The sequence below is a fragment of the Haemaphysalis longicornis genome, unplaced genomic scaffold (assembly GCF_048455015.1).
Source record: "Haemaphysalis longicornis isolate Haplotype H1 unplaced genomic scaffold, Haemaphysalis longicornis Haplotype H1 scaffold_4, whole genome shotgun sequence".
In the NCBI taxonomy this organism is placed as follows: domain Eukaryota; kingdom Metazoa; phylum Arthropoda; class Arachnida; order Ixodida; family Ixodidae; genus Haemaphysalis; species Haemaphysalis longicornis.
The window spans coordinates 95828590-95900678 of record NW_027526361.1 but is presented as its reverse complement, the minus strand read 5'-3'; the positions used below and the strand labels follow the sequence as shown (position 1 = coordinate 95900678).

At 48.0% G+C, this 72089-nt stretch overlaps 1 protein-coding gene across 1 annotated transcript; it reads left to right on the top strand.

Annotated features, from left to right (window-relative positions):
- The first annotated feature begins 39543 nt into the window (after positions 1–39543).
- Positions 39544–66364, top strand: LOC144179122 (ornithine decarboxylase-like). Its single transcript, XM_077707353.1, has 9 exons — positions 39544–39650; positions 42787–42883; positions 44076–44152; positions 51393–51559; positions 55899–56033; positions 58664–58829; positions 59985–60138; positions 61584–61687; positions 64000–66364. The coding sequence occupies exons 1-9, from the start codon at positions 39567–39569 to the stop codon at positions 64315–64317; spliced, it is 1302 nt and encodes a 433-aa protein (XP_077563479.1). The 5' UTR covers positions 39544–39566; the 3' UTR covers positions 64318–66364.
- The last annotated feature ends 5725 nt before the right edge of the window (positions 66365–72089 follow it).

The window sequence follows — 72089 nt, the reverse complement described above, 5'->3', positions numbered from 1 at the left end:
AAACACACGCCCGCGTATACACCAGTGAGCCAGCAAGCGACCAAGCACATAACAAGCAAGCAAGGATCCGAATAGTCCAGTATATAGGCTACCGGGAAGAAGGTCGTCGCCCCGAAAATAAGGTGAAGAGGAAAAGCGGTGCTGCTTACATGGATTGCTGTTGTGGGCAGGTCGACTACCTGCAGTTTGGGCAAGCAAAGAGACTTGGCACGACTCTTGCGTCTCAGCTCTGACGCAGCTGCGAAGGAACGCATACGCGGCGTACTGCGTCGCCTGACGGAAGAGGCAGAAATCAGCGAGTCGTCGTCGAGAGACCCTTCCTGTAACGATTGCAAGGAAATTTTCGAGTGTTGCACCACGCTAGACCATAGAGGGAATAGCCAAAATAGTAGCATTGTATTGTAGCAGCTTCCAACGACGTCTATTGTGCTTGGTAAAAGCTGGTTGGTGGAGCTAATCACTTATAGAATATATTGACGCGGGAACTGAAGAGCGTGCGTGAACGTGTCCACAAATCGTTGCCGAATAGTTTCTACGATTGCTTTCGGATCGTGCAGAGTACAACATAGTCGTCTATAACACAGCTTTCGTTATTTCAGTCTTATACCCCTGTCAAACGTGCCTATTTGGGTGCACTTCCACTGCGTGCACTCGGCTAAAATGTCATTCGGGCGCAGCTAAACAGCAAACGTGAGCGACACTTGCCATCGAACGCACTTTAAGCTGAGTGTGTTCCCGAAAACACACTTTACCCGGGCCGGCTCGCCGAGTGACTTATCTCGGCGCAGGGGTGTTAAAATCGGGAAAAATAACAAACCAACGAGCTCTTTGATGTTTTTAAACTATGTTAAAAGTTCATTATGGATATATTGGCGATTTATTTTTTCGAAAAGAGAAGCAGCGACGAGAAAGAAGAAAATAATCTCTCGCCCAACGACGTGCCAGCGGCCGCCGTTTTCTGCGGCGTTCGCGTAGGTAGTTTTTGTGGTCGTGTTCCCGTTTCAGGGTTTTCGGTTATAATCCACGCTCTCTGATAATTTCCTGTCGACGATAATGCTGCTTCCATTCGCTGAGCTGCGTGAAATTATGACTGCCGGTCTTCAGTCTCAGTCCCAACTGCGTTTTTTGTGCACTTGTGAGACACGCCTATTGCAGTGTTGAACAATGTAAACGCAACAAAGTGTTTACATTGTTTCTTATGTGAAAAGAGGTGGAATTTTAAGTAATTTTGTTGAATATTTACGCCAGCTATTGTCACTGACATCACGGCCAAGGGCACTTTATTTTGTTGTTTCGCAGGGCGCAGCCAAAGTGTCATCCGGGGAGCACGCGTGCACTCGGCCTAAGTGCACTTACATAGATACGTTTGACAAGGGTATTATTCTCCCGCGGCCTAGCGGGAGTTTGAAGGAAACTGCTGCGTCGTTCAGAATCCTCAGGCCACCCCTGTGCTTCCAACATTTTTATAGAAAGTTTTTGAATCTGTTCTCATGGGTAAACAGTTCGTGCTGAACTCGCTGTTATACAGAAGTGCGCTGCGCACTGTACACTTGTTCAAGTCAGGAAAGTCACAAATTATCCTCTATGGATAAGTCAAATTCCAAGCTTTCCTCCGCGCACATACGAACAAAAACATTTCAGGAAATGGGTGTCCTTGTATCGAAATTAATGGAAGGAATACTGAATAAATTTACAAAAAGCTGATCTGCTTCAGTGCTACTTTAACGCGAGCCATAGCTTTAAAATAGTTAAAGTAGTGCTTCCCAAACCCATTCGTACAGCTAAGGCAAGTCAAAAGCGAGAGATGGCTTATGTTGCCGGTCTTAACTACCGTGACTCTAAAACACATTATTAATCCTGATACTTAGGGCCAGTTTCCTGTGAACGATAGATTGACATAGGCATGCCCAAAGTATAACGAGAGCATTTTAAGCATAGCACACATCTGCAACGCTTAACGAACGCTCGTTTCAAACAGCAAAGAAAGGCACTGCGCGCGCATCAACCAAATCAATTTTGCAGGATTACATATATTGTAAGGAGACAGGACGCTTCTTTCAGGGAGGCTGCAGAGCGAACGGTTCCGTCCTTTACTGTCCGGATCGCGATTTTACAGCCAAGCGACTTGTGATGATGATTATGTACAAATGATGATTGTAATGGTTATAGACAGGTGAGAGGTTGACCACACCGGTGGACGGTGGACGGGCACGGTGTGGGGCAGTTTCACGATGCACTGAAGTCCACGAGTACACGAGTAAGCGCTCACAATATTTTCAGGGGATGAACAAGTTGAGTTTCATTTAGAATGAGGCCCCTAAATAAAACATAGTTACGACGTTCAGCAGGGTTCATGAAAACCTGATCTATCTTTTTCGCACCACCCCTTTCGATTTTTCTGGGAACAGAGCAGCAGAGCAGCCTAAAACCACATTATTGCAGTGGCATCGCAATATGCGCTCCTCGGAAGCCGAATAGAATGGCGTCCCGAGGCGCGGAAAACCGAGATTATTAGGATGCTCCTAAAAAATTCCCCCCCCTGTTTTAACGTGTGAATACTCCTCCAGCGGCCGTACAGAGACGAAAGAAAGCCGCTTACTGGAAAGCGGGAAATCTTTCTGTGTACCGATGGCGCCCGCTTCGGCGTCAGGGTCCCGAGCGTGCTAGCGAGCTCGGCAAAAAGGTCGTCCCTAAAGGCACGCCTCGTTCCGGAAGGGGTACGCGGCCGCTTCGTTGTCAGGGTCCCGACCGTGGTAGCGAGCTCTGTGACGAGGTCATCCCTGCTCAAGGCACGCCTCGTTCTGGAAAGGAGACGTGTCCGCACGCTACGTGAGTGCACATCTCCAAAGAACGAACAGACACTTATCGTTGCTGATTTTAAAACAGAGTGGTGACGCTGCGAATTAGTGCGTGGCAACTATAGGTCATCGTCGTAAAAAATTCCCCCGCATTTCCCCGAGGGGGAGAATGTGAAAGTGCGAATGCACGGTTGTCGGCCCGCTTGCGGCGCTTGCGCTCGGCCCCCGCAGCCCACCGCCTCGCCGCCTTCTCTTCCATCTCTTCCATCGGGTTTGTAGTATCACGTGTACACCACGCAGTTATCAAGCCGCTAGAACGCCGCTGAGTCGCCAACGCACGCCGCTGACGACGTAGTTTGAATGCGTTAAAGATATAAGGCGCGTTACTCACACTGATATCAGCGTGGCTTCCGTGGCTTAGTCGGTAGCGCGTCGCGCTGCGGCCGCAAAGTCCTCGGATCGAAACCTGGCGCCGGATGCTGTTTCTTTTTTAAATGTAGAGGAGCACTGCGGACGCCGCCGACGCCGCCGCCGCCGCCGGCGGTGGATGGTTTGGGGTCGCTTATAAAGTGCATTCGCACTTAAAAACGTGGGGAAAACTGTTCCCTCGCGTACAATATTGCCGCGAACCATGCATTGGGTTGTGTTTTGCTTTTACCGCCCGGCTGCGCCGGTCTGTGTTATCTCCGTGCCAAGGGAAGCGCGTGTTCCATTCTTTCTTTCTGTGCCGCATGTGTTATCTGTTCTGATAGGGAGAGCATTCCGATCTAACGTGAACATCCCGGAATAATCTTCTTGCATCTACAATGTTCTCGATGCGAATCGACGGTTCCAGAACCACGCGCGCCGAAAGATAAAAAGCCTGCAGAGCAGACGCCGGGGCATTAGATTCTGCGACGCTCGCTGACGCCAGTCACTTTGTTGACCGCTGCTTGACCGCTGCTTCGCCAACACGCACAAGCCGAGATGCGACGCCCCGACGCACCCGGAACTCGAGGAAGGCGGCAACCGACGTCAAGGTGTCCATCGACGGATTTGATGTAGTCGCCCTTGTAGACACGGGAGCCGACTACTCCGTAATGAGCGGACCATTTGCGTCTAAGCTGAAGAAGGTTATGACCAGATGGGACGGTCCGCACATACGCACAGCAGGAGGCCACCTCGTGACGTGAAGTGGAACGTGCACATCGCGCGTCACCATAGACGGCACGACGTACTCTGCGGTGTTCGTCGTTTTGCCCAACTGCTCCCGCGACGTAATTCTCGGGATGGACTTTTTGACGGACAACAGCGCAATAATCGATCTGCAGACGAAGTCGATAACTTTTTCCTCCGACCACTCCGTGACGCCGGAGAGCGACCTAGCCGCCCAGCAGCGTGCCGACCCCGACTTGCGAGTAATGATCGACTACCTCGAAGGACGAAACGTCGCCGTGCCTAGAGCGTTCAAGCGTAACTTACCAGCATTCAGCCTGAAAAACTCTGTCCTCGTGAAGAAGAATTTCAGCCCCGGAACAAGAACGAATTATCTACTTGTCATCCCCGCAGACCTTCGTGACGAAATTTTGGAAGCGTCCCACGACGACCCGTCTTCCGGACATCTCGGCACAGCTCGCACTATTGCAAAAATTAAGGCGAAGTACTTCTGGCCCCGCCTTACATCCGACGTCACCCACTACGTTTGGAGTTGCCGGGACTGCCAGCGACGAAAAACGCCGCCGACAAGACCCGCCGGACTTCTACAACCGATCACCGTCCCGTCGAGGCCCTTTCAACAGATTGGAATGGACCTTCTAGGCCCGTTCCCGACGTCACGTTCGGAGAACAAGTGGATTGTCGTAGCGACAGACTACATGACGCGCTACGCAGAGACCGCCGCTCTTCCGCGGGGGACTGCACAAGAAGTCGCCAAGTTCTTTATAAACCAAGTTGTGCTGCGACATGGAGCCCCTAAAGTCCTAATCACGGACCGCGGAACGGCCTTTACCGCGGAGCTGATGAAAGGAATCTTACGCTACAGCAACACGGATCACCGAAGAACGACGGCGTACCACCCCCAAACGAACGGACTAACAGAACGTCTGAACAAGACAATTGCGGATATGCTGTCCATGTACGTCGACGTTGAACATAAGACTTGGGACGAAGTCCTCCCGTATGTCACGTTTGCGTACATACAGCGACGCAGGAAACTACGCAGATGACACCGTTCGAGCTTGTCTACGGAAGACGACCGACTACGATGCTCGACGCCATGCTTCCGCATGTAGAAGACGACGACCTCAACGCCGACGTCCAAGGATACCTTCAACGTGCGGAGGAGGCCCGCCAGCTCGCTCGAGTTCGTATAAAGGACCAGCAGCTGGTGGATGCCGGCCGCTACAACCTCCGACGCCGAGACGCCGAGTACCAACCAGGGGATCGTGTGTGGGTTTGGACTCCCATCCGACGACGCGGACTGAGCGAGAAACTTCTGCGACGGTATTTCGGACCCTACCAGATTCTGCGACGTGTTGGCCAACTTACCTACGAAGTGATCCCCGATGGTGACTCCGGCACATCACGACGACGTACGCGGCCCGAAGTCGTCCACGTGGTTCGCTTAAAACCTTTCTACGAGCGATGACGAACTTTTATTTTCATTTTCGGACTGTCGCTTATGTTAAGCATCGGGTCGATGCACTCTTATAGGGGGGGGGGGGGGGGTAATGCCGCGAACCATGCATTGGGTTGTGTTTTGCTTTTACCGCCCGGCTGCGCCGGTCTGTGTTATCTCCGTGCCAAGGGAAGCGCGTGTTCCATTCTTTCTTTCTGTGCCGCATGTGTTATCTGTTCTGATAGGGAGAGCATTTCGATCTAACGTGAACATCCCGGAATAATCTTCTTGCATCTACAATGTTCTCGATGCGAATCGACGGTTCCAGAACCACGCGCGCCGAAAGATAAAAAGCCTGCAGAGCAGACGCCGGGGCATTAGATTCTGCGACGCTCGCTGACGCCAGTCACTTTGTTGACCGCTGCTTCGCCGCCTCTGTATTCTTTTATTCTTTTGAGTTGTTAGGGGAGCACAAGTTCGCTCCAATAAACTTGTTTCTCCTGCAAGACAACTGCGTCGTCCTTGGCTTCGTGACAATATAGTCGTGATCCCATCATCAGGCTGGACAACACGCGTCATCCACTTCTGCCATTAATCAGAATGAGGTTCAGGGTAAATGTACGCGTGTTTTTCCGTGTTGGAACGCCGCTAACACCAGGAGACATCATATTGAATGAGGAAGCAACGCTGTAATACTTCCTTTCTTGTGTTTACGGGGTCATTACATATAACCATCGAGATTTCCATTGCAAGCCAATTAGCACATAATAGGTACCCACCGAAACCCAGTAACGCTCTACCCATGAGCCGTTCCCGTCAATTTATGGTTGCTTTCTGTGATTCCTCCAAGTAAAGCTAACGTAGAACATATTTCAACGTTCGCACTGCTTACCGATAAAACGTTATAAGTCGGCAGGTGACAACTCCTGCTTCACTAGCGCAGTAAATTGTTTCTTATAACTAAAATACATCCAGCCTCTCAGAGTGTCCATCGCGGGAACCGCTTAGACGAGAGCACATTTTTCTGTGCGTCTGAATCCCAATCCGCCTGCCCGACATCGAAAATGCACGTGGCTTCTCGAGTGTAAAGGCCGGCACCTGGGGAAGGCGGCCCCTTCGTCGAACCAGCCGTTGCCCCTCTTCTGGGCGTCCAGTGCCATAGCCTGCAGGTCCTCGACGACTCGCTCCACAAGGCGGGCGGCGAGCAGAAGCTGCAGCGGCAGCGAGGGAGGCGGTAACACGCTGCTCACGACCAACGAGGCGGCCACGAAGCCCGTGCTGAGCAGCCGCAGGCCGACCACGCCGAGCAGCGCGCACGAGAGGCGTGCCAGCAGGGTACTGTCGCTCTCTAGGACGCCCACCAGGCACTGGCCGCACGCCAGCGCCAGCACGTTGCCCTGCATGCGTAGCCCCGCAGCACGTAAACGGGGTTGTCCAGGGCGCTCTCCTGATCCTCTAACCCCGCAACAATAGCATCCCTTGTTCTGGGCACACTGTTTTACATCCGATGCACCGGTCATCAATGGAACTGTGAGGCTTGCAGAATAGGAAAAACTTATCGCTGAATCGCATTACCAGCGATGGTTTTGTGGCTTTGCCCTAGTTCTAAAGAAAGATTACACGCACAGAATGCTGGACGGTTTCTCAAACTTAAGTGCAGGTCTAGCGTGCGCCACATCGTGGCTGCATCTTGCTTTTGCGTGTCTAAAAAGCGGTTGCGCGGTGGGTGCCTGTGCATATTAGTCGCATACTCTCAAAGAGCAAGACAGTGGAGTTCCCGCTCTGCATATACACGCTCGTGTGCGTGAAGCCTATGCTTCGGCGATAGTGTCAGCGGGGTGGAGCACAGAGCCCCCGGACGTTAGCAGGAAAGTCGTTACGGCCACTACCGAGTGCATGATCTTCTTACAAATGGTCTTGTTACATAGTCTTCTAACACAGCGGTCATCTTGCACATCAGGTAAGATGACCACTGGCGCGTGTACGGTGCTTTATCGAACAATAAGAATAGGCTGTGACAGCCATCATAACATATACTGTACAGGCGTGTATCACAAGCGTGCTGAAAGTGACTCGCAACTCGTCAACCACTCCTGCGATGCAACACGTGTTCATCGCATTATCAGAACAGTCTCGACTGTGATTGCCAGTCCTGGCAGGCCTGTCGTGAGATAGAAACAATGTTCTGCGCGTTGTCTTCCTTCCTTTCGCCTTATCGGATGGGTGCGAGTGTGTGTGCTTGTTTACCCCTGGCTCTTCCCTAGCAAGGTTCCAAGCGGCAGGGTACATACTTCCCTATCCTGGTCCCCCCCCCCCCCCTCAAAAAAAAAAAAACCCAGCCACATGTGGTCCTCATAGATGCACCTTGTGGGCCTTCCTCAGCCTTGTTTTTATTCAATTTTGTTTGTTTTATTCATGTTGAGTAAACTGGTTTTTTCGCCTCGGCTCCTGAGAATTACCATAGTTTTTGTCTCATCCTGCACCTCAATTTCAGAATATTTTTGTATTGTCATATTCTTTACGCCCCAACCACGCGCACAGACATGTGATCCCGGGAGTTGCACAAGGTTACATTAACGCTACTCTAAATTTATTATTTCTGAAATTTTCACGGAGGGAAAAAACTACGACGCCCTTGATTTGTCATTTTGGGGCACGTTAAATATCGCCACGTTGTCAATTCTTCACACTATTCCGTAGGCCTCCATTACCATATCCCAATTCCAGCTTCGCTGCGTAAAACCGTTTTATACCAGGCTGAGTTCACACTGAAGGAAACTTCGATCGTGTTAGGCTTGTTGATTGATAATGAGGTTTAATGCGCCGACCCTGCACATGTTGCGATGAGGCACGCTGTAGTGGAGGGCTCCGGATTAATTATGACCACCTGGGGATTTTTAACGTGCGCCGAAATCTCGAACACATGGGCGTTTTCGTTTTTCGCCTCCATCAGAATAGGTGCCGCCGCGGCCGGGAAAAAAAACCGCGTCTGTAGGCTCAGTAGAGTTCAGCTTGTATCAGTCCTCTGTTCGTTTTACACTAACACGGTGAACAATGTTATCTCCGGAATATTGAAGGCCGAAATTTCCAAGAATGAGGTTTCAAACCATTGTGACGTCATTACTCTAGTTGGTGCGGCATCAGTGAATGGAGGACCGTGTTTCCCCTTCTTTACGACACAAAAACTGTAGCTCTGCAATTTCGGCACGTAAGCAAACAATAGATTAAATCTGTTGAACTGCCAAGCGCAGTCACTAATTCGAATTCGACAGGATTACTTCAGTGCCCCTTTCGAACAACGAGCACAGCGATTCCTCTAGTAACGTAGGGTTACGTTGCTCTGCTGCAAGAAGATCGTCTTTTGACAAGCGGTTACTCCCTAACAACGAGCACCTTCCGTCTAACACAAACCCGACCTCTTTTTTAAAGGAAAGCTTTACTACTTTCTCCATGCGATTTCGCGGAGAGTCTGCAAGGTGACCTTTTTACCGGAGACACGCCTTCCACGTCACATTCCTCAAAGCGCATCGCGTGATTCGCAGGGCCCGATGTCCACGTTACCACGCACAAGGCCAAGTTTTCAGTCGTTCTGCGCATAACGATCAGTGGTCGCCGCTGCCGCTGCGGCCGAGGCAGTCGACCACCCTCGCACTCCCATGTATGCGGCGTTGGGTGGTCTCGGGCAACGTGACTCAACTCGCGCCCGGCGAAGAGGAGGGGGAAGAGGAGGAACTCTTTATTTGCAAACTGCGTCTAGGGAAGAGGGGTGGCGGAGGATGCGATGTTCTCCGCGACCTGGGCGGCCCGGTTGGTTAGTGCCAACTGCACTTCCTGGTCTGAGCTCTCCAGGGCCTGCTCCCAGTGTAAGAGGGAAGGAAAAGGGGGAAATGGGTCGTGGGGACACCCGCAAAGGGAATGGTAGCGCGTATCCAGGAACAGTGCGTTCGATGTGAATGAACGCCGCGTTCGCCGCTTTCACCCGGCCTCCTTTTGTTCTGTGAGCGTTGCCCAAAACTAAACGGCTTTGAGACGTGTTTGGCAATACAGCTAAATCACAGGTTAACCAAGCGAAACCAACACTCAAGCAGACTAAGTCAAGCTTTTGCTTTGCATATCCAATGTTAGCTGAGGTAAGTCGCAGCCATTTTTTTGGCTCTCATCCGCGCCCGTACTGGGAACTGAAAATGACACTGTTGTATGTGTCACAAGACAAATATTCCACGCGTGGTCTGCGTAATTCGGAATGGTCCGCACATCCGTCGCAGCAATTAGAGCGGACAAAGAGCGGCGATTCTCACGTCGAGGTAGTGCGGCGCCAGCAGCTGAGCGTCAGCCAGGCCGAGAAGCGGCGCCAACACCAGGGGCACGAAAGCGGCCGCCATGGCGGGAAATTCGGGGCTCAGCAGCAACGCCATCGTCAGCACGATGCAGTACACGCTCTTCCAGGCCTGCGGCATATATACCGCAGCACCGTGAGGCTACACAAAAATGTGACTCTTGAACACTGTTTGAACTTTTCCCGCCTTAGCTGAGGCCATGAGGAACCATCTGTGCATGACCTTACAAAAATCTGCGATTTAAACTGAAACTTGCATGTATTACATTTGTGGTAACAAGCGTAAATAGCCGGATGTAAGGGAAATTAGTGTTGTAAGCAGGGTACATTAGAGACATCATTTATTTTCATTACATGTGGCGCTGCGAGTCTGGCATTACACATGTTTACATGTAATCATAAAATACCAAATTATGGAATCTGGATCATGTAAAACAAACCAGCCATTCTTGGCACGCCACCCTCTATGTCAGATCTGGTAATGCAGTATTTTGCTATCACAGTTATCATATAGTTTCCATATCCAGCGGCTAGGCTTCCTGCTACAATTGTGTCGAGCGCAACTTTTAAAATTATTAATACAGCCGTAGTAGTACATGACTGCGCACCTCGCAGCAAGCTCGTAGTTCATGGGATCTTTTCCTGGCGAAGTGTTCTTCGTTACTGGAACTATGTTAGTGTCAACACGTATAGAAAGCGTCTCTCATGGTAAAAGAGGATTTGTACTTACCTTACGCGGCGCCCTCTGACGGTCGGAGAGGCTTTCTATACACAGTTGGAGGGCGCAGCATAAGCTAAGTACAAATCCTCTTTTTCACCTTGAATAAGCGTTAGGAAGGTCAAGAGTCACGGTTGGCAAGCGTCAGCGCTTGGCGTGATAGTTCACCGGGCCTAAAACAAGCCTGCAACGAACATACTTTACTCACGATTCGAAAACGTTACGCATCCATCGAGTCATGTTTAGGAAGCGTTACTTTTCAGCGTGAAAGTACATCACGCTTGGAACAAGACTTCAAAAAATCGATACTCACGCTTGGTAAGCGTGAAAAAATTTATAGTGTAGCACTCGCACGCCAGGAAAATGCCGGATTTCACACATAGTTGGGAATCGACGGAACACGAAGCTGTTATCGTGGCATACCTGGATTGAAATATAAATTCCTGTGCGTCATGTTGTGCTTGGACTAGTGCTGTTTCTTTTAATGCGCAGTATTCCTTGCCGAGTACCCCCCCCCCCCCCCCAGCCAGGAGCGTGTCTCGCCCTGCGTTTCCACAATAATGCACATTTCGCGTAAGTTCCAAATGTAATCGTCAGAATAACGTGAATTGAGATAATTGGTCGAACGAAATATTGAAAAGGTAAAAATTAACGACAATATAATAAATTACGCAAAATGTCAATACGTATACCGATGACATTTCCACAATATTGCAGATTTCGCGAAAGTTCCACCTGTAATCGTTATAATAGCGTAAATAGAGATAATAGGTAGAACAAAATTTTGAAAAACTCAAAAATAAGAAAAATATAAAATAATTAACGGAAACGGCGAACCGTAGTACTCCCTGCATTTCCACAATATCACAGATTTCGCGAAAGTTCCAAAGGTAATCGTTGGAATAGCGTTAATGGATATAATTGGTCAAACGAAATTTTGAAAAACTAAAAAATGAAAATAATATAAAGTAATTACGGGAAATGGCGAACCGTGTGACGCCCTGCATTCCCACAATAATGCAGATTTCGCAAAAATTCCAAATGTAATCATAAGAATAACGAAAATGGAGATAATTGGTCGAACGAAATTTGTAAAACGAAAAAATAGGAAAAATATAAAATAATTACGGGAAATGGCGAACCGTGTAACGCCCTGCATTCCTACAATAATGCAGATATAGCGAAAATTCCAAATGTTATTTAAAGAATAACGTAAATGGAGATAATTGGTCGAACAAAATTTTGAAAAACGAAAAAATAAAAATATAAAAAAATCACGGAAAATGTCAAAACGTATAACGCACGCCATTGACAATATTGAAGATTTCGCGAAAGTTTCACCTCTAATCGTTATAATAGCGTAATTGGAGATAATTGGTCGGACAGGATTTAGAAAAACAAAAAGTTGGCTGCAAAAAACTCACACTCAAGACAGGCGGCCCAAGAATGCTACGCATTAGTAGATAATTCTCTGAATTCCTGCAGAATTTTCTTCAGAACTGTGACAGTGCGAGTGCGACGAGAATTAATAACGTAACGAGCAGCTCAATCTATCTTTCGAAGGCGCCACCAGCTCTAAGCGAAGAGATGCACGCATTATTTGGGGTTTTCCTACCCCGCACCCTCCCAAAAGTGGGTTCAATCGCCGATCCGTCGGGAACAGTACGGATTTACGCCACCGTTCTTTTGCGTAACTTCCCCGTCATCCCGAACCTACGCGGCTCGCTTTCCAGGCCCGGCGGGCGTGACACTCGAAAGAAAGCGGTATTAGGTGCATCTGGCAGCAGCACGGGCAGCAGCAGCCAGAGGAAATGCAAGCTTCGCTTTAATACCAAAAAACTCCGACCTCCCCTCGCGGGAACCCCTGTGTAGATGCGACGCATAGGCGGAGCGGCGAAGGGACCGCGTTTTATAGCGCGTAACGTTGAGGGGACTGCGTAAGCCGGTCCTAGTCGATGACGACGTTGGCGTACTTGTAAAGCGGCGTGGACTGTAGGTGTTTGAGCCAAGCGTGGATGTTGCTTCGCCGGAGAACGGCACACCGGTTATATGCGCAGCGCGCCCGAAGGAGAGGAAACCGCGGAAGAGAGAGTACTGCACATGCGCCGGCCCCAGCGCGTCTGCCGCGGCTATGACGCAACGTGCCGCTGCTATGATGCAACACAATCCAACACTATCCACTTTAATCCAATCCAATCCTAATCCAATCCAATCCAATCGAATCCAATCCAATGCCTCTCGCGAGAGAGTGTTCGCTATCGGAGAGGAGAGGGGGTGAGCGGCGGAGAGCGCAGCTGGCGCGGCGAGGAGAATGGGGGAGGGGTGGACAACGCCCACGACGACAACAACGACGACGCCGGAGGGACAAGGCGAGTGAATCAGATGCTCTGCATCTAAAATGAAATTCTGATAAGGCAGCCTCCCCTACCAGTTTTCCCAGGCTAGGAAACCATGGTGTCGCGTCGGCGACTGCCCCGAAGGGTCGAAGCAGGAGACGTGGGCTCGAGTTGAAGAGTCAATCCAAAAGGTGGGCTAACGTCAGGCTAACGTCACATATGCACACTGACTGACCTTACAGAATGACGTCACAGGTTAGCGCCCTGGTGGTAGAACCACCGACATCAAAACGAAGCTGAAACTCCGGGTACTACACAAACGCTGCCCAAACGCGTGCCCGTCACGTGGCCTCACCTCTGAGTTTTGCAGCAGTAGCGGGATCAGGTAGACCGGCAGGAGCAGGACAAATAGGAGAGGGCGGTAGTCGGCTTTTTTGGTTCTGCACTGTGAGCCCTGGTCCGGCGAGGCAACATAGGGAGCATGGACGGCATTGCTCTGGAGTAGTCCGGTTGGGACATCTGCAAGCGACGAAGGGAAGAAACACGCGTGGTCGCGTCTCAGCCTTCCAGTCCCTTGGTGCTCCTCTGAACGGCTTTTACAACAGCTGGAGTCAACCGTTTCTTTTCTAACGTTGCTATGTCAACGGGGGGTGCCACGTGTATTTGGAGCTACGTCCACATGGGGCTGTTTCCGCACTTCTCCTCACTACAAAGAAATCACCCAATACTACCGAACGACGAGACAGACCTTCCCTAGTCCTCACACATATTTGACCAAAAGCCAAGAAATCACACTCAGACAAATTCAAGGGGGTACTTTTCCCAACCCCATCCGTATGAATTTACTCTTTCCTACACAGTACTCTGATAAGTGTAAATTCTGCCACGAACCAGGTACTCTGGCACACATATTATTCGACTGCACAAAAAACTCGGACCTTCCGCCCCTGAACCCATCCCCTTCCCCTGAGCAGTGGGAGATACTGCTGTCCAGCTGTCGACCTGAGGACCAGCTCCTGCTTGTGACCAGGGCTACGGCAGCCTGGACAGCACATGGGCTCTTGGACTGAGGAACCACTCTCGCATTATTGCGTAATAAAGTTCTCTCTCTCTCTCTCTCTCTCTCTCTCTCTCTCTCTCTCTCTCTCTCTCTCTCTCTCTCTCTCTCTCTCTCTCTCTCTCTCCACACCGATTGTGTCCTAAGTGCGAGTTTAAGGCTGCAATATCCCGATCATACCTCAACTTTGACGCTGTCGACACGGGGGAAGGGTAGTCTTCACAGGATTTTTTTTTTAAAGTGAGGCACAAGTTTTGTCCTGTTAAATGCCCCCTCTGGTCCTCTTAAATTGAATACCTTGCTTGGTAAATCTTCCAGTAATTCCTAATCATGTCTCTGCTCACTTACCATATAGACTGATGAGCGTAGGCTGCTGTTTCTCCACTACCACGAGGTCATTCGTAACGGTAATTAATACAAACAAGGATCCTTTATCTCCGGAAATTTTCGTTGATGGTGACTGACACACAAGTTACGGAATGCCATGATAATTTTCTAAATGATCAATGTGATTTTAAGAGTTGCGCGATATTTAACAAACGTACCCAAGTGCTTTAGATACCTGCAATTGCGATGCGCGCAAATGCGTAATCGGTTTGCGGAAGGTTTTGTAGGGCGTAAGCGTTCAGCTTGACCCACCAGATTCCCAAGCAAGTACGCGCGCGATTCACATTTACGTAGCTCCCAGGTCTGCTCGTAGGACTGTGGGACGAAAAATGGCTGACGATTACTATATTCCTTAATGCGAAATTTGCGCGCAGCGCGAAATAGCCTTTTCGGTCACGGTGCATATCTGATGCGTTTCAGAATGTGATCGCGTTATAGGCGAACGCAAGGCGGCACGCGTTACTCTGCCGCGATCTCGGCGCGCGTCGCCGCCGCCGAGCATGTTAATCGTTTTTGTACCTCCCGCGCAAATGTCACGTAGTTCGGATGAGCCACGCAACGACGAGTACGCGGAAGGACCAATGTACGTGCATCACGCGGCGCGTGCTGGGCTTATGAAGGGCGGCCTCGGCATACTTACCTCCTCCTCACACTTTCGCCATTCTTTCATTCTCCGCTCTCCTGCGCGCTCATGTTCGGTAGCGTCTTCGTTCTCCCGGTTATCTCGTAGCGCGTCGCTGTCAGGCCGCGTATCGCGCCGGCTCGGCATACAGTCCTCCCCCGCGCACTTTCGCCACACTTTCCTTATCCCTTTTCCTTCAGTGGTCGATGTTCCTTTCGTTTGCTCGGTTACGAAGCCGGTGACACCGCCAAACCACAGGAGCGGACGCTTACTGGTCTGCATTTAAAACATCCCACCTTCACTAGTACGGGATTTGTCCAACCTAGTGTAGCGTTGGGCTGAAACTATCCATATCGGGAGAGGCTCTCCTCCTCCGATGGAGATGAACCGGTTGTCAGTTTTTCGCGTTACATTCCCAGCCCAGCTGCGCATTTTTCCCTCAATTTGCGCCGCGATAAACTGCGACGACATTCGTAGTGTACACTGACACGGGATGGAAACAATTTGAGGTGACATAAGCCGAACCAGACTGACCCGTTAGTTTCAATAGGCAGTGTATTCCACAGGCAGCAGGTATAAATTCTGCGGGAAATTTGTTCCTGCAGTTGCCTGTGACTGGCTAAGTACGCCACCTGGAGCGTCATTGAGGGTCAAATACTCCGCAAAATTCAGTCTCACCGGTTGCCTTTGTGGCACCGTGGCCTCCGCGATCAGCTACCGGCGGCGCGCCGTTGCTCGGCGCGCCGCCGGCAGCCGATCGCGGAGGCCGTGGTGGCACTGTGGTATTGGCCGCGAGGCCCACCACTGGAGGGGCCGGCGCTGCGATCGTTTTGACGTCACTTGTAGGATCACTGTTTCTATCTTGCTGCGTAGTTGGATTGCAGTGAGTCACACTTCGCTTAGGAAGCGTTCTAAAAGTATTTTCGTGTTAATTTCCGTCGTTTGAAGTCAATTCTCAGTGCGTCAAGAGCAACAGAATCGACAGCTGGGCTAGTTGCTATCCGTCCATCGTAAACAGCGCTTAACAACACAACGACGAGGAAGACTTTATAACTGCATCACTCGTGGTATATTATCCGCAAACAACATGAGCGTGGTGGTGTATGACGTATACGACCGAAGCGTATCAGCGGCTTGTTTCCCTGATCAACAATGTGGACTACGACGATCGCCGAGTTCAGTTTCTAGATTTCCCTTGCTTGCAAGAAATGTATGAAGGAGGAAATCATGAAGCGTTTACTGCTCGCAGAAGCACACGCACCCGCCATGCCTGCACGCACGGCTGATGGATCGGCTCGAAATACGCGCAGGTCGCGGCAGCAACAACTTGTCGCCGCTTTTTAAAATCTCACAAGTCGTGGAAATGAAGTTCCAGAAAGTGGGTGTTAGTGTGATGGAAAATTGTGCTAGGTAGTGTCATCAGGTGTGGCTTTCAAAGCCATGCTCAAATATCTGCCGCGATTTACGCCGACTGGCCGCGGAGGTCGGTCCTGGCAGCGCCGGCCCATTCACGGGTGGTGTGGCGAGTGCCCGAAGGGTGGCGATTCCTGCGCGCAAGTATCGGCCGAGGCTGTGGCAGGCATCTTGATCATCGATCGCCTAAACGGCAATCACCGCGGTTACAGAGTTCCACATACGAGAAGGGGGTTGACAGTGCGGTGAAATGTTGTGTTAGGGACTGTAATTCGCAACTGTAACGATAACGGCGATGAAATACCTGCCGCGACGTTAAGCCTAAAGTTCCCAGCTTTCGATTACGTGTATCCGAAGCCGGCTGCGAGCTGTTGGAGAAAACCCTCCAGTCGCGCGCGCACGTGTTGCGTTCGGGTTCCCCTTACTTCTTAAGGGCCCCGTAAGTATGGTTCTCCTATTCTAAAACTCCTTATTACCCCAAATCATTAACGACGTGTTTCTCCTCGTACACAGCCTCGCCTTCTGTGAGCAGTCGTGAGTTTCGAAATTTATGCTTGAGAAAGGCCGGCTCAGTGCAAACAGACAAAAGCTCACGTTGCAATTATTAATTCCAAAGCCGAGGTCCTAATTAAAACTAAATATAGCCATGTACAAACCCGTTTGAAGGCGTTAAAAACTCGCGCTCATACCGTCCCTACATTGTGGACAAGTTGTCGCGAAAAGTGAACACACACTAAACTTTTTTAGACCCTTTTTGACCGAAAAGGGTGTAAAAATCTTGTCCCATGGCTAACACCCTTAAAAGGTGTTTTGGCGAAAAAAGGGTGTATGGATGAAAAAGGGTGTTGAGCATGCTCAACACCTTAAAACAAGGGTGTTGAGTTTCACACCCTTTTTTTGAGGTGATGGCATGCGCAGAGGCAATGTCAAACGGCGGAACGCGCAGCATTCAACACAAACAGCCAATGCGTAAAAGTTACAGTTGGAACACGGGATGCAAGCGGTACAGGGAGTGCATACTTACTTAGCAATACATGTGCTGTTCTTGCTTTTATACCCAGCAGAGGAAAGCCCCCAGATGGAGTCGGTGGGCTTGCCGCAAAAAACTGATATTTTAGCGCTAATTTTGGAAGTATGGATTTTACTACGATAATATAAAAATCAACAGGCTGATTTGCAAAAAATTTTTAATTACGCGGTTGTTTTTTTGGTCCGTAACCTATAGAATTTTATTAAATACCATAGAAATCTTCCCTGTCACCTCAACACCCTTCAAAAAGGGTGTTCATTATTTCAACACCCTTTTTCCCAGAAGGGTGTAAAGCTACAAATTAGGGTGTTCGAAACTAAGAAAAAGGGCGTAAAGAAAAAAGGGCGTAAGAAAAGACCACCAACGAAGAAAAAAGGTGGAGAGACCTGCAATTTTGGAGGCATTTTGTACCTGTTTACACGGGTGGACTGAACATTCTCTACAAGCGGGGGGGAGATTGTACCTCACGATGTTTACAGGAATATGAATTGGCATAATTTATTATCAGTGAAGCTATTTAAGCTTCAGGAGGTAGTTTCGGTGGCATTAGCAAAAAAATACAAAGAAAAAGAACTGGGGCACCTGTAAAGGGTGCACAACCGAAGATAGGTATTATAACAGTGAAGTCGGCTTTCGAGCTTGTTAGAGCGTGAGCACAAGGGGCGTATGCATATGCGCACCTCTTACTGTACCATTTCAAAGGTACTATTCTTTTTTGGATTCTAAAAAGTAAAAAAAATTCGCGCAGCTTGCAATAGTGGTGCAAGGCTGGAGAAACAGCAACGCTGGGGGCCGACCTACCTTGTTTCCCTCTTGGATCTCCTGGAAATGGGGAGGGGGGAAGGGGGGCACACTGGAACAGCCTTGTGAAATCCGGTTAAATTTGGCCTCATCCCTCAGCGGTCATTCTGGCTTAGCATGAACATTGCAAATCTTAGCAAACATAACAAAACTTAGCAACACCGGAAGAAACTAGGTCGACCCCCAGCTCCGCTGTTCTTTTTTTGCAACTGAACACCTATTTCACACCGTTTCAACAACCTACAGAAAGCCAAGCGCGTTGCAGTTGGTAAACATCCTTTTCGCCATACGACTACAGTCTTCTTAATTCTGAAGGTTCAAATTGGTGTTTCACGTGCCAAAGCTAAACTTGGGGCATGTGGTGCACCGAATAAGGAAACGAGCGATCATTGCATAATAACAATTTTTTTTCGTTTGGAAATTTCTTGCGAGTAGAGGAGTATATGAGGGGATGTCTTCTTCTTTACAGTGCTATTTTGCATCCGAACACGGCCTTATTCAATGAACAGCTGAACACCTTTTCCACACCCTTTCAACACCCTAAGAAAAACCAAGGGTGTTGAAGTTGATCAACACCCTTTTTTTAAACAAAAAGGGCGTAGAGCTAGGAAAAGGGTGTTGAGAGTCAAGAAAAAGGGTGTAAAGGCCTCCCAACACCATTTTTCCACTTATGCTACACCCTTTTTGGCTAAAAGGGTGTAAAAAAGTTTAGTGTGCATATCAGCCGTGCAGAGCACATGCCACGGCAGTGATCGTTAATCAAATCAGGGAATAACTATAAAAACATTGTTGGGGAAATAGGCACTGATTAAGCCAAACTGCATACCATAACAACACATGTGCGGCGAAGCAATCCGATCACCGTTCTAGCGTAGTCATTCATTTACTAGGCAATGCGAGCAGTAGGCGTGGTGAGATTACGAGTGAACGACGCGTTTCCGTCGCTGTTGCAAGGTGTTTCCTTGCACACACAGTCTCGTACATGTCCCGTCACAAGTATTTCATAATGAATTTACAGCATACTTTCTTCGGCATCAGTTGCATCGTCCTTGGCGTCAGCTGGCTGCGTACGAGCTGTGGGTCGCGATTCTACCTAAACGCGGCGGTGTCGCCGGGAAGGAGCGAGTCGCTAATTGATTGCCCGAATTATTTGTGCTGCAGACAACTTTTCTGGGTAATTTGCATCAAATCTACAAGGACGGGGGAGACGGTGGCCGCAAGAAGAAAACACGCTTCCGCATACGCGCAGGAAATGTGTTGTAGCAGACGACGACACGTCCCGGCGTCCTACAAGTGACGTCACTCGTAGGTGGCGCCACGGTATGTCCTCGAGGCCAATAGCAGACGTTTTGAAAAGAGAAGGTCGCAGCTCGAATCCCGAGGGGGGTAACACGTTTCTTTTTTTGCTATTCTTGTGTTGTTGCCGTCATCGATTTTTGCAGTTTTCAGAATATACATGTTCTTGTTAATTGGGATTTTGCTAGCGAATTCTTTTCCAGTCGGGTTATTCCATCAGTTATGACGTGATGGACGCACAGGATTTTACGAGATTTAGTTTGAGTTTAAGCTAGGTTGTGTGCGGTAAGGTTGGGCTGGGCTAGCATCGGTAATGTTGGCTTGCGTTAGGTCAGGTTGCGTTAGGCGGCCTTAGTTTAATTCTGGCCTTAACTTTTGTTATTGCTATAGTGAACTAGAAGCTACCAGTTGCCTGCATCACTGCTGATGCGCCGCAAGAATAGAAAAACGGTTATTTTTCGGAAAAAAAATGTCACGTGGTTATATAAGCCAAGGAGAGGCGACTGCCGGAAGACAATCCATGTGGCATTTTCACCGGCTGCCGCCAGCAGACATGGCCTAGTTTTGAACGTACATTCGCGAGAGCGGAATAACTGTTAATTTCCTACTAAATGCGATAATCCGTAGCTCTCCGTGATAATGGCGGCCCAGCGGCAGCCAATGAAGGTCCGGGTGTCCGGGTGGACGTACTCACCGGTCAGAAAACGAGCTGTCGACCTCGTGTCCATTTGGACATCACATTGATCTTCTTCTTCCTCGTAATTTCTTCTTCTCCCGCACGTTTTCTCGTGACGGTTCCTTTTTGTTTAGCACGCTGCACTCAGCCGTACTTTTTTCCCGAGCTGTCCAGTGCTACTATGTTCTGTTCAATCACTTCCAGCAAAGTAATTGTCAAGTTTCAAAGCTCGGTCTCACAAACTCTTCTAAGAAGCGAAGCTGTCCAATATTGTTGTGCTTTACTCTCATTACTTGCGACCCTGCTCTTCGGCTGCCATTTAATGCCGTAAAGGTAATTATTCTTTATTCTGGAAAGCCACTAGTATGCGCTGAACTCGCATATTTTTGTAGAAACGATCCTAGAGTGTTCATAAAATTATTCGGTGTTTGGTCATGGTAGAAATTAGGGTGATTTTTCAAATGATGATGGTTGAATTTTAATGGCGAAGACCAACTGGGGCGAAGAGCGCCAAAAAGATAGGCTGATTTTTCAAAAAGCCGTGGCCTGCGATTTGGTTCTTAGGTGGCTGGAAGCATTTCCCGCATAGATTGTTCTTGCGCATAGCTGAATTACCGCAGTAGCCAGTTTGTTGACGAGGTGTGTGGGGGTGCAGTAGGCAGAAATGACACGTACCCACTTGGGGTATACAGGCTAAGCCAGGAAATTCTCCTACAAACACCTTACAAAAACCAACGAAGTGTTGAGTAGTAAATAAAACCAAAAGGTATTTAGGAGTGTTTTGTGTGGGATATCGCGTAAAAGCTATGTACACGAAAATGCCGAAGAGAAAATGCATAACGAGAACACCTGCCCTATTTTAATTAAGTTGTTGGTTAGGGAAGGCATACAGTTTCATAGAGAGAGAGATAAGGCTCTTTATTAGAGAGGAAAGCCGAGATGCTTGCCGGAATTTCGACACCGACTCGAATGCATGAAACTCTATGAGGGAAGGTACTTGAAACTGTTGATGCTAATTGCTAACAGCTTAAGCTACTGTATTCGCGCGTAAAACAGGGTACAACGCAAAAAGCCTCCTTAACAGCGAAGGGGAGCCTCTGGGCATCGTTTGGGCAGCGAGCAAAAGCGTCGGCGGGAGAACTGCGAGTATTCAATGATCTCTTCCAGGAGTCGTAGGCACCACAGACATGAAGGTGCATGGTTTACGAGAATGACCGAGGTAGCATTCTAAGTGCAATGCACTTCTTAAAAGCCCTATACTTCCCATGCAATTTTGGCCATTTTTAGGTAGGTATATTTTTCTCGGCATCTAATAAAGGTATCTACATAACGTATATATCATTTTCTTTCAAATTTTGTGCTCTTTTAACTGTACTAGAATTATGAACATTCTTAAAAAATGCAGTTTTTTATAATTTTTTGTCCGTTAGTACCTAAATTTTGGCATTATTTTAGTATTAAAAGTTGTGTACCAAAAAAACTGTTACGTGCATATTTTCAATTCTAGTACAGCAGGTGTGCCAAGTTATGTAGATGACAGGAAAAAAAAAAGCAGGTCGTTGTCTTGGAAGATATAGGAAATAATGGTACCTATGTAAGAAAAAACATTGTTTTGAGATAATTGAGTTTGAAGTAAAAAAAGAGGTGAAAAACAATACTTTTTTGCCAAAAGCACCACTGGAGCCATTTATTTAAAAAGCACCAGCTTCATAATCACTGTCAAAGTCATTTGTTTGCTTTTCACTCGGTCGTCTGTCCTCCCTTGCCTATTTTGTGCACCATCGTACAGATCTGTTCACAAAATATTTTGCTTGTGGTCAACCTCTTTAAGCCACTTGATGGTGGTGTTGCGTCCAGGTTTTGGTCTGAATGATTTCGAAATGCTGGCTCATGCATTGCTTCATCAATTAATGAAAGAACAGCATCCAATGTTACAATCATTAGAGCGTGAAGCCCGAAAAAGATATTTTTTTGCGCGCAGCTTCGAAGGGCAAATGTGGAAAAAACGTGCAACAGGGTCCTTGGATTGCCCTCACTGAAAAATCAGCTATGCAATGGTTGCTAAGCAAGTTCTTAATACAGCTGGTTCCAGAAAAGCATTTTGATCTGAAACTGGAAGTTTTTTTATGAAAAAAAATGACAATGAACCCTGAGACCACTCTTAAGAGGATATGGGCACTTACTACTTGCTTATGGGAAAACTGCATTTTAGCGAGAAATAAGACTTTTTAAGGCAAGTGCGAATATGGAAAACGTGCACAAGGAATTGAACTTCCGTAATTGTGAAGAAAAACAAAAAGTCATTTTTTCAAAATTTGGCCTTACCCTGTGCCCTTAAGCGACCCTGAACCTGCGTCCACCGGCGATGTCCGCGCACGTGGAGATGGGCGCGCGCAGCCTGGCCGCTGACATGGCACATACCCACGTGGGGGATTGGCCAGGAATCTCCTCGTCTTCCTTGGCAACGGGGGGAGATGGGCGCGCGCTGCCTGGCCGCTGACATGGCACATACCCACGTGGGGGATTGGCCAAGAATCGGGCGTGAGAAGGGCTAATGCACCCGCTTAAAGGAGTACTGACACGAAATTTCAAAGCTGAGATCCGCTCTAGCAATCAAATACAACGACAACACAAATAGGTGTCTGTGAATAAATGCATCTTTCTTTCTTTGTAGTTGTGTGTGTGTGCGTGATCTCTCTTTCGCGAACATTACCGAACCGCGAAAATTCAACTCGTGCATTCGCACTTTCACATTCTTCCCCTCGGGGAAATGCGGGGAATTTTTTTGAACTGGTTGCCAGGCGGCGCCCATTCATCAGTGTGACCTGGCGCAGTCAAGAATGAGTGAAACAATACTCCCGAGAGTACCCGAGGTGCTTTGTGTCGTGGTATCCAGACATGCTATCCCCAGGGAGGCTTTCCAGCCACCTGACCGCCGAAACCTACGGGAAGACGAGTGGGCGAGAAGAACAACAGCATATTGCCCAGCGCCACTTACATCTCTCTGTCCTACGGCTCCATGAACGTACTTACCGGTGCGGCCTGGAACGCGGACTAGAGTGTATTGCCTACACGTTGGATGGTAGGATGCCTCTAGAGCCCCAGGTGCGGCCTGGCCTTTGCGGCAATCCAGGTCGCACCCCTCCCCGGAAACATGCACCAAGAGGCCGCACCGTCTGCGCCATGCTCGGGATCGCGCCTTCGGACATGTATTTCGTTAAGGCACCTCGGGCGTCTGGGTTTTCAACACAGACGGGGCCCAATATCCTCGCAGGATTACGATTCATGTAGTTGTAATTGGTGACTTATAAACCCCTTGGAGTGCGGGAACGCTGGCGCTGACGGATGGTGGCAAGACAAAGAAGGCAGCGGCAAGTATCGCAATACCATCATTTGACCAGAGGTGCGCACGTACCCGTATTCGGAGCTAGATGTAATTGTTACTGTATATGCAAATGAGCAGGTAAATGAAACCGAACGAACGTACCGAGAGGACCTGCACAGTGATAATACTAGAACAAGAAATCCTTATTAAATAAGGAGAAAGAGGCCCGTTGACAAATTCGTCTTCGAATCGCCAAATCTTGTCATCTTGTCCTCTGTGAATCGATAACCTTGTCCATTTTTCTGCTAAAGTTACGATCGTGGCCAACGAGGACACAACCAGCAATTTTACTAAATTCCTTTAAGGAGTGTGTGCCGCCCCCGACGCCCTCACTATCAAAATAATAAGCATCATCATGTGAGCAGCTCATGGGAATATTTGTGTCACCTAGAAGTTTTCAGCAAGAAAAGACTGAAATCAATGAGAAGTATGTCTAAAATCGTATGCTGGTGAGAAATAATAAGAACCATTGCAATCAGCTACGACTGTTATTTTTTGGGAATCACTAGGTTGTAATCTTTACTGTTTTCGTACAGCACAGCAATTTTTACGTTATACTTTCTAGCAAATGTTTGTCCTTTGTGCAATGTACCACACAATGTAAATGAAATCGTCGCATACTTTCCGATTCCGTGACGGTCATTCCGGCACTAAATACCTCCTCGTGTTCTCCACAGTGTCGCGAAATTTGTATTTTCGTTTCTAGAGATTGGTTTTCGCTTGTAGTGATTGCTTCTACTGATTGGTTTCACTTTGGATCTCGGGCATACGGGCCTCCGGGGCAATGTCAATGCGAAGAGCTTAGCTGTAGGGGTGTACGAATATGAAATTTTAGATGCGACTGCATCTCATTCACTCGCCTTGTCCTCCATACGGCGTCGTTGTCCGTCCACACCCCTCCCCCATTCTCCTCGCCACGCGAGCTGCGCTCTGCGCCACTCACCCCCTCTCCTCTCTGATAGCGAACACTCTCTCGCGAGAGGCATTGGATTGGATTCGATTGGCTTGGCTTGGCTTGGCTTGGATTGGATTGGATTTGGATTAAAGTGGATTGTGTTGGATTGTGTTGCGTCATAGCCGCGCCATGTTGCGTCATAGCCGCGGCAGGGGGTTCACGGCACGTTTCACGCGATGGGAAAATCAACCTAACAACGGAACCTCCTATGCGTCGCATCTACACAGGGGTTCCCGCGAGGAGAGGTGGGAGCAATTTTTCGAATACGAATCGAATACGAATATCTAGGTTCGAATATCGAAACGAATACGGCTGGACGCTCCAACGGGGTCCTGAACTGAGGAAACCGCCCGCTTGACTCCTCTCATTAAATAAAGTTTATTCTCTCTCTCTCTCTCTCTCGAATAATTAGTAGGGGACGTAACTTTCAAAATCAACTTTTTATTTTTTGTGGATTTTGATAAGAATTAGAACAGCAACTGTAAATTCTTGTGTGATAGCTCCATAAAAATTTCAAAGTAATATTTTAAAATCTTTTTCATTTATAAAATTTTCTTTCTGTTCACCTTGTATCGAGCTTGAGTGGCCTATAAAACATGATAGAAAACTTTTTCGAAAGGCTTTGCAATCCCAAGTGAATGAACAAGGTTGTGACAGTCAGATTTTTGTATTAAAACACAATTTTTTTAGTTCTCAGTTTTTTAGAGGTGAATGAATAGAAGGCGCATAGGCCATGAACGACTATTTGAATTAAAAAACCAGAACACATAAATCTGTAAAACCAAGAGTGTCACAATCTGAACTGTTCATGAAGGAATGTAACGCAGAAAACGGAATCAAAATAGACCCAGCGGTCACGAAAAAATTCCTGGAAAAAGCGACACATGTGGCAAAAAAAAAAAAACAGTTTTGAGAAAACGGCTTCCGAAGTTGCAACATGAATATCATTCATGAAAAGTCGCTAGGGACCTAGGGTTGTAGCCTTTCATGTCCTTTTGAACACGGGGCTTCTGGGATGCCTTGTCTTGAAATTGGAATGCCTTTTGCAGCCTTTTTCTTTCCATAAAACATCATTTTCGGCTCCTCTGTAAAGAGCAGTTTGCGGACCAAACGGGAACGGGGGGAGATAGCTTGCAACGCAAAGTACGTTAGCTGGTTGCCTGCATTGCACTAGACAACCTCCCTCTGCAGTGGTGTGACCATGGGGACAAGTGAAGCACTCTTTTTTTTTACTTAAATTTGACAACTGGGTTTTCACTTCTTTTATACTGTTGTGCCAGAGCGCCTGGCCCAAAGGCGTTGCACGAGGCGACGCGCCGACAGCGAGGCTGAGTCACGCCTCTCCCTTTGTCGCTGCGGCGCGGCCGAATCCTGCATCTCGAAACGCTGCGGCGCGGCCGACTCCTGCATCTCGAAACGCTGCGGCGCGGCCGATTCCCTCAGCGGAGAACGACCCAAACAAGGGCATGTCGCTACGCCCGGAGGCGAGGTCACGGAGACGGCGGCGGCATCGCTCTCCCTTTCCCCATTGGCGGCGCAGCTGACTCACCGCTTCGCTACCATTCGTCGGAATTCAAACTTCAGGCAGCGAGAGCCCTGATTGGAGCATTTCGAACTTCTTGGGGCCACAACGAACTCCCGGGCTATAAAAGAAGCCCGGAGGCTCTCATCGTCGGCTTTCCTCGGCGGCTTCTCTCCGGCACCAGTCTCTTCGAAGCACCGAGTGAAAGGGGTGCTGTCGCCTTTGTGCGAGTTATGTAACGTTTGCTTACCCTGTACATACTGTATATAAATGTTACTTCAAGTTTTCGTCGGCTCGAGAACTTCTTCGCTCGGCTCTGCGCCGCGTCGATAGCGGACGGAGCAAGGCAACATCGCTACACCGGTGACTGCGCTCGGGTGGCCAGTCGCAACAGCGGAGACAGCGTCGGGATGGCTGATTCCCAACCTCGGTGACGAGCTGGATGCGAGTCACAACCTCGGAGACAACGCTGGGATCGTCATTTCCCAACATTGGATGGCAGCTGCGGGATCGACCGGCAACGGCTACTACCTGATGTGGTAAGCGCTCGACGTTTTCTCTCAGTTCACCAGACTTCTCTAGCACAGGTTATGGTAGTTTAGAGAAGGGCTGGGTGAAGCACTGTGTATAGCTTTGAGTGTTTCAAGCCTAGAGAAAGTGTTTTAAAACCAAAGCTAGTGCCGAGAGGTAAACAAAAGAGCAAAAACGCCCATGTGTACGAGATTTTGGCGCACGGTAAAGGCCTCCAGGTGGTCAAAATTAATCCAGAGCCCTCCACTACGGCACGCATCATCGCCTGCGTTGCGTGGGTGCGTTAAACCTTACAATCAACCAAGTTGCAAACAGCGAATCGCGTAATAAATATTTTGCTTGAAAAAGCACGCCATTAGCGCAGCCTAATTGTGTCGAGTCTATGCAGTCTGGTCCACTACCACCCATCGAAGTGGACCAGCTAACCGGTGTCAACGCTAACTGCGGTGTGTCGCAGTTAGCGTTGACACGGGCGCCGGATACAGTCTATAGCAGTATTGTATAAAACTTTTGGGGCGACAGCCTCGCATACCGTCAGCGAAGCTCCGCGAATAAGCCGGTTGTGATCCTCACACTCTCTCCCACCCTTTCCCCTAACACTCGCGAAATTTTAACAGGAAATAACAGCGAGTCAACGAACGTTCCTACGCTGCTTCTACCTGCTGTTTCCGGTGAATACCGTTTCTAACCGCAGCGTGGCTTTGCGGAGGAGGATGTGAATAAGAGACCTGGCTAAAATTTTTCTTAAAAGCAAAAGCTGTGCGTGAATGTTAGAGCAAATGAACCCACTTCTGCGCCTACAACAAATAATAATTAAAGATTCGGCAGAAATTCAGACAATTGTCTACCAATGCAAAGCAATCTTATGCCGCTTGTCTTGAGTGTGAGTTTTCACAGTCAAATTTCTTGGTTTCTCTAAATCACATCCGACCGATTATCTCCATTTACCGTATTTACCCGATTCTAACGCGCCCCCGATTCTAACCCGCATCCGATTTTCCTGGCAAAAAAAAACGAAAAAGCTTGCACCTCCGACTGTAACGCGCACGGGACTTTGTGACCCAGAAAAACGAATGCGAGAGAAACGGGCGGTTTATTTCCCGAAGTAATCTCACTCATCTCACTCCTCGTCGCTGTCCGCTGACCACAACATCTGGGCCCCGGTGTCTTCAAGCGCGCTCGCGATGCCACACTTCTGAACGAACGTTCAACCATGGTCGATGGGATCGTGGCCCACGCCTCGCACGCCCATCCCGAGAGCTTCTCCAGAGGTGCACGCTTCAGCCGACCGCTCGTTCTGAACGCGTGGGAGCTGCTGCTGCCATTGCTGTTATCAAGCGCGCAAGTGAAACGATTTGACGATTTGTGTGAACGCCGATAGAAAAGCATAGGCGCCTAGGCTTGCTGCGTCCAAAAAATCGATGCTAAAAGCTTTGGTGCCATCTTGAGATGGCGATGGCGATGGGTGGGACGAAATTTTCGCTGTTTCGGCAGTTTCGGTTTTGTATCCGATTCTAACGCGCATGCGACTTTTCGGCATATTTTTTTGGAAAAAGAGTGCACGTTAGAATCGGGTAAATACGGTACGTTATTGTAACGATTACAGGTGGAACGTTTGCGAAATCTGCATTATTGTGGAAACGCCATGCGTTATAGGCTTTGCCATTGTGAGTAATTTTTACTGTTTTTCTTATTTTTAGTTTTTCAAAATTTCGTCCGACCAGTTATCTCCATTTACGTTATTATAACGATTAAATTTGGAACTTCCCACACCTTTGCAGAGCATTAGTGAAACCCAGTTGTGCCCCCCCCCCCTTCCCCGCTTCACCAAGAAAGATTCAAGAAGGCTTCTTCCAGCAGGTGGAGCGCCTTCGCCAAGCGGGGTTCCCGCCACAGCTTGCTACCTCTCTTGCTGAGGCCTTACTCAGGAATATCAACTACGCCAGTCGGGATGCACAGGATGAGGCGCGTAACGGCGCTTATAGCCCTGTCAAGAAGCGGTTCGCTGTGATTCCGTACTTTCATCACCTGTCACATAGGCTGAAGAAGATTGGTGCGGAAGTTCAGGTGAATGTTGTGTTCTCCGCCCCAAGGAAATTGTTAAGCCTATGCCGTATAAATGACCGCGCAGCTCCCCGGCAGCCAATCTGTGACAAGAATCATAAAAAGCCGTTCGTTCCATGCGCAGGAAACGTTGTGTACGCTTCCCCTGAAGTTCCGTCAAATACTCTTTCCTTCCTAAAACAATAGAAGAATGGAACCTATTGCCGCAAGAAATCGTAAATGCAGGAACCCTAAATCAATTCGAAAAATCTGTGTTAAACCATTTCTCACTCGAAACTCAACAGTTTTAAAGTTCACCTTCCAGCCCTCTGCTCCCCAGAATGGACGGAATTTCACCGTACTTTCCTTGGTAGTGTAAGTGTGAGCCTCGATATATTTTTTTCTTCTTTCTTGTCTGTGAATCTTGAAAACTAGGTAAGGTCTGTGCATACGGATACTGTAAATGCACACTTAAACGGGTGACTAGAGATGAGTACCTTGAAGTGTTTTCTTTTTTTTCGTAGTCTTGCACGTTGGCAGCACTGTCTCCGCGTAACGGGCGGGACCATACTTGACATTATTATGAGTATTGTTGATCAGTTTTTCGCGCATGAAGAACTGTGTGTTTCCAAATGTCGATGTGTCCTTTTTTTTTCTTCAATGTATGTGTTTTCGAAGTGCCTGTTTTGAAGTGTTACTTATTGTCAGCTGCATATCCCAGCGTTGTTTATTTTTTTTTCCACCCTGTATCGGCCCTCACGGGCTAACAGTATGAATAAATAAATAAATAAATAAATATCGGGCCAGCAGGTCGTTGCTTGAACGACCTGGAGCTGAACTGCCCAGGAGCTGAACTGCCAGTCGGCAGCGGGCCCTGATCGCGTTTCGAACAAGGTACTAAAGCATCTGAACGAGCCGTTGCTCGCCAGCCTGACGGCCTTGTTCAACAGGTGCTGGAAGGACGGCAATCTATCTAAGTGCTGGAAGACGGCGAAGACGATCTTGATACCCAAGCCGGGCAAGCCCCCGGGTATCGAGAATCTGCGCCCGATCTCTCTGACGTCCTGCGTGGGGAAGGTGCTGGAACACGTCCTCATGAACAGGTGGCAGGCGTACCTAGAGGAGAACGATCTGTGCCCCCACTCGATGATCGGCTTCAGGAGCAAACTGAGCACCCAAGACGCCATGTTGCAGATCAAGGCAGAGGTCATAGACAACGTGACGAAAGACAACCAGGCGATAGTGGGACTGGACCTGCAGAGTGCTTTCGACAAAGTGAAGCACTCGGCCATCCTGTCCCAAGTCGGCTCCCTGCGGATGGGGGAGCGCACGTACAACTACGTGCGCGACTTCCTCTCTGGACGCACGGCCAAATTTCAAGCGGGAGACCACTCTCTGGACGAGCGGAAGCTAGGAAGCGTGGGAACACCCCAGGGCTCGGTGATATCGCCGCTGCTATTCAACCTTGTTATGATCGGAGTCGCGAGACGCTTGGAAGCCATACCCGAGGTCCGTCACACCATATACGCGGACGACATCACGCTGTGGGTGCCGGGCGGATGCGACGGACACGTTGCAACAGGCGGTGGATGCCATAGAAGACCAGTTGAGGGGCACGGGCCTTATCTGTTCCCCGTACAAGTCGGAGTTACTGGTAATCGTGCCGAAATCCAGACCCAAGCAGGAGAGCGACATCAGCCTGCACACGAGCAACGGGCAGGCGATCCCGAAGGTAGCCAAGATCAGGGTGCTGGGGTTCCTGATCGAGCGCAACCGCCGGAACAACGACACGGTCACCCTTCTGGTAGGCAAGGTAGCGGCCGCAACGCAGCTGTTCAGGCGAGTGGCGAACAGAAGATCCGGGATGAGGGAGGACAGCCCGCTCAGACTTATCCAGTCCTTCGCGATAAGCCACGTCGCCTACGCGGCGTCCTTCCACAACTGGTTGCTTCAGGAGCGCAACCGCCTGAACGCGGCCATGAGGAAGGTGTACAAGGCAGCCATAGGCGTGCTCGACAGCGCGTGCACGGAGAAGCTCTTCCAGCTGGGAATACATAATACGCTGGATGAGATCATGGAAGCCCAGCGGGTCGGCCAAATAGAGCGGCTCAAGGGTTCGCGAACGGGGAGGACCATTCTCGCCCGTCTCGGAATGGAGACGGTGGCCGACCCTCAGGGCCTCGGCAAGCAGGAAGAGCGCGAAGTACCGGCGGCAGTCCGGAACGCCGTCCGAGTGTACCCGTTACCAAAGAACATGGATCCGACCCACAACGCGGACAGGAGAGCGGCCAGAGCGAAGGCTGTGTTGGAACATCACCTGAACGTTCCAGGCACCAGATTCGTCGACGCCGCAGAGAACGGCGACCGCCGGTGCTTCGCGGCGGTAGTGATAGATGGGAAGATGGGAGTCACGGTGAACGCCGCGAGCATCGTCACGAGAGACGCGCAGCGAGCAGAAGAGCTGGCCATCGCCCTGGCCATCGCGGACCCAGACACGACGACGGTGCTTAGCGACTCAAAGAGTACAGTGCGCATTTTCGCCAAGGGTTGGCTGTACTGTCAAGCGGTGCGGGTGCTCGAGCGGGTAAACATCGACGGACGCAAGGTGACAATCAAGTGGTTTCCCGCCCACGCGGGGAACGAGGTATCGGAACTCGCCACCAACCACAACGAGACGGCGAACGCAGTCGCGCGAGGATTAGCTGGCCACGCGGCAGCAGTTGAATCGTCTGCCGAGTGGTGGACCGAGACGAAGGACAGGTACGATACCTTTCAGGGTATCACCAAATATTATAGAAATTGTAGGAGGGTGCTGGCACCGCCTCACCCCGAGCTAACCAGGGAGGAAGCGTCCACGTTCAGACAGCTGCAGACGAATTCACTGATGACCCCGGTCGTCATGAAGCACATACAGCCAAACCTCTATACGGACAAAACGTGCGTGTTATGCAGCAATGCTAGGGCCTCAACCGCCCACTTACTCTGGGGCTGTGAAGTGCGACCTAACGAGGCGGCAACAAGGACCGACCTACCGCCGTGGATCCAGAAAGCAGTGCGCAGTTGTGACAAAGACACCCAACTATAAGCCGTCCAGCAGGTCCTGGCGGCCCTCGAAAAGCAGCACCGGAGCGAAAGCTGCGGGGTGACGCCCTCCCTTATGGGGCAGCTGCGTCCAACCCCGTAGGGAGTAGCGAAGGTGTGGTCCGAGTAGGGGTGACGTCGGGATCGACGAGTGGCTACGTCCGGGCGCAGTGTACCCACTGTGTCTGTTGCAGGCACTCAACAAAGTCTTTTTTTCTTCCTTCCTTCCTTGAACGACCGGCTGCGTGAGCATGACTACGATGCTCATTGCCGTGATTGCGGTCGTACGCCCCTTTTTGAGAGTTGTGCCGTCATTGCTCGTGACGCCAACCAGAAGACAAGGGAAATAATTGAGGCGGCCGACATAGCCCCCATGGGGGGTCGTTGCGAGTGCGTACCGTCCGTTACCTTGTCCGATAAGGACATTGGCTATCTGAGAGGGGGGTGGCTGCCACCTTAGTCAATTCCTCCTGCTGCCTTTTGTCGAGGTCACATCGTTGTGCGAATAATTTTGTGTGCAATTTTATCACGCCTTGCTTCTCCTCTGTTCCTTTCTATCTTTGTTTGTTTACGATAATGTCCCGCCTCAGTGTTTAAATTCACGCATTTTTCAAGTGCGAATGCACTTTATAAGCGACCCCGAACCTTCCGCCGTCCGCATAGCAACAGCTGCGGGTGCGCGCGCTTTTCGTCTTCCTTAGCAACGGGGGAGATGGGCGCGCGCTGCCTGGCCGCTGACATGGCACATACCCACGTGGGAGATTGGCCAGGAATAAGTGCGAATGCACTTTTAAGCGAGCCTGAATCGTCCGCCGGGGAGGTGGGGGTCCCGCTCACCTTCCCGATCTAAACTCGGTCGAAGAGCGCCTCATCTCGCCTCGCCTCCCCTTCATGGCCATCAGGCGGCTGTCTCGGGGCAACGGTCAGTACGGCATTAAGGGACAGATCGTGAACGTGCCCATCGACGTTCCGAGCGTGGTGGAGTGTCTTCCGCGGCTGGTTCCCGAGGACGTTGCGATAGACGTGCACGTGAAGCGGAGGCTGGTGAGTCCGGCTACGTACAGGCACGGACTAGTAAAGCGTGGTAGCATCTTGGCGTGGTTGAAGCACCTGGAGCATGCGCCGTTGTATGTCGCTAGCGGCGTGCGCATCGACTGGAGTCGGCTGGGTCCGGCTCCGATTGCCCCCACCTCCCCGCAGGGAATCGTGAAGGGAAGGGAAGGGTTAGGTTTGCACTCACCCTCGGCGCGCGCCTCTCCCCTCGCCTGACAGCTCCCCCTCGCCGGTACTGCGCCTCTCAAGGCGATGGCACAATTACTACGCCGTGTACTCTCGGCGCAAGAAATGCATTCGCACTTCCTCACGATTCCCTTCGGGGAGGTGGGGGCAATTTTTTCAATAAAGCTCAGTTGGAAGTTAGCGCTTGTGCCTGTCGCCTCGCTGTGTCCTTGTTGGGTTGTTTTTTGCGCTACAAGAAGTCATGGATTACCGCTGCTAACTAGCCCAACCCAAACTCTGCCACACTAAATTACATTTGACAGACCGAGCTATAATCACGAGTTCCCATACTGCACTCTGCTAATCCATGTCTTCGCTTACAAGTGTATTCTGGATAACAAAGACTTAAGTTACAAATGGGGACATCTTGCCTTTCCTTCGAATCGGCCAAAGCAATAGCTAGCGAAGCCTCTCACCTGGAATAGCGACGTTTCTGAACTAAGCGATTTATTTGGGCTAAGACGTAACGTTACATCTGCGCCCACAACCACTGTTGCTGAGATTTACGCGCACTCAAATTTCCTCTAGTTCGCATGTGCACGGACTCAACATGAACGAGCTCTGAATTATGTTGGATAATTTGTCATCCTGTGCACAGAAGGCTCAGGTTCCCGCAGTCTCGGACGGACTCAGCCACGCGCGGTACCATGACCCCAAGTTCAGGCTCATGTCACGGGCTTGCGCGAGCTCAGGTTACTCGCGATATGTGCGATTAAAGATCTCTTCACAACCTGCAAACCACGGTTCATCAACGTATCTTCAGCACCAGAAATCAGCTTCGTCATGTAGCGGGAACAAATTGTTTGTTGATGATGATGAGGTTGATGATGGTGAGGTTGATGATGGAAGTTAGATGGGCAGATGAGACCAAGAAGTCTTCGGGGAATAATTGGTCGCTTGGCACAGGACCGGAGTAACTGGAGATCTATGGGAGATGGCCTTTGCCCTGCAGTGGGAGTAGGCACGCTGCTGCTGCTGATGATGATGAAGATGATGAGGATGACACGCTTATTGTGTACGCACAGAGAATTCTGTGCGTGGGCACAGGAGGCCGCAGAAAGATCAACCGACCAATATATACAGAAAAATGCAAACCATCAGTGTTCGTGTTCCCTGTAAGTTCAATGCATTTGAGGAAGGTGGGAATTGGGATCAAGCGAGAGAGAGAGAGAGAAAAAAATTTTATTTCTCCAGCAGAGGCTGATGGGTGGGCGTCGCCCCGTGGAAGGCGTCCCTAGTCCGGGATGCCTTGACTTCGGCTGGCCGTCCGTGCTCGGGTCACCAACTTAAGCTGGATATCCGGGTCCGGGCTGGCCAGGGAAGCCCTCCACTGCTCGAAGGTTGGGTTGGAAAGGGGGGGCAAGTCTGGAGTTCGTTGGCACTCCCACATGATGTGGTAGAGGGTGCCAGGCTGGGGACAGTAAGCGCAGAGGGAAGGTTGTTGGTTGGGGAAGATGAGGTGAAGGCGGGTGGGATGTGGATAGGTATTCGTTTGGAGCCGCCGCCAAGTTGTAGCGTCCTCTCTGGAGAGGCGCCAGTGTGGTGGTGGGAGACGACGGCGAGTTTGCCGGTAATGCGCGAGAATCTCCGTGTAGCCACTGACTGGGTGGAGTTGATCGTGAGGGGGTAAACATTGGCCAACGTCGGCAATGGCTCGGTGTATTATATCGCGAGCCGCGGCGTGAGCCGCTTCATTGCCGGGGATGGCGGCGTGTCCAGGAGCCCAGACGATGCGGATGTCAGGGGTCGTTGTGCAGTTTTTGAGGATGTGAAGTGCTGATGAAGAAATTCGGCCAATTTGGTAATTTCGGCAAGCGAACATTTTTATTTACGGTCGACAAGCGGGTGTCCTCGCTGATGCAAATAAGTTAGAACTGGCCGACAAAAGAACCAAAAAAAAAAACTGACCTATCTGAGACCATTCAGCGCCGAACAACACGTGACCACGGTGAAACACGGCACAGCACACTGGGTTCTGTCTGCGAAGGTCGGATCCAAACAAGAGAAGTTTCCTCTCCGCCCTTGAAAAAAAAAAGCTGTTTGAATGCGGCACCCCGGACAGTGAACTCATATGAGAAACACGTGTTTTTGGGCGCGTGCACGAATTATGCAGTTTTTTTCCCTCCACATATGTTATTCTATTGTCGGCCTACAAGTTTTCTCCATTATCAACAAAAAACAAACACCTGCTGCTTGTTTGGAGATCGATACACCGGGTTCGAGCAAAGTCCGGATCGAATAAAATAAGAAACACCTGCAGTCATGACTACAATGACGTCTGCACAGATTGACACACTACAATCTCGCCGTGGCCCACCTCGGCTGTGTGCCGTGAAACAGCACCGACTAAAAACTGCAAAAGGTGTCGCGAATTCTTTGGAGCACGACGTAAAAACGACCGGGAGAGCCTGCGCACACAGAGCCTGTGCACCAGGGCCGGAATAGCAGGTACGCTTTCAGAAATATCACTAGTCTTTATATGAAATCCCATAATAATGTTTCAAATCCAGTTCATTCTGTACATTTCTTCCTAAAACAAGACGGCATTTCTCGGGGTCTTTTCCTGTCGTTGTCTCTAAGCATAACACTCTTTTCGGCAAAGTTAGCTTCCTCGTCAATGTCCCGTGGCTCTCAATCGGATATAGAAAACTTTGGCTCACAATCGCAGTACAAACGACGGCTAAAACGACGCTTTCATTACACCAAGTTTCATCTACCTGTCCTAATTATTTCACCATGTACTCCAAGCAGTTAGAAATTCCCCTGTAGCATTTGGGCTTCTTGGACAAAAGTATGGCGAATGAAAACCACTATAAGTCGTGTTTCATCTCGATTATCGCGAAATGAATTACACAATGTTGCCATCTCACATAGAAAGTCTATACCTCAGCAGGTATTATGAATGGCTATCCGTCGCACTTTTAAGAAAAATAACGTTTCAGCCGTATCCCAATCCTGCCATTCCAGCCGCATTTAAGCCGCATTACACAGCCACCGTGGATCGCTCGTGGATGGAGACGTCTGTTTTCTAGGATAAAGCGGTTGTTTAAACTTTTATTGAACTAATTATTTACGAAAAATGTTCGATGGCAAATTTGAAACATTCCTGTTTTGTTTCGTGCACTCGCCTGATTGGGGCCGATGAGTAAGAATGAACGGGCCCGATGAATAAAGTATCGTGAAGTGGCTACACAAAGCGCATTTGTCATTAATTTTGTAATTCAGTTTTCATTAGAATTTAGCAGTATACCTGCCTAATCACGCGGGCAGGGTTGGGTGCCATCGCTGTTACGCGGAGAACACATAATTCTAACAAAGACACCTCTGCTTGTTAAACATCAAACATTGACAAGGCCTATGTGGTACTACTTTGTGTATCTCAAAATTAACTTGCTCTCCCGTGTAGTTGAAGGACGTCTATACCTTGTTGAAGGAAGCCTGTTGAAAGAAGCCTGCTGAAGGAAGCCTGTACCTTGTTTAGAGTTTTTAGGTAGCCTAAATGCTGACAGAATTCCAAGCTCGGTCTCTGTAATCAATGGGCTGAGGATCGCGCAGGAAGACAGAGAATACTGGCCGTGCACAGGTGGAAGGAAGATATTTAACCTGGCGGTAGATGACACTGATAGGACGGGAATACATTAAGGAAACTACGAGGTAGGCTAAGGTGAAATACGCAGTGTACACCAGTGCGAAGTAAGGTACCAATAAAAATTGGGTACGTTGGAGCTCCTTGAAGAATCTAAATGGGGCTCTCCAGAGTAGAAGCCGGCGGCGTTCCCACGACGGTAAAGTAGCACGTTGCCCGCGGCCGAGAAAGAAAGCCTTCCGACGAGAGCGTCCCATTGCGGGGCACGTGACAGCACGTGAATAGAACAGGTGTACCCCAGCCACGGACAACACAGGCCCCGTGTTATTAATTAGTAGTAATACCTCTGTTAATGGAAAGGAGGCACGAAGGCCTTGGGGAGAGGATGGAGGGAATAGGGAAGGAAAGAACACCTCAGAATGCCACGAAGAGACGTAATAGGACACTGAGTTCACTCAGCAATGGCATCTTCACATGTATCCTGGTAGAGGAGCTGGAGGTCATTGACAGGCTCACGTAACTTGTTTAGAGGTGCAGTCATGAGGGGTTTTTTCAGTGGGAACGCAAATAGACACCCCAAGCAAAGGTGTAAGACAGTCACCCCTGAAAGGCGTTACCGAGCAAATGCTATCCCTGGTACTTTTCCTGAGAAACCGAATATTTCACTTTGGACTAATTCGAGACCTAGCTTCGAGACCGGAATTCGAGACCTGAATTAGCTAGGCCTGGTTTCTTTGCTAACGACCCCCATCGCCAAACGGCAGGTGCCGAGCTACTCAAGGTTCGTGTCAAATCTGCTCGAGAGGCTAGCCTGTGTGCGTTTGCTCCTACGAAACATTCAGGTTTGCACCTGCTGCTTGGAGTCGAAATGTACATTGTGGAGCTGTGTAACGAGGTTCCGGCGAATATAATAATTCATTCCGACCGCGCGTCGTACCCCCGCCGTTTTTAATAACAGACCAGGGGTGCCCCTCAGCGTCGGCAAAATTAACGCATCCTTCACTGTTAGGGTGCTCCGATGCACTCATTTTGAAGTTCGGGCAAGAACCTTTGGGCGTGTGCTCGAAGGCATTCGCTGATTGCAATGACGATGAACTTTTGGCCCCGCTTGCAACCTCTTGGTACTACTACTCCTCCGTAAATGGGCTGGCGAGTTCACTTGTTCTCCTCAAGTCGTACTTGAGGCTCCCGTTCGGAAGTGCAAGAATTTATGCCCCCCTCCCCTTTTTTGTTTCTCCTTTGCGGCTAGGTGGCAGCGAAAGGCGAAATTGGCAGCACCAGCGCTGAGCTGGCATGGTATGAAAAACCTAATCCTTGTCAAATCCAGTAGTAACCACAAGGCATACGTCGTAGGTAGAAAGTAAAGGGGAGAGAAAAGTCCGGCTACGGAACCTGGCAGCCTCCGTGCGCCAAATTGACCTTTTTCCAGTAGCGTAGCCCTGTTGTGGCGGCCGCCTGTACCACACGTAGGAGATTTTTGAAGTACACGCTCCCTTTATGTCCGCCTGCCGTGCGCAGTTGCGGAAGCCGTCCCAGGAGACACGCATGGTTTTGTTTGGAGAGAAATTTTTAGATTGCAGCCGCAGCGCCTACCTGTTGGCCGCTGACAGGGCTCAGAAAACGGAGCAGCACTTAGCTGGCTCGGCGTTAGCAACATGCTTATCCAATATGGCGTCGTTTTGTTAACATTTCCCGCCCCCCCAATAATGGCGAATCAGTCACTGGGAGCGAGAGTGGCGCATGCGCAGGGCGCTATTGGAAAAAGGTCCATTGAGCTCGCGTCGGTGAGAATCGCGGAGCTGTATCAAACAAGCGCGAAGCTCGGCCATTTTAGCTTTTTGCAAAGCTCAAATGTAGTTCTGAAGCATTTTTTAAAGGCAAAACCGATGCTGACGTTATTGTGCGCTTTGTTTGATGAAGAATGAAAAATTTTCCGAGTTAATGTGGTCAACCATAGCGAATCCGAAGATGCATTTCTGCCACCATTGCCGCAGCTGAACAGCTTCCACCATCACATGTAGGGCTATCTCCACGTAGGTACCCAAACGCTGCGCAGACATACTGCTACACTACCACCTAACACGCCGATTCTACGCCCCCCAAAATCCTGAACTAAACATGGAAGAAGACGTAACCTGGCATCTCCTACACACCGACACTATGTAATTTAACCCTTACGAGAGCGCGGCACTCCCGAATTAATTTCCTTACACTTCATGAAACAGAACTCCTTCATTCACTCACCCTCCTGTCTACAAACGATTTCTGTGAAGCCTTTCAAAAACTTGTGGGGCGCTGTTCGGCAGGCCCGCCCTTCAGCCAAGAACATCATCAGGCAAAACAAAGGCCCCACAACTCTACTGCACTCATGTCAGCGAGCACTGCGAAGGCGGGAAATTTGAAACGCATTGGGTGGAAGCAGTGAGCGGATGACGGCGCTGCAGCCCATTATGGCGAATCATTGCTCTGGACTTCCGACAGCTTTCACATTGAGTGGAACGGATTTAATTTTTTGGGTTCCTTCGCTTTTTTTTTTTTTTTTGGGGGGGGGGGGGGGGGGCGTACCTCCGTGGGCGACCATGCTTTACAGCCGCACGGACGACGCAAAGAGCCGAAGAGTGTCAGGTGGCACGGTCTGGCCAAGAGGGGCTAACATCTCATATTGGAAGATGGCCAAGGAATAGTAATAGGCGAAAATCAAAGTGAGAAAATTTCAGCAGAAAGAAATGTAAAAATTTTGTGAAGTAAATATAAATAAATAAAAATAAATGCCGATCTCAAAATTCGGCATTCCAAAGAATTCGGCAAACTCGCAACTATGAAAGCTGTGCTGCACAATCTGGTGATAAAAATTGTAAGCTGCAGAAAAAAAAGAGGGTTTATTTACACAGTTGCACTGTAATTAAATGAGAAGACCTACAATAAAATCGTGATAACTTTGAAGGTTAACAAGAGAGCTTGCGACTATCCGGGTACGAATCTCCGTGGTTAAGCGTCGTTCTGAGGGCTGTGCCGGCGTTTGCTATTTATTGCCAGACTCCATCCGCCACCTTTATAACTGCTGTTGTGTTCTGCATCGTTTCCTTCTTTGCAGTGCTGTCTGTGCAGCCACCACAACGATGATACAAGGCAAGACTCGTAGCATGTTTGTTCACGACAAAGGAAGTGTCCGGGAAGTCGCTAGATATGTCGTGGAAACACAGGTAAGCCTTTGCGCAAGCCATGCGAGAAAATCGGAAAACTGCCACATCGGAAAACCAAGTTCCGTGAATTTAATGCAAACTTTTAACTACGAACTATAAGGAAAACAGATGAAATAGTGGCTGTAAATTACATACTTCTCGCAATGCCTCTGTGATGACATACGGACACGTATTTCTTGCTATTGGAGGCCACAAAAGGCACCGCCAAGGAACCCAGTGCGTTGGTGCGCGTGATGCCGTTTGAGTGAGTGCTGGAATGCTAGCATGGATTTAACACATTGATTACTGCGCTTTTATTATCCCTCACCAGTGACGTTTCTGCTGAACTTGTTTAGCGGAAAAACAATTTCCGAAATTTCTCGCCTCTCTCGGGCCTAATTTGGCCTTCTTGCACAAACATATAACTTCCCGGAGGCAATGTTTTGCGCACTGGAGCCACGGTATTTCGCTATTTTTTTATCCATCCCGGAACATTTTTTGTACGACCACAAGCGCGTGCATCGTGGCTTATTGTAATTATTTGACATTAAATCACCCTACCTAGCTGCGATTGAGCGATGCCCGAAACAGTATAATCAGAAAAAAAAAAACACGAAAGAAAAAATTAGAGTTTCAGGCATGAGAACATGATCAGTGATTCTGCACAACGAAGCATAAGAAGATGCACAGCATGTAGTGTTTTAGTTTTATTGAAAACAAATTTTAAAAAATCTTACATTCGTCCGTGTAACGACGACGATAGTTAATTTAAAGGCGTAGCTTCCTCGTGAAGCATTCTTTGGTTGACGTCTGAGGTTTCCACACAGCTTCGACCGTGTCGAAATGGAGCAACGAGCGGCAATTTTTTTTTCTTTTGCACAAGCCGCTTGTGCAACCAACCAGAAACTATTGACCACTGTTTTGTGCTGTGCCGTGATGCGGTATTTTTCTGGGACGTTTTGCAACGGACACTAAAAAAGGACATTGAAATCACCCCCTACACCATTCGCTTCTTGCCATTTGAGGACGTTAATCGGATGCCATATGACGTTTTTGTGCTCCTAGGATTGTTTAGCTTGTGGAAGTGCCGCATGGCTGATCGGCATGCGGAACCCCCTAGGCCGACCAAGTGCATTTTTCGGGAACAGGCGGTGTTGGTACGGAGCGTTTATGTTGCGCAGTGTGATCCACCAGAGTGGCTGCATCTTTTGGATGCGTGCGTTTGCTTGCCTGAGTTTTGAATTGGTGCCGACCTTTGTTAGACTGACGTGCTTACCCTTTGCTGTCTGTTAGTGTTTATATTGTGTGTCAATTGTCTTGGCTAACTTCTCTCTAAAATTTCCATGTGTTAAAGAAGAAAAAAAGTGTCGAAATGGAGCAACCGGATAGCCGCCGGCTTCATAAACGCGAGGGAGCCAGGTTCGAACCCCGGCCACTGAAGCCTCTTCTTTTTTTAATTTCACCCAGGATAACTCATCATCATTGTCACAGAAAGTCGGACTTGTGCAGGGCGTTTTCACGTTACAGACACCATCGGAGTGAGTATACACTAAAGCTTCGCTTTAAAAGAACGACGAAGGCAAAGTCATGTTCTCATTTTGCATCGACTATACACGCGCGCCTAACGGCAGCTGTCAGGGAACAAAACAGGGAAAGTATCTCGTGCTGATAACGCAGCTCACTGTTTTTTTTTTAGATAGCTGTGTTTAAGCATTGGTACCAAAGCGACAACGAAATCCACTTGAAATGGCATCGGATTCCGCTATTTGCTCCAACGAAAAAGCCGTTCGGCTTGCGCAGCAACGCAAAAAAAAAAAAACATCTGAAAATGTGAACCCGGGAGTCGTGGTACTCGAAAATTCAAACGTCCTTCCTGCCCCCGCTTTCTACTCGCGACAACAAAATAGTGACGTACGTTTCCAGAGAAGCACGAAAAGCGAATGGCGTCCTCCAACGAAAGCCTTAGCGAAGAGATAATAGATGCTCGCAAGGGGCATCAGCTCTTTCGGCTTTGTCCTGCTGGTGGAACTGCGCTTACAGGAACATCACTGCCAGTTATTCGTTCCTCGAAATAAGCAGTAGTGTTTACCTTAGAATACGATGAAAACTCGGCTCAGCACAAAAATATGCCCGTGCGAACGTTTGACGCCACGCCATCCGCCACGATGGTCATCATCAGCATTGTGACTCGCTCATCTTCGCTGCAGAATTATAGTGGAAGAAGAGTCATGAAGAATCATGAAAGACAGTGGCACATGAGCGGATAGTAAAATACGATTCGCAATGTCCTCACGAGGTCATGAGAATGCCCCGATTAGGATGTCCTTAGTGTCCCGTACTGCTAAAGGGCGACCGTGTTCATCAAAAGCTTCATGTGGCGAATCCTCGTTGAAACTTTGTGGGTGCCGGCATGGGCGTCGGCAGGGTTTTGTCTTGAGGGGGGCAAACCCGTTGAATTTAGGGGAAAGGGGGAGCGGGAGAGGGGGTGGGGCAATCGTTCTGGTGTGTCTTGAGGTGGGGGGGGGGGGGGGGGCAAGTGCTTCCTTTCGCAACCCCCTGCTGACGCCCATGGCTGCCGCTGTCATCCTGATAGCATGATCTTAGCATCATCAGGACTCCGCTCACGGGGAATCTCTGTCGTGAAAATGGAAAGAAAGCTTCCGTAAAGACAAGACTGATGGTAGCACCACCTCGTACACGGTGCTATTACTAATCCCGAAGGGCTGTTAAGCTTCCGATACTCTCGCCAAACGTTTCCACCGGCGCATCCACAACTCTCTTGACGCGAGGCTATCGCGCTACGAAAACTGCAGACCAGCACATACCCCCACAACACCGCCGACAATTAGACACTCGCTACCACCTAATAGCTCCATGCCCACACAAACCCACTTTCTCATACTCCCTATCTTTACTACGTGGCAGTGGGTGGAGCTACTGACTAGCTCGTCCATTACGATCCATGGTGACGGGGCCCATCTCGCCGACCAGCACCAAGGTATGTATCCTGGAATTTAGCACACCTCTCGCCGGGACAGTACCCAAAATATTGCTCGCTGTTTCACTAAAGTTGATTCAATTAATCAATCAGTAAAACATGTATGTCACGTAGGCAGCTTGGTATAAGGGCATTCAATAAAATTTACTTTTCTTGTAGGAAGAAGATAAAGCTTTCTACGTGTGCGACCTGCGAGAGCTCCGGACACGAGCTCAAGTGTGGCGCCAAGAGCTGCCGAGCATTGTGCCTTACTACGGTAAGAGGCGTCAGCTGTATTACTCTCCAGCACTGCACAGCAGAATACACCCTCGCCTATACAGCCCGTTCTGTCCATCCTGCGGAGTCTGGGCCAACATGCAACACATGTTATGGCAGTGCCCCACTATGCAGAGCGACAATTTTATTCACAACGAATCAGACTGGGAGGCCGCGCTGCTCAGCCCCAATAAGGACATCCAGAAGGCGCTTGTGGCTCTAGCGATCCGTGCGGGACCTCCAGTGCTTCAGCGAGATCCGCCACAGCAACCACCTCCATGAACGGCCCGGCCACAAGGGGCCACCGTCGGGTCCAAGCTGGGCTCAACCGCTGACCCTCTGAACACTATCGGGCCATTAAATAAAGTTTTCTCTCTCTCTCTCTCTCTCTCTCTCTCTCTCTCTCTCTCTCTCTCTCTCTCTCTCTCTCTCTCTCTCTCTCTCTCTCTCTCAGCGAGACAACATCCATTTAAGTCCAATACTGTATTAACAAGGTAGGGGGTTGGGGGGAAGTTTGCCTTTGGGGGTGTATAGATAACGTCACAATCACTTGGCGCAGGTTAAACTAGCGGCATCTACAGCGTAAAACTGAAAATTCTAAGATGCCGTGATCGACTTTCCGGCGTTTCGGTTACGCAGCCGAAACGGGCGTGGCCATGGAGTGCATGTGGCCCCGCTATCATCTCGTCCACCAGCGGCCGCTATCACCTCCTCTTAAGTTCGCCTCTTAAGTATACTCTTGATCCGCGACCTACAACAATATACCGTATTATTGTCTTACATATAAACACTCTAGAAATGCAGAATACGTTTGTCATATAATATTACGAGCGAGAAATAACATTGCACTTTTGTTAGCCTGCGCTCATAACCAACGGACTCTAAAAATAAAACAGGAGGGATATTGATTGCAGGGTTGGGTTTAACACACCTGGTCACCTTTAACGCTCGCCGAAATCTCGTACACAAGGGTGTTTTTCTTTACGCCTCCATCATAAAAGCGCCCGCCGCGGCCAGGAATCGAACTGGCGTCCTCGTGCTCAACAGCACAATGCCTTAGCCACTGAGCCATCGCGGCGGGTTAAACCAGGAGTGGGTGATTTTGCGATGCCGTAAAAAATAAATGCACCTCAGTATCAATATTTAATGTTGAACAATAATCGCCTTGTGTGCGTTTTTTTTTTTTTTTTCAGCTGTAAAAGCTTGCTCCGATCCTGTGGTTGTAGATACCCTTGCAAAGGAAGGATTTAATTTTGACTGTTCAAACAAGGTCAGTAAAAACTCCGAAGTACCATTACAATCGAAACAAGCTGGCGAACGGGCATGCCCGTGCAATCTGATCGGTCGCCGGTTATGATTGGATTCTGGAACTAGGGAAACACTCGTACTTCATGGTTCATTAAAGTCTCGTACATATACTCACACTCCAGCAACTGACTGCCGCCGTAAAAACGTAAATCGTGAATAATTAGGTTATTGCAAAATTGGATGGTGATGCGGAATCGTGAACGTGCAGCTCGAACTGAAGATTATACAAAACAGGTAATCAATCCCTTTACAGAGCACACTAAAACCAACAAATATGCAGGCGACCTTATCCGAAAGCACAAGTACCTAGCGATGCACCAATTATTTCATTTCTATTTCCAGTCTTATCAATGCACTAGCGGAAATTATTAGCCTTGAAAGCAGATTAACTAAACACTAAGTTAATTAACTAAGCCTCAAATTTTCTTAGCACTTACGTAGCGGTAAAGGTCATTGCTTTAATTGGTAACGATCTTAAACGTTGGTAGGGACCTCTCTGATTCACCAAGGCCATTTTTTTGTCTTTTCAAAAATTGCGATGTATGCAGCTGCAGCAATAAAACTTCCCCTTAAGCATTATTGTGCGGCTCGAAATCACTCATCACCAAAAAACTCTTCCTTAAAACACCCTAGCACAGGAGTATCGGCTAAGAAAAAACACTGCTGACTGTTCACAATAGTTGCTGCACTGAGGTGTTATAAATGACTCTCAAGAGAGTGTTTTATCTGACAATATGGCGTGCTCCTTGTTCTGGGGACAACTTCCTGCTCATACTTGTACGTCGAAGCGCATCTATCGTCAGAGGCATCGTTACACCGTCCGATTTGTCAAACCGGAGATCAGAGCGCTGCTAAATCACCAATAACGAAGCATGGAGTCCCCGCAAAGGTGACATTCCACTCCTTACGAGGGGTCATCATCATCATCATCATTATCATCATCAACTTATCTACGCCCACTGCAGCGCAAAGGCCTCTCCCATTATTCTCCAATTACCTCGGTCTTGTGCCAACTGTGACCAAGTTATCCCCGCAAACTTCTTGATCTCATCTGCCCATCTAACTTTCTGCCGCCCCCTGCAACGCTTGCCTTCTCTAGGGATCCACTCTGTGACCCTTAGCCCTCTCATGCATGAATTAAATCCAGAGAATACAAAAATTATTTTGCACCAAAAAGTATTCGCAGGGGCCACAAAGACTATGAAAAAAATTTATTTCAAGTGATCAAGAGCCTCTGTATGAAAGTATCAACGTGTCCCCATTTGAGGACATCATGCTTTAAGTTGATATTTTTCTTTGGTTTCAGCACACATGAGATATATAATACTCTAATCATTCTATTGAGCATTCATGCTAAAACACTGGTAGAAACAATTGCAATTCAAAATGGAATGCTGAAGATCAGTCTTGCACATTCAGCTTAGGTGCTGTGGAAGGACTGGAAGCACTCGGGACACAGAGGCACGTTGCACCGACCGCAGAGGTACCTTGTCTTGCTGCGGCAGGCAAGGCTTCGACAGCGGCTGGCGTACTTTTGTTCGCTCTTCTTTGGGAAATGGCGCCCGCCATCGAGCCTCTTTTCCAGGGGCACATGGTTGAACACTCTCTTCTTTATGGGGGCTGTCGGCGAATCGTTGGATGGCCGTCCTCGTCGCTTCGAGCTCTGTGCTGCTTCACCACGAAATATGAGCGCCTTGGCAACGCGACTTCGGAACTCAAGTTGGTCCATTGGATGCTCCACACATTTGTCCCACCTCCACACAATCCAGGCGTTCACAACTGCGGCGTTTAGTAGATGGAAGAAAATCCTCAAGTAGCCCCTCTTATTCCGGACGTCGTTTCTGTACCTTGCAATCAAGGAATCCACGAGGTCAACACCTCCCATGTGTTTGTTGTAAAGTTCCACGGAGTACGGCCGGGTGACATCCATTACTTTTCTCTCTTTTCTGTTGTACCTTTTGGTACTGCCTTCAGGCTGCCGTCCGGCGTAGCTGGAAACAACGTGAACAAGCGAGTTGTCCAGCCACCTTGTCACTGTGATGTTGTCGGCTGAGGTGCAAATTGATGTGCTTCCCTTTCCATCCGCTTTGAGCTCCTTCAAGGGCTTGAGCTTTTTATCCGCTCCTTGCAGACGGTTTGCACGGCATGTACCGGCAAAAAATATTCCATCCTCTCTCAGTTTCCTGACCAGGGCCATAGATGTGAATACGTTATCAGCATAAACTTTATAATTTTTCCTTTCAAGTCCCTTGGACAACCTGATGACAACTTCTCCGGCCATACCAATTTCTCTTGAAACATTGGATCGCCCCCCTGTTGCGCCTTGGTATACCTCAAAACGGTAAATGTAGCCAGACACTCCTGCTCTCACAAATACCTTGAAACCCCAGCGCTTCGGCTTACTTGGAAGATATTGCTTTATGGAGGAGCGCCCCTTGAATGGTATCACCATCTCGTCGACGGATTGGTATTCCTCGGGATCAACTGCCGAGCAAAATGCTTCGTTGAGTGCCTCAATGACTGGCCTCATTCCAGCTACGCGGTCATTCTGGAAGCTCAGAGTGTCGCTGTTGTCTTTGAAATGCAGAAATCTTCGAATCTCCTGAAAACGGTTGACAGGCATTGAATCGGCGACAAGGTCCATTCGAAGTCCGGATTCCGTTGACCAGTAATTTCTGATTCTAGGATATCTGATGTAAGTCATTACCAGGCATATGCCAAGGAAGACTTTTAGCTCTGGCAGTGTCAACCTGAGGTTCTCTTTCCCTTTTTGCACGGCATACAAGTTTGTCTGAAAAACGATGTGCTCCAGTAACGATTCAGGAAAAAGAGCCAGGAAGTAGTCAATGGGGAGCGCACCGTGCACATTGACTTTATGCTTACCAAGGAAATCGGGAGCCTTTCCTGCCCAGTCGTTGTCTTTGTCGGCGATCCACGGTGTGCTGTTCTTGCTCACCATAGATGTTCTGGAGGGGGCTTTAGCTGCACCAGAGCTTGTCGAAGCGCCGTTATCACGCACAGGCTCGCTGTCTTCACTTTCGTCTCCCGAGCTGCTCGAAGTGCCAATATCGGTGAGGAGCGGCTCCCAATCATCCGCTTCGGAATCGTCACCAGAATCAGAGGAGAGCTCTAAAAGAGCATCAATTTCTTCCCTGGAAAGTCCCCGCTTGGAACACATCTTCGAAATGTGTGGTTTTGCCCAAGGTTTATGGAAGCGGGAGACTTTTTCACATTCAATAAACCGCGCAAAAGCAAACTCAACGATGCACGTAAAGCGCGGGAAAAAACAAGCACTTTCAGCACTGGCTTGGCATTTTACGAGTATTATTTTTTTGGTGGCGCTGCAGGTAAGGCTATACGTTTCTTGCATATTGTCCCCACTTGAGGACATCTGTTCTTTTCTTTCTCTACGGCCCACCGCCAAGAAGAAAACTTTAACAAAAGAAGCTCATAATATTCAGGAATTGTTCTTTGCGACCATATTTTTTGTAGTTGAAAAACACCATAACCTGTCGAGCAAATGTTTTTTGTTTTTTGGGAACATTGAACGACCTCAAGCAAGCCTACTGCCCCTCAGAACCTGGCGATTTAAGAAACACAGACAGCTAGCGCCATCTGTGAAACAAGTTAGGAACTCTGACGCGTCCTCAATTGAGGACACTATGCGGCTAATAGCTCGATGCAAGTAACTGGATGATGTCTGTAGTAAGATAAATATGTGTCCTCATATGAGGCCCGTATGCATGAAAGGGTTAATGACCAGCGGTTTCTTGCCTTCGCATTACATGCCCTGCCCACGTCCATTTCTTTTTCTTAATATCCACTAATATGTCCTTAACACGTGTTTGTTTCCTGACCGACTCCGCTCTCTTCTTGTCCCTTAATGTTATACCCATCATTTTCCGCTCCATTGCACGCTGAATCGTTCTCAATTTAAGTTGAACCCTCTTAGTGAGCCTCCAGGTTTCTGCCCCGTTGGTGAGTTCCGGTAAGATGCAGCTGTCATACACTTTCTTCTTCAGCGACAATGGTAGGCTGCTATTCGTTATCTGAGAATGTCTGCCATATGCACTCCACCCCATTCTTATCATTCTAATTATCTCTGCCTCATGGTTGGGATCTGGGGTCAGAACTTGGCCTAAGTGGATATATTCGCTTACCACTTCCACTGCCTCGCCACCTATCTCAAACCGTTGTGCTGTCCCGAAGTTATTGATCATTACTTTAGTTTTCTGCATAGTAATTTTCAGGCCCACGGTTCTACTCTGTTCGTCCAGTTCGGAAAGCATGTGTCGGGAACCGCGGGGTAGCAGTGCAGCGCAACAGAGAGAGTACCAGCGTGGCAGGCTTTTGGAATCGAACTGCCAGTGCGTGCTCATGCACCCAGAACGCGCAGCTCGTCTCTTTATTGTCGTCGTCTTAAATAGCCAGCACCTTGGCGCCGGATAAGAGCGCTGACAAAAGGGCGCTACACATGCTTTGCAATTCATCCCCCGAGTTACTTATCAAGGCAACGTCATCAGCAAATCTGAGGTTACTGAGGTATTCTCCATTAACCCTTACTCCCACCTGTTTCCAATCCAATGTTCTGAATATTTCTTGTAAACATGCTGTGAATAACATTGGAGAGATTGTGTCTCCTTGTCTGACACCCTTCCTTATAGGTATTTTACTGCTCTCCCTATGGACGATGATGGTAGCCGTAGACCCATTGTAGATATCCTCTAGTATTCTTACATAATGCTCATCTGCCCCCTGGTTCCGTAATGCCTGAATGCATGACTGCTAGGGTTTGGACCGAGTCAAATGCTTTCTCATAATCTTTGAAGGCTATATATAGGGGTTCAGTATACTCAGCGCACTTCTCTATCACTTGATTGATCGTGTGAATATGGTCCATTGTTGAATAACCTTTACGGAACCCTGCTTCTTCTTTAGGTTGACTGAAATCTAAGGTTGCAGAAATTCTGTTAGTGATTACCTTGGTAAGTACCTTGTAGACGAGTGACAGTAAGCTGATCGACCTGTAATTTTTCAAGTGCCTCATGTCGCCTTTCTTATGGATTAGGATGATGATCGCGTTCTTCCAAGATACCGGTACACTTGAGGTCATTAGGGATTGCGTATACAGGTATACAGGTTTGCCAGTTTTTCAAGTACAATTTCTCCGCCACCTTTCAAGAGGTCTGCTGTTATCTGATCCTCACCAGGTGCTTTGCCCCCTTTCATTTCTTTCAAAGCCTTCCTTGCTTCTTCGGTCGTTACTGATGGGATATCCCATCAGTAACGACCGAAAGGAGATAGACATCGATGTCTATCTCCTCTGAACTACTGTCTCGTTCGGCATTATCCTGGATGTCCCGGCTACTGTACAGGTCCCTATAGAACTCCTCGGCCACTGTGACTATTTTATCCCTATTTGTGATGACATTGCCTTGCTTATCTTTAGGTGCATACATCTGATTTTTCTCCGCGCCGAGACGCCTCTTCAGTGCTTTCAGGCTACCGCCGTTCTTTACAGCGTATTCGATCCTCTCCATATTATACTTCCGTATGTCAGCTGTCTTACGCTTAGTGAATAACTTCAAAAGCTCCGCTAGTTCTATTCTGTCAGCTGCGGTAGAGATTGTCATGGTTTGCCGTTTCCTAATTAGATCTTTCGTCTTTTGTGAAAGTTTACCAGTATCCTGTCTAGCCATAGTGCCCCCGACTTCTACTGCACACTCCGTGATAATGAGTGTAAGGTTGTTGCTGGCTTCCTGTGTCGTAAGGTCGGCTTCATCGTTAAGAGCTGAATATCGGTTCTGCAGCGCGATCCTGAATTCTTCTGCTTTACGTCTTACTGTTAGCTCATTTATCGGCTTCTTTCGTACTAGCTTGTTGCGGTCCCTCCTCAAATCTAGCCTAATTTGAGATCTTACCATACGGTGGTCACTACACCTTACCCTTCCGAGCACTTCCACATCCTGCACGACGCCAGGGTTATCGCATAATATGAGGTCTATTTCATTTTTATGCTCCCCATTCGGGCTCCTCCAGGTCCACTTCCGACTCTCCCGTTTACAGAAGAAAGTATTCATTATGCGTAGGTTATTCCGTTCTGCAAACTCAACTAGTAGGTCCCCCCCTGCTATTTCTACAGCCCAGACCATATTTACGAACTGCCTTGTCTCCAGCCCGATTCTTGCCTACTTTAGCATTGAAGTCCCCCATAATTACGGTATACTGTGTTTTTACTTTAGCCATTGCCGATTCCACATCTTCATAGAAGCGTTCCACTACTTGGTAGTCGTGGCTGGATGTGGGCGCGTAGCCCTGCACCACCTTGAGCTTGTACCTCTTATTGGGCCTAATTACAAGACCTGCTGCCCTTTCGTTAATGCTATAGTGTTCTTCTATGTTGCCAGCTATGCTTTTATTGACTAGAAGTCCCACTCCCAGTTCTCTTCTGTCCTCTAGACCCCGGTAACATAAGACGTGTCCATTTTTCAGCACCGTAAAGGCTTCGCCTGCTCTCCTAGCCTCGCTAAGCCCTATTACATCCCATTTAATGCCCTCTAATTCCTCGAACAACACCTCGAGACTCGCTTCGCTAGATAAGGTTCGCGCGTTCAACGTTGCCAGGTTCAGATTCCATTGGCGGCCTGTCCGGATCCAGGGATTCTTAGCACCCTCTGCTGCGTCATAGGTCTGACCGCCGCCGTGGTCAGTTGCTTCGCAGCCGCTGGGGACTGAGGGCCGAGGGTTAATTGGCGTATTCATGGGAGGGTGGCCAATACTGCCCTGATGAGGGAGTGCATTACCGGCGATGGTCGCCGGGGTCAGGCCGCACCCCAAGCCCCTTTGTGCAATTCCATCAATACGCGGATTTTTTTTTCTTTTTTTTCTTTTTAATCCGCTTGGAATTGTCCGGCACCGGGATTCGAACCACGGTCCTTCTGCACGCGAGGCGGAGGCTCTACCTCTACGCCATCACTGCACTTTCGAGGGGTAGTTTATGACAATTTGAGCAGAACTATACTCCCTGTTGAGACGTAGGTTGGATCCCGGTCCTTCTAATTACGCTATATAAAGGACGCGCCCCACTTCGGCGTGTGTTCCTCACCAATTTCATCGATGACAGCATTAACCCGAAATTTCGTTTCTGCAGTCTCTAAATTGCCTGTCTCCTTTCATTTCTTTCTCTTTTTTTGTCAAAACAGAACGAAATTCAGCAGGTTCTAAAGTCTGGCGTTGATGCCAGGCGGATTGTGTACGCAAACCCAGCAAAGCAAGTTTCACATCTAGACTACGCCAAAAATGTCGGAGTGACTTTGATGACGTTCGACTGCGTGGAAGAATTGGAGAAGATTTCGGACAGGAATGCAAGGTCGTATTGCGTATCTGCATACAATTCTCAGCAGAAAATGCCTATTAAAGCGACGCTTTCTATGCCTGACTGATGGCGACGTTGCCACAAAACGCACTGCAGGGGAAAGTCAACTTTCTATGACGGTGACGATCGTGGGTGAAGCGAAGGATGGTTGAAACGCGACGTTTTCTCTGGTCAAAAGCCAATGTCTTCAAAGTCAAAATGTTACACCCAGAACGCACTGCACGAAAGCCAACTTACAGTGGGTTTCCACAAAAGTACATCAAGCGCCTCAAGGGTGAAGAAAACCCTCCCGTGGTCGGAATCGTACCTGGTTCCCTCACGTTATGAAGCCGACGTCTATGCGTTTGCACCGTTTTGACACGGTCGCAGCGGCTTGGATATTGGACAAGCAAGGGAGAAAGCTTGGCGTTTAACCACCTTTCTTTTAAGAAAGGATTTTTATTTTTTTAACCTAAGAGGCAGAGAAGAAAAAACATTTCAAATGTAGCTGAATATCACTTGGCTTCTTCAATATCGCATATAACGTGACAGATCGTTTTCGTGCGTACACTAATTCACTTATTTTGTTTCACTTAATATAAATATATAATCACGTAGATAAATAAATAAATAATCACGTAGAGAATACTCACACAAATATTCACGTAGAGAATACTATAAATAATCACGTAGAGGAATTAGGCACGAGGGATTGGCCACAGAAGCAAAGCGAGCTTTTCACATGGGTAAATAAAGCAACAAAAATACAAACAAAAAGCGATGATGATCAAGAAAAAACTGATACAAAAACCAAGCAGCCGAAAATAACGAAAAGCAGCCTACAAATGAGATTTTACATTTTCGGGAAAGAAACATGCACTGGCACAGAGCAGTAAAACTATGTACGCCGAAAAGAAGGAGCATGACCGAAAAGCAGAAAAACCACATTGAGAAAACGAGGCAAGCATTCGGAAAAAGCAGGCAAACAACGCAGTGGACATGAAAGCATGGGCCAAAAGCAGCAAAACACAGAGGGATACAAACATCAGAGCCCTTCCACCCGGCGAGGGGTTTGCAATGTTGGATTATGAGGACAGTGACCAGATCTGTACGTCACAGGCTAGTGGCACACACGATTGGTGGGTAGAGGCAATGCCGTTTTATTATAGCGGGGCTACGCCAATCACAGTGCAGGCTCTAGCGCTCCGCACAGGGGTCCTTCGAAGAGCGAGCGGCATTGCGCAGTGGCAGGGGGGAGGAGATGCCGCTCGTGGCGAGCAGTATACGCAACTCGGGAAAGAGGTGGCGGCAGTGGAGAGGAGTACAAAGTGGGGCTCTAGCCATACACCCTCCGTAAAAGGTCATGCTTGACTGTTCTACACGGGAATGTGGAAAAGCCAGCTTTCAAAGACCAAGCTTACACCGATCCCTTTAAGGTAGACTTCACCCCTAAACAGAAATTTATTGCTGAGAATACATTTTTTTCGGGGGGTATACAAGACTTTTTACATCAAATTATAAAGGAAGTTTTATTTTTTCAAGATTTTTTTGCATACGCCGAACACACGCCGGAGTAAATTCTTGACACCGACTGAAGGCCCCGAGCTGCTAGCCAATGCAGTTTCAGTGTAAAAAAATCAGTGGCGAAAAGTGGTAAAAGCACACCAGAAAAACAAATATTAAGCAGCACCGGATAGTGAGACTGACCCTACAGGGCTTACAAAAATTAGAGCCGTTCCACTCAACGTGAAAGCTATCGGAAGTGCAGAGAGCAGTGATTCGCCATAATGGGCGGCGGCGCCGTTATCCGCTCACTGCTACCAGTCATCACGCTCTACGCCGCCCTGTCGTACTCCTCTCTTGATGAATATGCAATTCAAATATGCAATTCAGGGGGCAAGCGAGCACTCCGCAGTGCTCGCTTGCCCCCTGCCTGAAAGTGCGCGCGCGGAGGTCTGTTTTTTTTTTTTTTGTGCTTGCTTTCATTTTGTATGCTGGAGCTTCCTGCGGCATTTCGAACGCGCCATTTTTTCTTGTGCGGCTGATGCCCTTTTGCGTCATTTCGAACGCGCTATTTCTTTCTTGCGCGGCCGCTTTTTTCGCTTACTATCGTAAAAGTTAACCCAACGAGCGTTCCTAACTAAATGAACGCGGGGGCTGTCGGTTATTTACACAGATTTTGCCTGAAATGTACCTGCAGTTTTTTTTTTTTTTTTTCGCGCTAGTCAACGGAGAGATGTGGGACAAGCGCCAGCGGTTCACGAGGATCAAACGGTTATGTATATTTAAACCGCGCGGTTTTCGTGGCCTCAGCGTGATTCCCGGACGACGGTACACCAGGCTCTACTTAGGTCCGTTATCTCGCTGCGCCGCCTGATTCCGGCAGTCGCTTGGCATCGACCGTTTGTGAGCTAAGACGACAAGGCGAGCCCATCGAGTGCTCTGCACTTAAAATCATGAACCATTCTACTGTGTGAGCGTAACCAGCGAAGCTCAGCTGAAGTCAGCGTCGTCCTTGAGTCTTCTTTCCCTCCGGTCTTTGTCTATTACGCTGTCTTTCAAGATGATTAGTAAAACATGTATGTAAAACATCTATACATAGCGCCGATAGCACCGACGCTACCGGGTGGCAAGGCGCGCCGTAAAGCAGGGCTTCGGAATAATTTTGATCACGCGGGAACCTTTAACGTGCACCGAAATCTCGAACACATGGCGTTTTCGCTTTTCGCCTCCATCAGAAACATAATTTCGAACAATGGTGCGAACTCTTAACGACTGTGTGCTGCGACTAGACGTTCCACGACTTCATTCAATTTGCGCGGAGGGTCTGGAATCAGAGGGTAGACGTACCCGTTCATGGTGGAAAATCGTGGCAGGGCACGTTTAAGCAGACAGTACACCCCCAGAAATTTTCAACGTTTCCGGAGTCCGGGAGTATGGACTATATCTACGCAGCTTCAGCATAAGAACGAGAGAAAAGAAGGGAAATCCCACAGGGAGGACATCGATCCTTCCGTCGCGTCCTTGTACGTCCGAGTGAAGGTTTCTTCCCCGGCGGACGCCCCCTTTAGGCAGCAGCCGCCTAGAAGCCCACTCGCGCACAAACACGGAAACAAACAAACAAACAAACGCAGACACACGAGCGCCTCGGGCTTCAAAGACACGCGGATAAAGCTGCCCGTGCCGCAAGGCATTTTTATTTCGTTATTGAGGATGCAGAATAGAAATGTGAGGACGGTAGCGATACACAGATTCGCGGTAATAAACCGAAAACAGAAAGCATTTATTGCACGGGAAAGGAAATAGTCTGGAATGCAGGCAGTAACATTAGCACCGATAAAAAAAAGTAGAAGCATGGGCGGTATGCAGTGGCGTTGCACTGCGAGGCCAGTAACATATTTCAAAGCCATCTATGCTAGGCGGGATGCATTTCCAGTGAAGGAGCCCCAACGGGCCTCTTCTTGTGCGCATACCTGGCCAGGGCACTGGCTTCTTTTCTGCGTACATGTGTCCTCCTCCTTTAGAGTGACAAATACGGGAAGAATGGCCTCGACAGCCGCCAACCGTGACGTATAAGAGTTTTTTTCACCATTAGATACCTTCCCTCACACTTGAGTTGAAACCTGCGCCTCCTCTGTTCCCAAACGTGCGTTTGAGAGAACGAGGCAAGCTTCAAAAGGGCTGTCAGTCGGGATGCCAATGCACCCCTATAGGGCTCTATACGTTTACCTTGTCCGTGGCCGCATTCACCAAGCTTGGATTAACGCAACAAGGCGCGCTAAATTCCATTATTTAAACGTCTGGCTCGTAGTGTGTAAACACTTCAACATTCCGTATCCCAGTGAAATTGTCTGTACGTACCTGCGCCCACGTAACACGAGTGCAATGCCCGTTCTTCGAGAAAGTTTCCTCTGGATGCTCCTCTTAAACTATATTGCATAATTAATTTTGTTTTACGTCGCCCTATTCAAACGCAAAATTACGGTGCAGTAGGGAGGATAGAAGAAGCATCGTCACAAGATTGTGGGAAAAGATTTCGTTGCGTTACAAAGCTTCTCCAAAATTTTTACCGCTAGAGTCTATGTATGTGAATTTTCGCGTGGGTGCATGCATGTACACATGTATTCATAGCTTATATTCAGATTTTGGTGCCGTTATTGATTCTATAGCCCATACGGCTAATGGAGGCAACCTCCCGTAAATCTCATTACTCACTGAGTACTCAGTCTCCTTGTCGCCTGTGATTTCTGTGCAATCAATAACCACAGTTATCATAGACGACGATCAATCGATCGCAGTCAGGGGAGGTTCATTCAATCGCCACAGCTAAGACTATCAAACGCCCCGCTTGCAGGCTTCTGCTGAGGTTCGCAGTGGATGGAAAAGAACAAGGGATAAAAACGGCCCAAAAATTTGGCTGCCGGTTGTCTGAAGCAGAACATGTTCTGAAGACTGCCATCAAACTGGGGATCACTGTTGTTGGTGTTGCGTAAGTTAATGCCATTACTTTCAACCTGAATTTAAAATATCATTTGTGCTGTCACGACTATTTTTTATGGAGGTACTGATCCCTGTTTCACTTCCAACAAACTAAAATGTGGGGTTACGCTTACGGTTACTCTTACGCTTTGCATTAGGCTTTCACAAGACCTGCAACCTTAAAAATAAGGAATTATTGATGTAGCCAAGTTTTATGTAATTAGAAAAAGATGCATGTCACGCTGATATTTTGAATCTGAGACGATGTAGGAGCAGAGATTCAGCAGAAATTCTTTCGTTTATTTATCGTATAGGTGAAACGCTGGCCAAAGCCTAGGCTCACAATAGCGCTTGCTGTAGTTCAGTTTTAAGAAGCAAGCAATTCTGAATGTATGAAAGAAACAATATCGGCAGAATCCCGAGCGGGTGGCACAAGCTACGAAAGTGCGAAAATAAAATAAACACCTGCGTGCACACGAGAGGGTTATCCTGTGAGCGCGTGAACGGAAGAGCTTGCTAATCGAAAATCAGAGAGCGCCTATTTCATAAAATACAGGCACACAAAATATGTGACAAGCCATCTCGATCCTTAAAGGTGACAGGGTTAATAATGGATCCGTAACGTAGTAACTATCCAAACCCTTGTTCTTCCCTGACAAGAGGGAAGCAGCCAACATGGAACAACTTAGGAATCTTGGCAATAAAAAGATCTCCAGAAATTCAGAGAATTGTCTACTAATGCGCAACATTGTTATCCCGCTTGTCCAGAGTATGAGTTCTTTGTAGCCAAATAAGGCCATGCGTAGCAAATTACGTAGTATACTTTTTTTAATTTTGAAGTTTCCCTTTGTTCCTTTTGGCCAGTAATGTAAATTTATACCATTATGGCGATAATTACGTCGCTAATTATATTTTCGTTTCCGGAGATGCAAGGCGTAGTGCAGGGTAAGCCCATTCTCGTTATTTTTAATTCGTATTTCCAACGTTCTTCCAAGCGCCTTTTTAGTTTAGTCTTCGGTTTTCGGAGGAGATGTATACAATGCATATTTTTTTATTTTGTCTCATCCTCCTTCTGAAAATTTTATTTTTTGTTTTAATATTGGTTTTTCCAAATTTTGTTCGACCCACTATTTCCACCTACGCTATTACAATGATTAAAGGTGTTACTTCCGCTAAATCTGCATTTTTGTGCAAATGCAGGGCGCTATACACGGTCCTGATTCTGGGGGCATTCTAAAAAGAATACTACGCATTAAAAGCCAACTGGCCTCAAATTTCACCTGGGTCAAATTTACGTAGAACGTACAGTACGTACCCCCAAACTAACTGGGGCATGACGGGTAGCCCCGTGAAATGCGTTGTTAATTAGAAACGTTCAATATAGCTCCGTCGCAGGCGACGCTGCACCTGCCGGCGAATGGCGCAAACAGCCATGAAGCGGAAGGGACATTCCGGCCGGCCCGGAGCTTTTAAATGCAGAGCATTTGTATAACTCACGATGTCACCCGTGCGTCGGCGTCCGCAGCAGCCAGCCTCCCCCTACACTATAAAAAGAAATAACAGTTACCGGCGCCTGGTTTCGATCCCACGACCCTGCGGGCGGAACGCAAGGTACATGGTGCTCTACCCACTGCGCCACAAAGACGACACAGAATGAAAGGCTACGAACGCGCATTATATCGTTGACTCATTCAAACTACGTCACGAAGCTGCTGATACAACGCATTCACTACCTGTGGGCGGAACGCGTGGTACATGGTGATCTTCCCACTGCGCCACAAAACCGACACAGAATCAAAGGCTACGAACGCGCCTTATATCCTTGACTCATTCAAACTACGTCGTCAGCGGCGTGCGTTGGCGACTCAGCGGCGTGCTAGCGGCGTGATAGCTGCGTGGTGTACACGTGATAGCACCAACCCCCCAAACACTAAACGTTAACGCAATACACCCACCCCCTATGCGACGCATTTACTCGAGTCCCCCTCGCGGGGATGGGCCCATTTTTCCTACCGCCAGTCAGAAGAACCGGTCGAGCTCCGCTAGGCCAGCTGGCCGCACTTCTGCTAGGACTGCGGCGAGGGCGAAGCGTTACGCGCAGGCTCGCCTCCGACAGCGGCATGGAGGAAACAAAAGAATGGCCGGCGGGCTGCGTGCCGCCGCTCGCTCGCCGGCTCGGCCGGCTGGAACATGATTTCAGCCAGGCCCGCGCTCTTCTCAATTTCGGTTACAAAATCTTCGATTTCTGATGGTCGTTTTTACCACACATACGCATGTTTCAGCTGACGTTTTTGTATCTTGCAGTCGTTTTAGGCAAACTGTACAGAAATGACGCTTTTATGAGCTATAAATTTTGAGTGCAGTTAGCCTGTAATAGCGCTTGCAGTTCCGAATCGCGCTACAACAAGGGACGTATAGCGCTCTACACGAGGTTGTTTTAGCCCAGAAACGCCATGTATCTCATAAACAAGTATTTGAAACAGCAACGGGGACAATTGAAATCGGATTGTTTATATTTTAAGAATATGTATGTAACTCAGCTGTGCAGGGCTTGTTCGCTCACGATACCTATGTGTGTTTAAAAGGAATTTTGCGCAAATAACATTGTTTACACTGATTTTATGATTTTTATACTGGCAGCTTTCAGCTTGGCAGCATTTCCTGCAGCCCCGAAGGCATGCGAGTCGCCATTCAGCAATCAAGGCACCTCTTCGACATGGGTGCCCTACTCGGGATCCAAATGAACACGCTTGATATCGGTGGAGGATTTCCTGGCGGCCTCCGAAAGCTGGATCTCTTTGCTAAGGTAAAAGTGAACAAAATGAAGATTTAGTCCTACCTGGGAGGATTTGGCCACATTATGGAACGGAGTGTAATGCAAGGCAGTAAGTGGATTCGTACGAACGCAGACGGTTGCATGTACTGTGTGTGTGTGTGCGTGTCTGTGTGTGTGTGTGTGTGGGTGGGTGGGTGGGTGGGTGGGTGGGTGGGTGGGTGGGAATTGAAGTGCTTATCGAATGACGCTTACAAATAGGGGCCAGCCTTCAAGAACACCAAGGAAGGCAAAGGGAAAAAGGGGCAAGTCACTTATTCTGGAAACATCTCACCCGGCGAGCACGTTTTCTTGCACTTTCTTTCTATCTTTCAAAGATTTCCAAAACTATATATGTTTGCAGAAGAATACATAACTTACCCCCTTTGCCCGTTTTACCTTCTTTGGCGTCCTTCACAGCTGGCCCTCATTTCTAAGAGTGATTGATTGATTGATTGATTGATTGATTGATTGATTGATTGATTGATTGATTGATTGATTGATTGATTGATTGATTGATTGATTGATTGATTGATTGATTGATTGTAGGGTTTAACGCGCCAACGCAACGGAGGCGATGAGGCGCGCCGTAGTGGAGGGCTCCGGATTAATTTTGACCACCTGGGGATCTTTATCGTGCGCCGAAATCTCGAACACACGGGCGTTTTTGCTTTTCGCCTCCATCAGAAAAGCGGCCGCCGCGGCCGGGAATTGAACCCGCGACCTCGTGCTCAGCTAAGAGTGATTCAACGAGCCCTAATATTCACACACATACGTATACACACCCATAGTGTATGCAAGCGTGTGCGTACGTACGAATCCAGTTATTCTTCGCGGTCCCCTCCAGCTTCTTGGGTATTTAAGTTAAGGTGATTGTTTTCTGCTTTTGAATTTGACAGCCAGTGTCACTTCAACTACTCGGGGCTGAAGAGACCTTCTTTTTTTCCACCGGGGAGTGACTCCAGCGTCTACAACGTGTCGAGAGCGGTTGACAAGCGTTGAACCCTCTTGAGTTACTGTGGGACCAAGACTGCCAGACCCGATGGCCTCACTGTGCTTGTAGCGAATAAAAATGGGAAATGAGGGGCTCGTTGAACGAAAACAGAAATAAGGGGGGAAATGTGCACTTCACTGGGTTTTATTACGCAGGTTTGTGCAGCGGTTCGGTCAGCGCTGGACACACATTTTCCCGAGTCGTGTGGCACTCACGTCATTGCCGAGCCCGGAAGATTTCTCGCAGCATCAGCCTACACAATGGCAGTCAAGGTTGTCGCCAAGAGAACCAGGCTAACTACCATTGATGGTAATTAAAGGATTTAACAACTAATACTAGGTTTTCGTGAGTTCTGGATGTTCGTCAGTTTTATTGGTCAACACACTCGTCAAGTGAATTGTATTTTCCAGTCTGCATTTTACCCAAGAGAACCAGGCTAACTACCATCGATGGTAATTAAAGGATTTAACAACTAATATAAGTTCTTCGTGAGTTCTGTATGTTCGTCACTTTTATTGGTCAACACACTCGTCAAGTGAATTGTATTTTCCAGTCTGCATTTTACTAGCGAAAAAGAGACGCGGACGAAGAAGACGTACACAGGACACTCGCTGGTGTCCTGTGTACTTCTCTTTTTCGCTCGTAAAATGCAGTCAGATAACCAACTAGCCCAACTTTCTGCCTTAACTGTATTTTCCAGTGTTCCCATAGCTGGCATCACTGAATTGTCTAGTCTGCTTGTTAGGCGCTCAACCCTGTCAGTTTAGGATGTGCCGGAGGGAAGACTGCCATGTTAAATAAATAATATCTAGGCATACTAAGCATCATTTGGTGTAGAAAAATTGGTAAAAGATGTTTGAGAGTAGTGATACCTCAAGTAAACACAAAAAGTAATCCGCCCTAAATTTTACCTTCTGTGTTTTTGTCCCTGTGAAAACTTGTAAAAAGCGCAGCAAGCTGTTTAGGAGGAAAACAATGTCTAAGGGTATTTTTTAACGTATTTTGTTAGTTTTCTAAATTTTTTGTCGTTTTACTTGGGCTCTAAGTGTAGACATGTCACTAGTAAGCGAATGTAGACTCCAGGAATTTGTAGCGCGAGGTAAGCGTAGACTCCGGTAATTCGGGAACTATCCGTTTAAGAGCGTTGGGGTAGTAAATGTAGCCACAATGCCAAAGAGTCCCCAGAGAGAGTCCCCAAACTCCCTAAAACCGAAGGCTTCTTCAAGAACAAAAGCAACTAGGAATGTGCGGTCTTATGCTGTGAACCTTATGCTGGTCTTATGCTGGGAACCGTTGTGTAATGTCTTTCCTAAAATGTGCACATTTATATAATAAAAAAAGGCTAATTATTATTGCTATGTAGAGAGTCTTGGCAGACACTTGCTAACCGGCAGAAGGTAACTGACATCACCGCCCCCCGTACATGCACATTTTGTCACACCGTGTGTGAAGCCAACATGCATCTTATAATGCCCTCCCCTTTGGATATCTGCATAGACACAGCCATAATGTTTGTCATCATGCTGATATTGAAGCTTTGCATAAGGACATAATTGACCCCCCCCCCCCCCCCCCTAAGCCCATTCGGTATGGCCAGCGGCCTGGCAACAGAGATTTTGTGGGTGCCTACCGCTTTCCGATCCCCCTCTTCCCACACGAGCGACCTTCAGGTCCTTTTCTTCTAAATATAAAAATTCACCAATAAATGCCATCTAGAGACGCCAACTCGAATTTCTTTTACTATATCTTTGCAGGTACTGTGCGAAAAAAACACGATGTATACGTCAACGAGAGTCAAGTAAACTGCATCCCGAGAGCACTGTATCCACGAATGGATATCAAGCATGCACCGCTAAGTGTAAGGAAGGGCTTTTTTAACAAAAATTAATGGCGATTACTGCACTCCCTAACGCAAAATTTGTGTGGAGCGCGAACTGCACTCTTCTCGGTCTAAGGAAGTGATCGCGTGATCAGCGAACGCACGGCGGCGCGCGCTACTCTGCTGTTATCTCGCAGCGTGTCGCCGCCGCCGAGCATGTTGTTGTGAATCGTGTTTGAACCTCCAGTACAAAAGTCACGTGATTCGAATGAGTCTCGCAACGAGGAGAACGCGGAGCACATCCGGCGGTTGCCTGACTCGTTGTTCAGCAATCATCCCTGAGCGCTGCAGAGCGCTGAGGCAGCACTCGCTCGTGGGTTCTTTCGACGGTAGCGATGGTAAGCTTCTGTGTCGTCGGTGCGAACTGCGTCACCGCCCATCATGTCTCACTGCCTCGCCTCACACTTTCGCCATGCGTCGCCGCTGAAGACGTCTTGTGCTGTCTCAAAATTCTCAAAAGAAGACGTCTCAAAATTTTGCCACACTTTCCCCCGCCGCTTTCTTTTTGTCTTCGTTAGCTCGGTTACGACCATAGAGTTTCATACTAATATATACTACAGGGAAATCTGGCGCCACTGTCTAGGGGAGCCGCACTTCATCGAGCGTGCCGTCATGTACCGGGCAGGCACGTTCCACGTGTGCTTGGCATGACTCACGAACAGGCTGAAAAGTTGGCTTTGGCTGCAAAAATGCAGCAATATTACTGCATAAAATAATCGAATTTGTTCTGTTGTTATAAAATTAAAGCTCCAGAAAGATTTATTTGTCAGGGATTATTTAGAAGCTTCATGGAAGATGAACAAAAAAACAATGTTACACTTTTTTGGCTTCAAGACGAAAAAGAAGCCATGTGGCTAACCAAGCCAAGGAGGCGAGGAACATCGCTAGCTGCAATGGCGCCGCCCACAGCGGCCCGCGAATGCAGCGCCAGATTTCCCTCTAGTATATATTCGTATGAAACTCTATGGTTACGACGCCAACGACGATGTCAAACGTGGCGCCAAAGTTCGACGCACTAAAATGACAATGCGAAAGCATCGATTAACTCAGTGGGTTAAAAATCCCGTGATTTGGGCCAACAGACGGCGCGGAAAAAACGACCGACCAATAGCACACCAAATGGTCGATGGGTCGAACAACAGAAAACAGGTGGGAAAATGCTCGGTTATCTTGGAACCAAATTTATCAGGCGAACTTCCGTCAACAAAGTAAAGTCATCGAGTTGAATATACGCTTGCGCAAATTTGGGTGTGGATGAGATTCGAGCGCGTGGTATCCGGAATCCGAGACGAGCACGCATCCCAACACCACGGTAGCTCTACCTTACTAAATAGGACCCAGGGAATGCGCTCTGGTCATGGACTTGCAAACGTGTGTCAGAGGCACCTAGTGAATCCAAAATGAGATGCCTGAGCAAGCGAATTTCAAAGTGGGAATTAAGTGAGCAAGAAACTGTTTCTACAAAACACCCGCTTTGCTTGGCGTGCCACGTACTGTATCGCTGCTACGCGACATATACTAAAACCTGTGATTGTACGGTGCTGCTGCCCCAACAAATGGCGTACAAGCAGTGCAAACGCGAGAAAACGAATTGTATAAACGTTATTACAACAAGGATGACCTATGGCATTAGTGGAGAAAAGGGAGAGAGGGATAGCAGGGCGTTACGTATGGAGGAAGACAATGTCACAAAGGAGAAATGATGATGATGATAATGATGATTAGACGACACGTTCAGCCATTGCGTAGTAACGCTTTCGCATTCCCTACCTCATGAAGAGCGCTTGGGTGAGCTTGTACCTTTAAGATAACTTTTGGTCACGTGATGTTGACTAAGAAGTTATATTGCGTCTTTCACCGTGAACCTAAAGAAACCAACTGGGTGGGCATCTTTGTAAACTGCATTAAACGATGCATTACCCATTACTGGTGTTAAAATAGATTTTCCCCCTAGAGCAACAAACATGGGTCGTCGAACCTGCAGCTTTGAAATTTTGTTTTGCATTAAAACGATAGTTAATGTGTCTTCTTGACGATAGTGAACACTAAGAATGGGGGTGAAGTCAGAATAGTAAAGAACTACAACCAGTTGTTGTAGTGAAGTAGAATTGTAATGCATGTATCGTGTACAATTTTTACAGTAATTTTGAATAGCACTATTTGTAATACGAGTAGTTTTCGCACAGTAGAAGCACTGGTAACACCCCACTTGATTTAGTAGAAGAAACGAAGCTGCCATCATCCTCTAGGCTTATAATTAACCACCGGCAAATAAATATTCGACCTTGCAGCCACCCTACGAGCGGCGCCGAAATGAGCTGACAACTCTGTGGGGTGCAACATGTTTCCCCCGCGACGCGTTCGAGGAGGGCGTGCCATATTTCGACGTGTCCGTGGGCGAGTGGCTACTCATGGACAATGTGGGCGCCTATGGTCTTGTCAACGCCTGCGGCTTCAACGGCACCGGCTTCCCGCCAGTCCATTACAGGACAGACCCCGAGGACGTGGGCCGAGTATCTCGACTTCTCCAGGCCTCGAAGCTCTCCCCGGGCTACAGACAGCCCGAGGACGTCCTGAAGAAAGCGACCGCCCTGGAGGCAGAAACATGAGCGCGCATCTGGAAGCCTTCCGTTTAACTCTTGCGTGTAATGCTAGGATAACCTTGTTAGCCTCAGAGATTTACTGTTATTTCAGTTTCATAGCACCACAGTGCGCACTTTTTGTACTTTACCTACAGTATTTATTTCAGGCCAGATGGGATTCTTACTACATTGCTAATGGCGAATACAGGAGGGCCACAAAAGCAGCAAACGAAAGCTATTTTAATAACACACTCCCCAATATCTTATCTAACAACCCGAGACAATTTTGGAGGGTAGTGAATAACAAATAAAGTTGCGAATTAACACTGAAAACTTCGAACGCGGTAACCCATAGTGATGACTGCGCTGTTAATCTCTGTGCCACTTCACGGCGGCAGTCTCGGGTTTCGTCAACAAAGAATCAAATCCTATTTATCAAACCCGTGGTTATCTCCCGATGGATGCAATTCGTTTCGACACAGCAGGCGTACAAATAATAATGGAAAACCTTTAAATTCTGCTGCTCCATAGTTATGGCAAAAATATTTGAGTAATCTCTGGAAGCAGGCTGTCGTGCGGATGATTGGAGTGTGGGAAGAGTTATTCCATTCCTTAGGTCAGATGATAAATTTTGTCCGGAAAATTACAGACCAGTATCAATCACTTCGATACCATGTAAAATAATGGAACACGTAATTTATTCGCAGCTTGTAAAATGTTTAGTGGGCAATTTTTTCTTTACCTATTCGCAGCATACATTTCGTAAAAACGTTTCTTGGGAAGCGCAACTCTAATGTTTTATTCGCGATTTGCATTCTATTCTTGACAACGGCCTACCCATAGACTATATTTTTAGATCTCTCAAAAGCGTTCGACAAAGTACCTTATTATTTAGTCCTTTTAGAATTAAGGAGCCCCAATATAGATAACGTCCTCGCGTGGGTGATTGCTTTTGTCAGTAACCGTTCCCAATTGGTAACGGTTAAAAACTTTGACTCGCCCAGGGTACCGGTTGGCTCTGGGGTCCCACAGGGCTCCGTGTTGGCACCAGTGCTTTTTCTGGTCTATATCAACGATTTGCCTCTAAACATTACTTCTTCAGTCAGTCTTTTCGCAGATGACTGCGTAATTTATCGGGCAATGAATGGTCATTTAGATGTACTTGAGTTGCAGGCTGAAATTGATCGGGTTCAGAAATGGTGTGACTTGGCGTATGACGTTAAACGTCAACAAATGCAAGTACATGCATACATGCATGTACTTGCGCATGTACATGCGCTAGTACTAGTGCTGTAACGGTGCACATGTGCACCGTTACAGCACTAGTAGTAGCGCATATCACATTAATAACCTTCTTCTCGAAGCAGTAAATTCTTATAAGTATCTGGGCATACACATAACGTCTACATTATCTTGGGAGACACACATTGAATATATTACAGCTAACGCTAATAGCATGTTGGGCTACCTTCGAAGAAATTTTAATCAGGTGCCCGGTTCCCTTAAACTCTTACTTTACAAGGTATTGGTACGTAGCAACTTATAATATGCAGCATCTCTTTGGGACCCAGGTCATGACTCGCTTATCTACGAATTAGAACGAGTGCAGAATCGAGCAGCGCACTTCATTCTTTCTAAGAACCATCGCACCTCGAGTTTCACATCAATAATAAATACACTATCATTATCCCTACTGTCTCTTCGCAGGAAAGTGTTTCGGCTGTGTCAGTTTCATAAAATTTACTTTAGCAATCCGTTACTCAGAAATAGATTGTTGTCCCCACCAACTTACGTTTCCCCTCAGATTGATTATGGCCATAAAGTGGGAATTCCGTCAGCGCACACCAACTGTTTTCAGGACTTATTTGTGCCAAATACTTCTGTATGTTGGAATCGTCTTCCTTATGACATTGTTGGTATACAAGATGCTGCTGTATTTAAATTTGCTGTCACTAGTTTTATTTGTATGTAACCTTTAGTTCAACCCTGTAACAAGCGATGTTACTTGATTGCAATTTTTCTGTTGTACTTTGCTTTGTATGCAGTATATGTTTGTACCCACTCCCCTCTGTAATGCCCATGCCCTCGGGCCTTGAGGGCAATCGAATAAATAAATAAATAAATAAATAAATAAATAAATAAATAAATAAATAAATACTCTCAAATGACCTCTCCGCCGCTGCGTCCGACAGAAATAGGTACTTCAAACGTCTTATCGGGGACTCCGCGTCACAAACATCCGTGCTCCTGCACAGTGTAACCCTGGGGGAAGTTGCTACAGTATTTGGCTGCAACAACGCCATGGATCCCACTTCCTGCGTCTCCTGTCTCAGGAAGCAAAGCGTGAACACTGGGTCGAACATAGAGTTTCTTACAGTATACACTAGAGAGTAATCTGGCGTTAGCGTCTATGCGACTGGCATAGGCCGTCTGTGTAGTCATAGACCGCCATTAGATCATGCGCTGAACTTAGTTTCATCATTGGCTTGAATTAAAACGCTTTAGTGGCCGTATATTCGAACACAGTGCCACAAAAAACGCAAATAATAGTGTGTTACTATATAAGTGGAAAATAAAACAGGCTGTTTTAAAGCTAAGAAAAAAAGAAAGTAAAGCGTATTTTTGCTGGCACACGATGTTAATATTTTGGGGGAAATTCATTAGAGACTCTTATTTTAATTATTTTACCATTATTTCCCATAATAAGTTGTTTCAAGAGTTTGTAATGCTTTTTGAGCGTGCTTATCAAAACGTTGTCTTCGTGATGAACCGGTGCACCGACCGTCAGCTACAGTTTAACAAGTATTGTTACTGAGCGAGTTGGTTCATACTTGAATAAAAAAGAAAACCAGGCGTTAAAAAGTCGCGGACGAACAGAAGATAGGACAGATACCGGAGCCCGTATCAGTCGTATCCACGTGTCCTATCATGTCTTCGTCGAAGTATGTTTTTTTTTTCGTCGGCTACAAGTTTTGCGATGGTATATTACACACGTAGTCATACGTTCCTTCACTCCGGCATGACCAAAGTCAGGTACTATCACGCACTGCCTGCTGCTTCACCGAACGCAGTTACCACAGAACAAAGATTTCGGCTTCCTCGTAGCTCGTAGATGTGTTATTGCATAGTGAAGAAAGCAAATCCCCCAAAAACCGCTTAAGAATCCAATTGTCATGCCAAGCTCAAGCCAAAAAGGGAGGTCTTCCCATAACCTCCCACGACGACATGACTTCTCAAGTGAAGTTTCCTCTCTAGTATACTTACTACGAAACTCTATGGTCTCGAAGAATGTGAATCAGAGACCACTGTTAACATTCAGCCCCAGCTGCCGATGCTTCCCCGTGAACTCTTGCAACAACGCCTTCGAGAAACTTCCACCGTCCCTTCTCGGCACGGAGTTACTCTGCGGCTGCAGCAAAGGCGACGGACTGGAGCGCTACGACCGCATCCTCGCAAACAAAAAAGACGTAAATAATTCCGCTGTGTTTTCGAGTATGCAGCAGTTTTTCATTCGAGGGGCGGCCACGTATTCTCTTGACGGTATATCCCTGTCGGAAAGGCTCTGGTTAAGCGGGGCAGGCCCTGAGGGCTTTAGCCAGGTAGTGGTGGACATGAACTTTCGATGCCCCGTTGCAGAATTTGGGCTGGCTGCATCAGCCAGGGGCGCTGCTGAGTACGTCTTCTACTCGACGGTGTCGGCAGTTTCTTGAATTCCGTCGGTCTGGCTGAATTGGTAGGTTTTGTGAAGACAGGGTACGTCGATATATACGGCACAAACTCATAGCCACATGTAACAGCTATGCGCTGCTCGTTAGACGATGAATTGGGCAGCTTCATTAAAAAGAAAGTTTCAGTATTTTCTACTGCACAAACGGCACTATGTCCACAATGAATAAGCGGTGTAAATCATGAACGTCATCATCAACAGGCTATTTAGGTTCACTGCCGGACGAAGACCTCTCCCATTGACCTCTACCCGCTCCTGTCCTGGGCTGGCCGAGTCCGTTCATTGTAGTATCCGAATTTTCTTATTTCGTCTCTCGATCGAGTTAGTGCTTTTGCCCTTCTTCTGTACTCATGAAAGGTTTGTTGATATTAACTTGTTTTCAAGCTTACAGAACCGGCGGACGCTGTTTCATCCTTCATAAATGCGACGATCGCTCCCGATCTTTGTATAACGCGGCCTGAAACGCTCAAAACCATTTGTCACCACCCCCATCCGCAAATTCTTTATTGAATTAGAGAAGCATCTGCGCCCCTCGCGCGGCGTGGTAGATCTGCGGGCCTACGTGATATCGTGGCACTCGAGAAACATGATCTGTGATTGCTGCGCAGCTCCGCCCACTTCTCACGGCGGAGAACGGCAAGGGATTACGTCATCCTTTCCGGTGTAATAATGCGCCCCAAGCTTTCCGTATTATTATCGAGAACATAGTGCTCCGTCGCTGACCCAGCGCAGCGAAAAAGGCTAAGAACGCATAAGCATGGTAAGGATCGATCTGGCGAGTAGTCGAAGGAATGGGGGTTGAGTTACATTGCGAGCGCAGCTTCACTCGCCAACTACAGCCGGTTACCGAATGTGCGCATATTACCGACTGCATTCACTGACGGGCCTACACTGACATCTACACTCCTCTATGAAATGACACTAACAGGAGTGTTCATGGTGCATTCCACTCGTAGCTTATACTCCGCGTGAAATGAACTCCTGGAGTGAGAGATGTGCTCATGCATGTCAGTATTAAAGGCGATAGTCTCTCTTAAAACACATAAACGACAAAGTTTTGATCTGGCGGTCTGTACCTTGATTCAGCCGCCCATCCAAATATTGTCATAACTAGTCTTGAACGCGGCGATAATACTATATAGTCAAAACATTTGAGAACAACCAAATCTGGAAGCATACATCATGTTTCTTGGCATTGTTAAGCTAAAAGAAAAAATTGGGCCCATCTCCCCGCGAGGGGGACTCGAGTAAATGCGTCGCATAGGGGGTGGGTGTATTGCGTTAACGTTTAGTGTTTGGGGAGTTGGTGGTAGTGAATGCGTTGTACCAGCAGCTTCTTGACGTGGTTTGAATGAGTCAAGGATATAAGGCGCGTTCGTAGCCTCCCATTCTGTGTCGGCTTTGTGGCGCAGTGGGTAGAGCACCATGTACATTGCGTTCCTCCCGCAGGGTCGAGGGATCGAAACCAGGCGCCGGATAGTATTTTTTTATATAGTGTAGAGGGAGGGGTGCGGACTGCGACTACGGACGTCAACGCGGGTGACATCGTGAGATACTGAAATGCTCTGCATTTAAAAAATGTATTTCAGTCAAAACATAAATGCATCACTGGCATTTCCTTTTCAAAAAAAATATACGTGGGCCTGTCGCCATCGATCATTCCAAGACAGGACTAGGGGCGATCTTAGAGCAGACTTTCAACGGTTTTATTTACATTTTTACAGTGAGTTGTCCAGATGAAGACAGGAATGCTTAGGCGAACCTCGGCTTACCCTTTCTGTATCCCTCGGGTCCCTAGATTCCTATGTTAGGCATAAACATCCAAATCAATGCTGACCAATAGAGATGCGCGGTTCCCTGCTCGGCAGCGCGGCCCTCAAGAAGGGACACGCCCTTCGAGTTCGCAGACACACACACGCACAACATCCTTCCCCCTCGCCAAATACCAGGAGTAGGTGAGAAGGACGTCGACACTGGCGCCACGAACGTCTTTCATGTCAGCGACGTTATTGTCCTCACCAGGGCAGGTCCTTCCCGCACAGAAGTGCTCGGCCCTAGCAACACCGGTCATTAAAGCGCGAGGGATTGCTGAGTTCCTTGGCCTCTACGGAGAGCTGGTCACTGGTGTCGTCGCTCCACCGCCGCCTCCAGCGGAGTATCATTGTCCGCTCGGTCGTCTGTTGTTCGTGATGTGAGCACGTCCGGGAATTTGGAGGTGCAGGGGGCGGCTGAGGTTGCTGGCTCCTTAATCTCTTGGAGACAGCACTCATCTGCACTGAAAAGTGGTTTTCACTCGATGATCTCCCTCCGCTCGTGTCCAATCATGCTGAGAAGGGCTTTGTTGCTGTTGTTGCGGCTGAGATGACTCAGTTCAGGGTGTCGTGAGTCATAACAGCCCACGGATAGGACTGTCAACTGGCGCCATAAGAAGAGTGCGTAACCGGCTCCAAATGTTCCTCCCTTATTCGCTTATGTTTTGCGTCGAATGTGCGTGGCATTTCTGTGCGTAACAACTAAGCCCTTCTAACGATATCATCCAATTTTTGCGCTGAGAGTAACGTTTTTGAGTTTTGCGATTAAATTTGGTGCGGTCGAGTTATTTTCATTTTTGTAGTTTCCGCGCTGCATGTTTTTTGCAGATCAGAATCATTCGAACAATAATCCTGAGAGACCTAGTTTTCTTGTGAGTGTTGCGCCTCTAAGTGCGCCCGGTGCGGCGGTGCTTGGTCCCGTGGCTCTGCCGCCGCAAGCAGAACGGAAACCGCAGCTCACCGCCCGCTCTGCTTTGAACGCGGGTCTGCGCTTGCCCAGGCATTGCCCACAACGCAGACCATTTTGTTTATGTACTCGCAGCAAGCGATATGAAACGTGTTGCAGTCACATAAGCTCAGGAGTTGTTTCGAGGGTACAGGTTCCGCTGACGCTCACGTGTTGTTCAAAGTCATTTAATGCTTTAGCATCAATTGGTTAGCATCCTTGTACCGTTTTACTCGTGCTAGAAGCGATGGAATGTGTATTAGTACATATCCGGTTTCTAACGTGACTATGGCTGCCTAGGAATTATTTTTCTATTCTACTGTTTTTTCGAATGCGCGGTCAGATTGAAGTAAAATCTGTTAAAAAAACAAAAAAAGAAACAATCGATGACATAAGACGCCCTTTCAGTGTTCCCCAAGATATTCAAAGCACGTAACAATGAATTCACTTAGCGGCGTGAGATTTTAGTAACTGATTTTGTCTGAAAACACGCATCGATTTTTACTGCAAGAAAATGTGCTCCCTTTAGTTGCAGCTTCGAATTGTGGTATGGCTAGGCATGCTGATACAAAATTTTAACTTTCTTTAAATGTTACTTGGTACGCTTCAGCCCCTGTTTACATCGTGCTCTGATCTCTCTTTACAAACACTTTTGCTACCTGTGTTTGCAGGCGAGTGAGCTGGGACGAGTTCTCACATCCCCGCAGCTTCTTGTTACTGAACCGCACGTCCGAAATCTCAATCACCAAGTGGCAAGAACAACGATGCGAATTCCCCAAGGGTCTTCGATGGCGCATTTTCTCGTAGCCTTGCACTGTGTGACGTGAACATTTACGAGTGCCTGGGACGGCGGGTAAGGTTGTTCTCAGGCGATGATTTATGACCACTTTCCTGTTTAGCTTGGCTGGAGACTGGATGAATTCATTTAAAAGACGGCCCTGTTCTGCGGAGGCATTAAGTAATTTTTTATCATATAAAGGGAAATGAATTTTGAGATTGAGCGGTCTCTCAGACACAGCAGTAGCTTCTTCTATTCTCTCTCTTTTGTCATTTTTGTTTTTTATTATATTTTCTTGCGTTTATTGTATATATATATATATATATATATATATATATATATATATATATATATATATATAGCGAATCAGAATAGGAAATGAGGGGCTCGTTGAAAATAACACAGAAATAAGGGTTGGCAGTCGAGAAAACCTCGGAAAGCAAAGGGGAGGATGTGGTAGATCATTGAAACAGATTAAGAATTTGGAAAGAAAGAAAGAAAGTGAAGAAAAAATGCCCGCCAGGTGGGATCCGAACC

Excerpts from the sequence above, each read along its gene's own strand:
- LOC144179122 (XM_077707353.1), top strand. The coding sequence starts at position 39,567 with ATGATACAAGGCAAGACTCGTAGCATGTTTGTTCACGACAAAGGAAGT. Across the intron at positions 39,651-42,786 it reads GATATGTCGTGGAAACACAG|GAAGAAGATAAAGCTTTCTA; the intron begins GTAAGCCTTTGC and ends CTTTTCTTGTAG. Across the intron at positions 61,688-63,999 it reads TCAAGCATGCACCGCTAAGT|CCACCCTACGAGCGGCGCCG; the intron begins GTAAGGAAGGGC and ends TCGACCTTGCAG.